The sequence below is a fragment of the Lactuca virosa genome, chromosome 1 (genome assembly GCF_052849685.1).
Source record: "Lactuca virosa cultivar CGN04683 chromosome 1, Lactuca_virosa_CGN04683_v6, whole genome shotgun sequence".
Lineage (NCBI taxonomy): Eukaryota > Viridiplantae > Streptophyta > Magnoliopsida > Asterales > Asteraceae > Lactuca > Lactuca virosa.
In genome coordinates, this window is record NC_136426.1 from 69,652,811 (window position 1) to 69,724,899 (window position 72,089).

Genomic DNA, 72,089 nt, shown 5'->3' on the forward strand with positions numbered 1-72,089 from the left:
ATTTTGGTTCTTGCCCTTTTTCTGTTTTCAGAGTTTTGCGAAAATTCCCTTCTAAGTAATGATTTCGTAATTGCTTTTTTTCCCCTTCCAATTAATTCCATAAGAGCAGGTGAGAAAATTGAATGTCACATTTAAAAGTAAATAGCCTTATGCCCTTGTCAGTTGTCATAGATTATACGTAGTTGGTTTTGGCCAGTCTATTATATTGTATCTTTCAATGCATCCGCTCTGAGTATGTTGCTCCTAGATCATACCTATATTATGAGTTATGATTATGACTAGGCTTAATGTAAAACCTAAACTTATATATCAACTCGCTTTCAAGAAAAAAGCCCATAGTTCATATGTGAGGAGGGAAAATGTACACGTAGCCAAACGATATCCCAATGCTATCCAAAATTATGGTCAATGACTAATCACCACCCGAAACACCCAAAACCCTTGGTTTCTAAAACAAGAGTCAACCCCACAACAAAACAAAAGAAGGATGTCGAATAACAAAGATAACGATGTTCTAACACCATTAAAAAAACAATATAGCAATAATCAAACAATCATGAGATTGTGTACATTCACCGAGGAAAAATCGTTACTTGTATATTGCACAAATCAAACGGGGTTACAAAGCTTATCAATGTACAAAAGATGAAACAAAAGCATAATAAATCACCACTAAGAGAAAAATGGAGGAAGTAGGGAAAAAACGACGAAATAACACATTAAATATCCAATATCTACTAAAGGAATCCTATCCCATCGGTATCAGGTGTTGTTCTCTATCTCCTTGAGGTTGATGGTTTAAGTCTCGTTGGAGACATAGATGGTTCCAAAAAAATATCCAATATCTAATTAATTCTACCATATTTGAATAAGGTTTGTTAAACAAAATTGAATCAAGAGGAATCTCAATTGCTTGTTTGTATTTGCAAGTAGTATGTTTCAAACCCTTTATTTATCCTTCTATTTTTCTTGGTTCGATAGAAATTCAGAAACAAACAATATGCAATACATTACAACGCAAAATCTCTGGGAATTATTTTCAAACATATATTGTATGAACTAGTTCTTATCAAAAAATTCCGGAGTAGTTCTTATGATTTTTATGAACTAGTTCTTATCAAAAAATTTCGAAGTAGTTCTTATGATGATTTTTGAACACATTCTTATGATGATTTGGAATACGTCAATTTTCGAACATTTTCTTATGAAGATTTTCTAGCTAAATGTTATGAAGATTTACTAACAATAATAATAAAAACAAACTTACTAAACAACACGGGTTCGTTCTTCACATTCTTTTTTCCAACAATCTTCTTCATTTTTTCGAACATGTTCGTCACCAATGGATTTGCAAAAAGGGTACCACCAATGACAAATTGAAGCTTTAAACATGGGACCCCAAACCGAGTTCCAAGGTTAATGACATGTTTGAATTTTTTTTTTCAAAGAAGGTGATAAACTAAGGGTTTTTTTTTTTTTTTTTTTTTTTTTTTTCCAAAACAATTGTTGTAACAAATATTGTACATCGGGGTATCTTTTCTCAACTTTACATAATGCACAATAGTTCGATCACAAATTAAATAATGAAATTGCTAATGTTGCGTTTGATCGTAGAAAATTCTCTAGTTTTTCAGAAAAGTAAAAATATTGAAAACACGTTTGGTTTGATAGTTTTTCTATAATTTTTCTGAAAAAAAGATTTTTTTGTTTTCCAAAATTACAAAGAAATTGAAAAACTAATAATTATTGTTTTTCACACTTTCCAATTTCCAATATTTTCTAAAATATATAAACACACACACCAACCCGACCCATCCCACCACAGCCACACCCATACGGCCATACCCATATCCATCCACATAAAAACTAGAAAATGAAAAACTAACAGAAAAAACACAACCAAACATGTTTTTTAATTTTTATAAAACCGAAAATGAAAACTCAAAGGTTTAACCAATCACATTTTCTAAATTTTCCAATGAAAACTCTACTCATTTTTTTAAAAACTTTTCCAAAAAAACAAAACAAAAAAATGAAAACTCAAAGGTTTAACCAATCACATTTTCTAAATTTTCCAATGAAAACTCTACTCATTTTTTTTAAAAACTTTTCAAAAAAACAAAACAAAAAAAGTTGTTTTTCACAAACAAAGGCAATCTAAGTGTTTTAAGTATCCTAATTCTTGCACTTTTCGGTTTTCAAAATTTTGCTACATTTCCTTCTAAGCCATGATTTCTTTATTTTTCCTTTTTCCGATCAATACCAAAAGAGTAGGTGAGAAAATTGAATGTACATTTAAAACTAAAAAGCTTTGTGCCTTTTTCATAGATTATACGTAGTTGGTTTTGGTCGGTCTATATTTTATGTTTCAAAACATCCTTTATGAGCATATCTTGCTTTTAGATCATACCTACATTATGTCTAGTCTTGAGGTAAAACCTAAATTTGTATATCAACTCTCTTTGAAGAAAACAACCATCAACCATCATTATTGTCACTTTGCTACGTTTGTATGTGAGGACTAAGGAGAGGTTAATTATAATATGTTTACAATTCAAAACTATAAAATGTGAGTCATAACTCATCGATCAGTCATGTTCTTCTAACAAAGGTAGATAGAAATGGGACCTTAATGAGGCCCAACACTTTATGATGGCATGGAGGTACACTTAGAAAATACAAATTAACCCAAGATGGTCATAAAAACACATGTCTGCAGATTTAATAACTCAAAAAAGGATTTGTTCTTTGTTATTTGGCAAATACATTTGGTTTGTAAACATTCTTACTCTAAATATAAATATGGTTTTATGACTTTATCCTATTTAATTTGTGTGTTACCCTCTTTGTAGAGATGGCTCACGAGACTAAAGAGCCATTTGCATGTTTCATGTCACTTAGATTTTTCACAAGAAGACACAAGATTTTTGTGAATGATAAAAGTACATTGTCTCCATACTTTCATTTGATGTTTGGAGCCTCTAACCTCCATTTTGAGCACTTATTTAGAATAAAAAGCTCAAATTTGTGTCATTTAATTTTGGTATGACCAAAGGCATTGAATATGAATCAGAAAATTGCAGTGAATATTTATTATGTGATTCTGAATTCACCACAAAATCATAACTTTGCAATTACATTTGTGGGGCGTCATTGTTGGATCGCTATATACCTTACAATTTACATACGTTTTTGTGGCATAAAATGCAGTTTGCGTACGTTTTTTAATTAGTGACTTGTCTAGACATTGATATGGTGAAACCAATAGCGATCTTATTAAATGTCGATCTAAAATAAGCCGAGTTTCACAAGAGTATATATGTACGTCATAATGTAATTTTATAAAGGTAATATTTTGGATATTTGAAGTTGAATATGGCTAAGTCATACAAAATGGTAGATGATTTATTTAACGCTTAAGGTTTTTATAAATATTTGGAGGATCCAATGAGTTTTCTCTATTAAGGGTACTAGTAATCAATTATATGAACGAGTTGACCAAAATGATAGAAATAACAACCGACGTCGGAATCATCTACTTTTTCATCTATATATATATATATATATATATATATATATATATATATATATATATATATATATATATATATATATATATATATATATATATATATATATATATATATATATATAAAGACTCTTTGTATAATTAAACAAGTAACAAGAAAAACATTTAGATGATAAAGATTAACATAAAAAGTTCATAAAATCTTTACAAAATCACATAAAATTTAATGATTTCAATGTTCAAACAAATATAATTAGCTAATTGGAAATCTTCGTAAAATTCACTATATTTTGGTTCATTATTATTAAGTCATAACTTTATTTTCTTAAACAAGAAAGGGTAAAGAAAACTTCATTTGCTTTACATAATAGAGATTTTAGCCGGTAAACAAGTCAGCAACTTATACAAGCAAAATATGATCAAAATTTAAAGGGTTTTCTAAGTATTACCTTTTTATAATATTAGTTTTATATTAATTATTATTTTACTATAATTTTGCTATATATATATATATATATATATATATATATATATATATATATATATATTATCCTCATGTTTTTTTAAATAATTGTTTATTGTTAGTATTATATTATTATTTTTATTACTTTTTTATTTTAATTTAAATTATAACAAGATAATAGACTTTACCAATAATACATTTCTTTGAATAGAAATAATACAATAAATTAATATCATATCTCATACAAAATATAATAATATTACCGAAAAAATATTTTGTTTGACAAGGAGAAAACAATAATATTATACTAACATAATAATATTCTATTTCTTGATCCGGATTATCTTGGCTGGACAGATAAAATATTAACATAAAAAATGTGTGTGTGCGTGTGTTCAAATTTGGATGATATTTATTGTGCAAACGTGTGCGGACAATGTATTTTATGATAATGACTAATAAAATAAGTTGTTTAATAATTTGAATACGTTTAACCTCAGATAACTATTGTTATTATCATGTATTTCACTATTTCTCATCCACTCTTGTTTTTGCACATCGTTATTCACTTGTTCTCATTCTTACAGAATACGATTATCCTTATAAACGATTTAATTAGTGATAATACATGATAATGACAAAAATTATGTGAGATTTAACGTATTCACATTAGCAAACAACTTATTCTTTTAGTCATTCTCACAACATAACCCTGTACACACACGTCTACATAATAAATGTCAATTCATATATGAACTTAACTTCTCTCTCTCTCTCTCTGTATATATATATATATATATATATATATATATATATATATATATATATATATATATATATATATATATATATATATATAATGTCCCAAAAATACTAAGTAAAATTTTCATTTTTAAACAACCCAAAACATTCAATCATTTGTTCAAAAGACAAACAAAGTATAATGTATTCTCAAAATATCAAAGTGAACCATAAAAAGATAGTGCAAAATAAAACTCTAGGGGATGCACTGCGATCAGGTCGGACCCTTACCTTTGGAACCAGAAGTACCTAAAATATATAAACGTAAAATCGTAAGCATACAAGTGTTGTGATCCAACCATAGTCTTTCATACAAGTGTTGTGATCCAACCATAGTATTTCATACAAGTGTTGTGATCCAACTACAATCTTTCATTCAAGAGTCACAAAGATAATATAACAACCTACATAATATAGTGATAAAACTCACCTCACACTCGAATCAGATCAACCCCAACTCGTATAGTCGAGAAACTGGTGCTACAAACCACCTAAAGAAATATCCAAGGTCAAACCTTAGTCTACCCTTTAAAACTAGCAAATTGACCAAAAGTCAACTTGGTCAAAAAGTTAAGTAGTCAACGATCAAAGTCAACTCAGAACGTCGCCATGTCGTGGCCCACCCATGGCCATGTCGTGGCATCTGAACGCCAAAACATTCACGTAGACCTCAATTACCACGTCGTGGTAAAGCACCTTGCCGTGTCGTGGTTATTTCCTGTTGATAACTTAATGGATTAAGCCCTTAATCGATTAGGCTATTTGCTCTATCTTTCCAGAAAGCTTCTTAAAGTAGGTCAAAAGATGGAAAAATGACCTAAACCACATGCATGACTTACAATTATCATCTAACCTCTAAATCCAGAAGATATTATGCTCAAGGGACCTTGATGATTCATAAAGTCACAAGCTTTATCTCATTTAACCATTTAAATCTCAATTATGAACCAAAACATGCAAATAATCCTAGATCTATAAGAAAGGAACCAAAAAGATCAAGTATCGATGACTTACAAAGGTCCAGAAGATGTCAACAAGGGTAGAACTGAGTTGCTTGATGATTTCTTGCACTAGAGCTTCTTCTTCTTCCTTCAAAGGTCACAAAAACACCAAGGATGAGCTCAAAAGCTTGAAAAAAGGATAGGGTTTTGTCTTGAGATCAAAAGGAGTGATGAGGGTTGAGGGTTGATGAAACTCTAACCACCACATTCCTTAAATAGGGCTCAAATCCTGAAAATCTAAGGTTTTACATTTTGTCGTCACCACGTTGTGGCAATAGCATGACCACGTCATGGTGCCTAAATGAAACACATATTTCATGAAGCAATGTCACATCGTGGTGATCCCTCCACCCCGTCGTGGCCATCCAAACTTTCCAAAATTTAAAATGTAAAAATTCATACCTGAAACTAGGTGTTACAACTCTCACCTACTTGAATCAGATTTTGTCCTTGAAATTCGTTGCTACAAACAACTCAAGGTAATGCTCACTCATATCCTTCTTGGGTTCCCAAGTACATTCGGAACCCTTCCGATGCTGCAATTTCACCTTCAACAAACCCACTACCTTGTTGCATAAGGCCTTTGTCTTCTTGTCAAGAATCGCTATCAGTCTGTCTATATAATTCAAACGTTCATCAACCTGAATGTCATCCAAGGGAACTACTACAGAATCATCGCCCAACACACGTCCACAACTGAGAGACATGAAATATGTTGTGAATCTAGCTAAGCTCGGTAGGTAGATATAATCGATACATAACCTTGCTCGCCCAGGCGATAACAGTGAACAGAACAATAAATCTGGGGCCCAACTTGCCCCGCTTCCGGAACTGGATGACACATTTCCAATGTAATACCTTTAGAAGCACAAAACCCCCCACCTAAAACTTGATATCAGAACGGTATCGGTCAACATAATTGTTCTACCTGCTTTGCGTGGTCCGTAGTTTACCATGCACCTATTGTATCAAATCCGTGGTCTTGAGCACTAACTCAGTGCTCCATATCACTCGCTGACCGACCTCACCCCAACAAATTGGGGTTTGACATTTCTCCCATACAAAAAATCAAAGGGAGACATACCAATGCTTGCATGGTAGATTTTTTTGTAGGATAACTCAGCTAAAAGAAGATAAGTATCTCAGATCCTACCAAAATCCAACACATATGCACGAAGCATATCCTCGAGAGTCTGAATGGTCCGCTTACTCGGACCATCAGTGTGAGGCTGGTAAGCGATACTGAAAAGTAATCGAGTACCCAAATCCTCGTGAAACTTCCTTGAGAACCTGGAAGTAAAACGAACCTCACGATCTAAAACAACAAAAACCAGAACCCCATGTCATGCAACCATCTCCTTTATGTAGATCTCGACTAGTTTCTCATCAGATGAACTCTCCTCAATAGGGATGAAGTGGGCGCTCTTGGTCAATCTGTCAACAATATCCCACATAGAATCAACCCCACGTGCCATCCTAGACAAATTCGTGATGAAATCATTGAGGATATCCTCCCATTTCCACATAGGAATGTCTAACGACTGCATCTTTCCATGGGGTATCTGATGTTCAGCCTTGACTTTTCGGCAAGTCAAGCACCGCTCCACATACCAAGCTATCTCTCTCTTCATACAGGGCGACCAATAGCCAAGTCTCATGCCTCTATACATCTTCGTAGCGCCTGGATGGATTGAAAACTTTGACTTGTACACTTCTTCCAACAAGATCTGCTTAACTCCACCATAAACATGAACACACACTATGCTGTATTAAGTCAACAACCCCCTCTTATCTCTGAAAAATGAAGGAATATGACCCCTGATCTTTTCTTTCTTCCAATTCTCTTCTTTCAACCCCTCAACATGTGCCTCTTTGACCAAATCCAAAAGTGGTGAAGTGATAATCATCCTCAAGAATAGGTCTTTGATAGGAGCACTAGTCGCCTTGAGACTTAAGGCATCGACTACTACGTTAGTCTTCCGAGGGTGATACAGAACCTCACAGTCATAATCCTTCACCACATCCAACCATCTGTATTGACTCATATTTAAGTTTGGCTGACCCATAAGATATCTCAGACTCTTGTGATCCATGTAGATAGTAAACCGGACCCCATACAAGTAGTGTCACCAAATCTTGAGGGAAAAAGCTACAAACCGCAACTCCAGATCATGAGTAGGATAATTCGCCTCATGAGGCTTCAAGTGCCTCAAAGGTTAAGCAATCACATGGCCCCTATGCATAAGTATTGCACCCAATCCCTTAACCAAAGCATCACAATAAACCACGAAATCATCTCACACCCTCGGGAAGGGTCAGTAACGGAGCCCCACATAGCTTATGCCTCAATATCTTAAATGCTACCTGCTGCTCATGCCTCCACCGAAAAGTGACATTCTTCTTCGTTAACCGGGCCAGAGGAACTGTGATCTTGGAGAATTCTTGAATAAATCTTCGATGATACCCCGTTAAACATACGAAGCTCCGAATCTTAGATGGAGACCTCGAGACCTCCAACTGCATCACAACCTTGATCTTGGCCGGATCGACCAAGATACCATCTTGGTTAACAAGGTGACCCAAGAATTGCACCTTGCACAACCAAAACTCGCATTTTGAGAACTTCAAAAAAGTCTCTAGCTTCTCAAAGTCTCAAGGACCTCTATCAAATGCTCCTCATGCCGCTCCTTGGTCTTAGAGTAGACCAATATATCATCAATAAATACAATCATCGACCAGTCCAACATTGGCATGCGCACCCAGATTATGAGCTCCATGAATGTTGTCGGTGCATTGGTGAGCCTAAAAGGCATCATCACAAACTCGTTATGGTCATAACGGGTACATAAGTCCTTCTTCTGCACATCCTCATCTCTACACCTCATCTGATGATAACCCGGCCTCAAATCGATCTTGTAGAACCAAGATGCACTCTGAAGCTGATCAAACAGATTTTCGATCCTTGGAAATGGATAATGGTTCTTCATTGTTAACTTATTCAACTCCTGGTACTCGAGACACATAAGGTAAGGTCCATCCTTCTTCTTTACAAATAGAATCGGTGCTCCCCATGGTGAACCGCTCGACCTGATAAATCCTTTGTCCAACAGCTACTGCAGCTGTGTGGACAACTCCTGCATCTCCGAAGGTGCTAGGTGATATAACGTACTGACTATCGGAGCCGCATCTAGAACTAGATCAATCTAAAACTCTACCTGCCTTTCAGGACACACTCTGGGAAAATCCTCAAGAAACACATTGGGAAAATCCCGAACGATAGGTACACCATCTATTTTCTTATTCTCCACAACCTGAGTTGTAACGATCCAAAAATCAAGGATAAAAATTTCATTTTTAATATAGCTAAAACATTAATACCATTTATTTCGAACATTTCAAATCATCGTTAAAAAAACATTTATCAGAGTTCATCCCAAAATCATTCATTGCGGAAATCATTGGTGTGTGCACTGCGATCAATCCGAGCTCTTCTTTTCCAAAACGTTGATACCTGAAACCAAAACTGTAAACCGTAAGGACAAAGCTTAGTGAGTCCCCCAGAGCATACCCCACATACAATCCACATAATACATATCATATTAGATAAAAGCTATCTCTACTGCATACCACATATCAATTATCTATAAAAGCTAACTCTACCACATAATACAGATCAATTAGCTACAAAAGCTGCCTCTACCACATCTCACATATCCATTAGCTATAAAAGCTACCTATACCACATGTCACATATCAATTAGCTATCAAGCTATCTCTACCATTAGCCACAAATGCTATCTCTACCGTCAGCCACAAATGCTATCTCTACCGTCAGCCCCAAAGGCTATCTCTACCATTATCCCCAAAGGCTATCTCTACCGTTATCCATAAAGGCTATCTCTACCATTAGCCACAAAGGCTATCTCTACCGCATATTATCACATATTCAAGTTACACACCTCTACACAACAAGTATACCAACTATCATAAAATGGGCCGGCCTTTGTGCCTTAGACCCATTGGTATGGTGAGAAGACTCACCTCGCACTACAGAAGCTTCCCGCATGAATTCCTTAGCTGTTGCCCCGCCAGCTTCCCGAGCTGTCACTACCAATCAATATACCCAATTAGCAATTGGGTCCCATAACATAATCCTTAATCCATGCATGGGGTAAAATAACCATTCTACACCTGGCCCAGTACGATCCAAACTTAGGCCCAAACCCAAAACAAAAGCCCAACACTAGGTAGGTTTTCCAAGCCCACTAGTGGCCCACTAATGGCACCATTTTCCAAATTGGGCCCAACACTAGGTAGGTTTTCCAAGCCCACTAGTTTCTTACATTATTAAAGGTTAATATACGTGATTTAAAGTCAAACGAATCAATGGAAGAAAAGTTATAAGAATTTTAATTTGTCACAGACAAATTACACGATCTATGCTTTTTATGCATTCAAAGTACACGAGTTACATTTTTGGGGTTTATCAACACTTCGATGAAAAATGTCATTTAGCTCATCTATTAATTATAACCATTGCGATTCTAAATCTAATAATTTAGGAGGAGTTTGTTATTTTATCTATATTATTATTTTTTTGAAAAAATATCATTTTCATCACTTATGTTTGCGGATGTACAAACATATATAAAAAATACATTTTTTTAGAGGCCAAAAGATATAAAATATATGTTTGTCATTTTTTGCATAATATGTATAAAACATATGTTTGTCCTCTTTTTGCATAATATGTACAAAACATATGAAAAATACATATGGTTGTCCTCTTCGAGGTGTTGCTGCTGCTGGACTATCGGCAGTGTCGCCGATTGTAGCCTTCTAGTTCCAGCATTCTTGGAAAGACAGAGCGTCGTCGTCGATTATGATTTACGTGAGGATTAAGCTTGAATGAACGAGCGGGAATGACAATTAGGGAATTCAACTTTGATGATTGGAATTTCGTGAGGGCTGCCTTGAAGCCTTGAACTGATCAAGTTTAACCCTACGTAAAATAGTAATCGGGCCACAATAATTTTTACTTTATAATTAATATTTTTATTTAATATATAAATATATAATATATTTTTAAATTAATTAATTTATGAAATTCGGTTTTTCGGCTTGGTTTGATTTAAACTTCATGAGACCGAAACTCGAACCAAAAAACCAAATTCACAATTCGATTTGGTTTCAGACCAAACCAAAAACCAAATATGAATTTGGTTTAGTCTGAAATCGATTTTGGTTCGACTTAGTTTTCGGTTTTTTCGGTTCTGGACCAAATAATTTTCATCCTAATCCAACCAAATCAATTTCAACCCAACATAATCCTTATATTAAGAATTACTTTTTACATGTTAGTCTCTTTTCCTTTTCCTAGTTCAAATACTAACAAACCTTTTTTTGTCGGTCTTTAAGCCTTAAAAATGAAATTGGGTATTGAAGACTTTAAGCCCTAAAAATGAAAGCATATTTCAAGTACATAAATGTTATGCACTAAGTGGGCTAATGGCCGCACCCCTTTCCGAAAGGTCCGTAGGTTGGACGGTTGATTGGACCCACAAGTCGGTGGCAATGTGGCATGCTACCACAAACGACGAATTTGACAAGCTTTTAATCTTTTATTAATTTATTAAGTAAAGACAAAAATTTTGACTTGTACATCTTCGTAGCGCCTGGATGGATTGAAAACTTTGACTTGTACACTTCTTCCAACAAGATCTGCTTAACTCCACCATAAACATGAACACACACTATGCTGTATTAAGTCAACAACCCCCTCTTATCTCTGAAAAATGAAGGAATATGACCCCTGATCTTTTCTTTCTTCCAATTCTCTTCTTTCAACCCCTCAACATGTGCCTCTTTGACCAAATCCAAAAGTGGTGAAGTGATAATCATCCTCAAGAATAGGTCTTTGATAGGAGCACTAGTCGCCTTGAGACTTAAGGCATCGACTACTACGTTAGTCTTCCGAGGGTGATACAGAACCTCACAGTCATAATCCTTCACCACATCCAACCATCTGTATTGACTCATATTTAAGTTTGGCTGACCCATAAGATATCTCAGACTCTTGTGATCCATGTAGATAGTAAACCGGACCCCATACAAGTAGTGTCACCAAATCTTGAGGGAAAAAGCTACAAACCGCAACTCCAGATCATGAGTAGGATAATTCGCCTCATGAGGCTTCAAGTGCCTCAAAGGTTAAGCAATCACATGGCCCCTATGCATAAGTATTGCACCCAATCCCTTAACCAAAGCATCACAATAAACCACGAAATCATCTCACACCCTCGGGAAGGGTCAGTAACGGAGCCCCACATAGCTTATGCCTCAATATCTTAAATGCTACCTGCTGCTCATGCCTCCACCGAAAAGTGACATTCTTCTTCGTTAACCGGGCCAGAGGAACTGTGATCTTGGAGAATTCTTGAATAAATCTTCGATGATACCCCGTTAAACATACGAAGCTCCGAATCTTAGATGGAGACCTCGAGACCTCCAACTGCATCACAACCTTGATCTTGGCCGGATCGACCAAGATACCATCTTGGTTAACAAGGTGACCCAAGAATTGCACCTTGCACAACCAAAACTCGCATTTTGAGAACTTCAAAAAAGTCTCTAGCTTCTCAAAGTCTCAAGGACCTCTATCAAATGCTCCTCATGCCGCTCCTTGGTCTTAGAGTAGACCAATATATCATCAATAAATACAATCATCGACCAGTCCAACATTGGCATGCGCACCCAGATTATGAGCTCCATGAATGTTGTCGGTGCATTGGTGAGCCTAAAAGGCATCATCACAAACTCGTTATGGTCATAACGGGTACATAAGTCCTTCTTCTGCACATCCTCATCTCTACACCTCATCTGATGATAACCCGGCCTCAAATCGATCTTGTAGAACCAAGATGCACTCTGAAGCTGATCAAACAGATTTTCGATCCTTGGAAATGGATAATGGTTCTTCATTGTTAACTTATTCAACTCCTGGTACTCGAGACACATAAGGTAAGGTCCATCCTTCTTCTTTACAAATAGAATCGGTGCTCCCCATGGTGAACCGCTCGACCTGATAAATCCTTTGTCCAACAGCTACTGCAGCTGTGTGGACAACTCCTGCATCTCCGAAGGTGCTAGGTGATATAACGTACTGACTATCGGAGCCGCATCTAGAACTAGATCAATCTAAAACTCTACCTGCCTTTCAGGACACACTCTGGGAAAATCCTCAAGAAACACATTGGGAAAATCCCGAACGATAGGTACACCATCTATTTTCTTATTCTCCACAACCTGAGTTGTAACGATCCAAAAATCAAGGATAAAAATTTCATTTTTAATATAGCTAAAACATTAATACCATTTATTTCGAACATTTCAAATCATCGTTAAAAAAACATTTATCAGAGTTCATCCCAAAATCATTCATTGCGGAAATCATTGGTGTGTGCACTGCGATCAATCCGAGCTCTTCTTTTCCAAAACGTTGATACCTGAAACCAAAACTGTAAACCGTAAGGACAAAGCTTAGTGAGTCCCCCAGAGCATACCCCACATACAATCCACATAATACATATCATATTAGATAAAAGCTATCTCTACTGCATACCACATATCAATTATCTATAAAAGCTAACTCTACCACATAATACAGATCAATTAGCTACAAAAGCTGCCTCTACCACATCTCACATATCCATTAGCTATAAAAGCTACCTATACCACATGTCACATATCAATTAGCTATCAAGCTATCTCTACCATTAGCCACAAATGCTATCTCTACCGTCAGCCACAAATGCTATCTCTACCGTCAGCCCCAAAGGCTATCTCTACCATTATCCCCAAAGGCTATCTCTACCGTTATCCATAAAGGCTATCTCTACCATTAGCCACAAAGGCTATCTCTACCGCATATTATCACATATTCAAGTTACACACCTCTACACAACAAGTATACCAACTATCATAAAATGGGCCGGCCTTTGTGCCTTAGACCCATTGGTATGGTGAGAAGACTCACCTCGCACTACAGAAGCTTCCCGCATGAATTCCTTAGCTGTTGCCCCGCCAGCTTCCCGAGCTGTCACTACCAATCAATATACCCAATTAGCAATTGGGTCCCATAACATAATCCTTAATCCATGCATGGGGTAAAATAACCATTCTACACCTGGCCCAGTACGATCCAAACTTAGGCCCAAACCCAAAACAAAAGCCCAACACTAGGTAGGTTTTCCAAGCCCACTAGTGGCCCACTAATGGCACCATTTTCCAAATTGGGCCCAACCCTTCTAATGGGCCTTACCTTAAGCCCAAACATATTCCTGGCCCAAAGTCCACTGCCTGGCCCAACCCGAGGCCCAAAACACTCCAAGCCCAATACTGACGAGTACGCGGGGCGTACTCCCTTATACGCTAAGCGTACTAGCCAAATGGTGTGTACGTTGGGCATAACTGCATGTACGCTCAGCGTACTCCCCTGTTAAGTCATTTTCCCATTAAGTGCTTAATACTCAGATCCAGAAGCTACAATCACAGATCCAAGTCCTCTTTAACGTCTAAAACCATAAAGTTGCTTACTTGATGGCTTTGCATGACCCACATAAGCTCAAACTCCAAAAATGATAAACTACTTCCATGGAAATGGTCTTAACTCATGCATGAACCCATAAAGACCTCCAAGATGCCAACTTTCTGTCTTAGGGACTCATCTAACACTGAGAGTGGCAACTCAAAGCCTAAGAATCGGATTTCAACCATAAAGTTCCATCCTTGGGACCAAAATAAACTAAAACTCACAATGGTAGATCTAAGAGATGAAAGATCAAGATCAAAGCTTTGTACCTTCATCAAGTTGAGAATGAGTCCCAAATGCTAGATCCACAAGCTCCTCATTGATTCCCATCTTTGCAACAAGTTCCAATATAGCGCCCCATTTATGGTATGTAAATTTAATTAAAGTATCTCCATTTCTTAAGGGGTACTCGACGAGTCTGTAGCCCGACTCGTCGAGTAGAAGCGGGATGAGCTCGCGATTTAAGTTGGCTACTCGGCGAGTCCATATGTTGGGACTCGGCGAGTCTGCCTGTCTGGATGAAGCCCTAATTTCAAGGGTTTGTACCCTATTTAGATGTCATTATAGCCTCCCACCACAACCTCCAACACCTTTAGAGCATTTCCCATGTAAACCCTAGCCCCCATTGTTGAGCTTGAGTGTGTTTGTGCTAGTTTAAAAGCTTTGGAAGAGAAGGAAGGAAAGAAGGTCCATAGAAGAGAAAGGAGATCCAAGAGTTAGCTTCCATCTGTTTCTCATTCAGGTAATAAAGTTATTACCTTGTGTCTTCCTCTATTAAACCCTCTTTTATGCTTGTTATGTCTCTTTTGGAGCCTTATATGATTCAAAACTTGAGATATGGACTCTCCTTTGGATGGAAACCTTAGATCTGGACGTTATTGAACTCCAGGAGCTCATTATAGCCACCTTTATGCAATCATGGCCTTGTTCCAAACCCTAAGTGCTTAGTATTTGATGATTTTGGGTATTTTAGCCTTATACTCTTGTGCATGCACGTAAAGTTGGAAACTTTACGTGTAAAACTAGTCCTAGAAGCTCAGATCTATGATTTGGAAGCACTGAAATCGATTAGAATTGACTGTATAGTAATAGCATGCTTGGGACTCGACGAGTTGTTCTTCAACTCGGTGAGTTGTTCTTCAGACTCGACGAGTTGTTCTTACGACTCGGCGAGTCACAGACTGGACGTGTTCATATGATGAAGGAGAACTCGACGAGTTGTTCATACAACTCAGCGAGTCGGATGAAGTTAGACTCGATGTTAGTATCGAAGAAGAACTCGTCGAGTCCTTGCCAAACTCGACGAGTAGAAGCGAGTAGAGGACTAGAATGGATGATAGGGACTCGGCGAGTTGGCGGCCCAACTCGGCGAGTCCGGTCAACTGGAAGTTGACTTGACCAGGGGTAAATAGTCATTTTACCCTGAGATTAGTTATCAGTACTTAATTTAGTGTTTATAGGATTTGTAGCCGGGGAGTTCCGGAGCAGCAGTCAGGCAGTTTCAGATTTAGCATCTCGGCAGCCAGCGTTACGAGGTGAGTTTCCTTCTAGTAGGAACGGGTCTACGGCCACAATGCCGACCCGTCTAGTTAGTAGTAGTTCCGGACTTCGGTCCGATGCAGTAGTTCAGTGTGCTTGATGTCTTTGTGATTCAAGCCTGTCTTTGTGTTATGTGTTCCGGGCTTGGGTCCGATGCAGTATGCAGTATATGTGGTTATGCTAGTAGTTATGATTATGCTATGCTATGTTCAGTCAGATTCCGAACTTCGGTCCGATGCATAGGGCAAGGCCCTGGTTAGTTCCAGACTTCGGTCCGATGCAGTTTCCGTACTTCGGTTCGATGAAGAGGGCAAGGCCCTGGTTAGTTCCGGACTTCGGTCTGATGCAGAGGGCAAGGCCCTAGTTAGTTCCGGACTCCGGTCCGATGCAATTTCCGGACTTCGGTCCGATGCAGTGGGCAAGGCCCAATATGTGTTTATATGTTGTTGTATGGTATGTGGTAGTTTGGGGGAGCTCACTAAGCTTTGTGCTTACAGTTTCAGTTTTTGGTTTCAGGTACTTCCGCTAATAAGGGGAAGAGCTCGGGATGATGGCATGGCACACACCACAGCTTCAGTTTATCCTGGGAGTTTTATTCATATATTTTGATATGTTTTGACATCAGTTGATTTGATAAACTTATTATGACATTTTGAGACACATGATCCATGGATTTATCTTTAAATATTTGATATGATGATTTAGTAAAGCTTTCAAACGAAAATTTTTGGGTTGTATTTTTGGGATGTTACAAGTTGGTATCAGAGCCTTGGTTTGAGGGATTCATGCATACTTTTGAGTGTGTCTGAACTCAAACTAAGGATATGGTGAAAGATTTTTAAAAGAGAAACGTTTTCGAAAAGAAATTTTGAAAAGAAATTAGGAAGAAAAAGAGTTTTCTTAAAAAGGGGTGTGGTGCATGCGATCAGCCGAGCTCAAGTAAGTACTCCCAAATTACTCATACAAGCTTATGTTATGATTATCAGTCTCAGTTTCATTAGAACAACATGCTAGAATAGGACTAAGGATCTAGGAGGATGCCTTATGTGCCTGCTAAATGTGTTTCAGCTTTATGAGAATTGCATGCTAGTATTGAGTAGACAGTAGTAGGATAGCCTGGTTAGGTTATGCCTGATAGTATGAGCTTAGCATTGTATGCTAGTGCAGATTAGTCAGTATGATAGCCAGAGTGGTATATGCTTGATTATGTACTCAATGCCCGAATGCTGCTTGCTTTGTGCTTTTAGGAGTTCTAGTTGTCTTTCACTAACTAGTAAACGAGTATGTTAAGTTACATATTGCAAGGACTAAATAATTTCAGAAGGTTAGGTCTAGCTCTATTTCGCAGCTCTCGTTTGAGTCCAACCGTTATAGGGTAGGATCTCTCATTCGAAGAATTATCTAGTCTAAGTGATATGTAATAGTATTCGCGAGCTAGTTAGGGGAAGAAAGTGGGAATTTCTTATGCAGCTGATGGCGGAGAGTGGGTTGGTGATTACCCTAGGGCAAACCTAGGATGAGATTAGCATGAGATCAGCAGTGGTAGTAGAAGGGACTTGGTGGAGTCGAGGCAGTTATTGGGGAAGGTACAGATAGATGTGGAAGGTAGTAGGGGCCCATACTACTGAAAGCAGAGGATCTGTACTTGAATCAAGGAAGACCAAGGCGAAACCAGGAAACTTGTAGTAATAGTGATCCATCGAGATATATCAGTATTTCTGACGTTGTCGCTATGTGTTTCAGAATGGTGGTTTTACGCCATAGACCAGTAGTCGGTAGTTCAGGTGCCTGTGAGGGATCAGGACCAGGCTCAGGAGCCGAGCATTTGGATGATCAGACTAGGGAGTTTCTCTCTTCAGAGATTACTCGCATCATACTCGAGCAGACTCCTGTGATATTTGGTTCGATCAAGGAGGGTATTTTGGAGCTGATGGATGAGAGGTTGAGCACCTTTCATGCTGAGGTGGTGACCATGATGGGGTTGCGCACGCTCACCTTCAGGGAGTTCAGAGCTTGTGGAGCTCCTGACTATCATGGGGCACGGGACCCCATAGCGAGTACCAGGTGGTTGGCGGATGTCGCTAATGCTTTCCGCACCAGCAGATGTCCCGAGGGGGACAAGGTCAGACTAGCATCCTGTCTTCTGAAGGACAGGGCACGAGATTAGTGGGAGGAGATCGGGCAAATCATCGGGGATGACACAGCACTTGATGCGATGACTTGGGCTGATTTTACTACCAGGTTCAGAGCCAAGTTTGCACCGGTTATCGAGGTGCAACAGTTAGCCAGGGAGTTTCAGGATCTCACCCAGACTACAGAGACAGTGGCGGATATTACCGCCAAGTTCAGGGAGAGGGCTCTTCTCGTTCCTCAGTACGCAACTGATGAGGAAATGAAGAAGGCCCATTATCATGAGATGTTGCGGAATGATATCCGCCAGTTTGTGAGCCGGTCCAGCTGTAAAACGCTGGATGACATGATTGCTAGGGCTCGTGAGAGAGAGATAGAGAGATTGATCTAGAGATGGAGAAGAAGAGGAAACCAGAGGCGGTATCTGGCACTGGGAGTTCGGGCAAAAAGCCCAAGGTATCAGATCACAGATCTAGAGGTCAGCAGAGCCACGGTCGGTGTGGAAAGTGTGGGAGATTGGACGATGGGGCGTGCAAGGCAGGGAGTCCCGGTTGCTACAAGTGCGGCCGGACCGTGCATATGAGCAGAGATTGTACAGCTACTCCCACCGTTACCGTGGTATCTGATCTGATTTGCTTTCATTGCAATCAGAGGGGACATAAAAAGTCCTAATGTTCGAGTTTGACAGCAGCAGCAGCAGTGAAGGTGGCAGCACCTGCCCCCACAACATTGAGGATTACAGACGGCCGATAGGGCCGAAGTGAGGCGCCAGTGGCGAAGAGTAGAGCTTTTCAAATGACAGCAGAGGAGGCGCGAGCGACTCCTGATGTGGTGATGGGTATGTATCTTCCCTTCATATCTTCATTAATTTTGATTGTTTCTTATGGTTATATGTTTTTATATAGGGTCGTTCTTAGTGAACATAATATCAGCTACAATATTGTTTGATTCGGGGGCTACCCGATCATTTGTTTCACTTGCGCTTAGCAAGAGGTTCAGCAGAGCTCCGAGGGAGCTGGATAGTCCACTTGAGGTTGAGATAGCTGATGACAGGACCGTCAGGGTCGCGAGAGTACATAGGGCTTGTTCGCTACAGTTATTTGATGAGCAGTTTTCAGTGGACTTGGTTCCCATTCCCCTGCGAGGGAATAAGGTTATAGTGAGTATGGATTGGCTGAGCCCCAATGGGGCAGTGATTGATTGTGAGCTACAGTTAGTGAGGGTCCGCACCCCTGGTGAGGGAGAGTTAGTGATTCAGGGAGAGAGGCCACAGGGCGGACCGATTCTTTGCTCGGCAGCGAGAGCTCGACGCTACTTCCAGCAGGGTTGCGCGGGGTACGTCGCCTATGTTTTGGATGCCCGGGAGAAGGGAAAGGCGACTGTTGAGGATGTACCGGTGGTACGTGAGTACCCGGATGTATTTCCAGAGGATCTGCCTGGGATACCTCCAGAGAGACAGGTTGAGTTTCGGATTAACTTGGTTCCGGGTGCGGCTCCGATAGCCAAGGCGCCGTATCGGTTGGCTCCTCCAGAGATGCAGGAGTTGTCTACGCAGCTGCAGGAGCTGCTAGACAAGGGTTTCATCAGACCGAGTAGTTCACCATGGGGAGCCCCGATCCTGTTTGTGAAGAAGAAGGATGGGTCGCACCGTATGTGTATAGATTACCGGGAGTTGAACAAGGTAACGGTGAAGAACCGTTACCCACTCCCGAGGATAGATGACTTGTTCGATCAGCTTCAGGGAGCATCTTGGTTTTCCAAGATTGATCTGCGCTCCGGTTATCATCAGATGCGGGTCAGAGGTGAGGATGTTCAGAAGACAGCTTTTAGGACCCGTTATGGTCATTATGAGTTTGTGGTGATGCCGTTTGGGCTCACCAACGCTCCAGCCGCGTTCATGGATCGCATGAACCGCGTATGCAGGCCGATGCTGGATCGGTATGTGATACTGTTCTCTGACGATATATTGGTTTATTCCAAGACTCAGGAGCAACATGAGGAGCACCTGAGGGAGGTGCTAGAGACTTTGAGGAGGGAGTGACTTTTCGCGAAGTTCTCCAAGTGCGAGTTCTGGTTGCGCGAGGTGCAATTCCTTGGACACCTCGTCAACCAGAAGGGGATATTGGTGGATCCGGCAAAGATAGAGGCCGTGATGCAGTGGGAGGTCCCGAGGTCTCCATCTGAGATTCGGAGCTTCCTAGGGTTGGCAGGTACTACAGGAGATTCATCCAGGACTTCTCCAAGATAGCAGTTCCACTTACCCGACTGACTAGGAAGTCGGTGGTGTTTTGCTGGGGGCCTGAGCAGCAGACAGCATTTGAGACCCTTAGACAACGATTGTGTGAGGCACCGATTCTTACCCTGCCAGAAGGAGTGGATGACTTGTGGTCTATTGTGATGCTTCGATCACTGGGATGGGAGCAGTGCTGATGCAGCGAGGGCATGTAATAGCATATGCCTCTAGACAGTTGAAGCCTCACGAGGCTAACTATCCGACGCACGATTTAGAGCTGGGGGCAGTGGTGTTTGCCCTCAAGATTTGGAGACATTACCTCTATGGGGTCCGCAGTACCATTTACACGGATCACATGAGTCTGAGGTACCTCATGGACCAGCCGAATTTGAACATGAGGCAGCGTCGATGGTTAGATGTGGTGAAGGACTACGATTGTGAGATCCTTTATCATCCGGGCAAGGCCAATGTGGTGGCTGACGCCCTGAGCCGCAAGGCAATGGCGGCACCGATTAGAGATATATGTCTGAGGATGACAGTGATTACTCCATTATTGGAGCTGATTAGAGAGGCACAGGTCGAGGGCCTGAAGGAGGAGAGGCAAAAGTGTGAGAGGATTATGGGCCGAGTAGCTTCTTTCGATTATGACAGTCGAGGATTGTTGACCCTTCATGGGAGAGTCTGGGTGCCGTATTGGGGAGGAGTACGACAGGTGTTGATGGATGAGGCCCACAAGTCCCGGTTCTCCATCCATCCAGGGGCGACGAAGATGTATAGAGATCTTCGACCTGATTATTGGTGGCCCTTCATGAAGCGGGACGTAGCCTGGTACGTAGAGAGATGCCTGACCTGCAGGAAGGTCAAGGCAGAACACTAGAGACCCCACGGAAAGATGCAGCCGTTAGACAATCCTGTGTGGAAATGAGAGGATATCACTATGGATTTCATCACTAAGCTTCCCAGGACCACACGTGGAGTTAACTCGATTTGGGTCATAGTGGATCGGCTGACCAAGAGCGCGCATTTCATACCGATTCAGGAGAGCATATCAGCCGAGAAGCTAGCCGATATTTATGTGCGCGAGGTAGTGGCACGGCATGGAGTGCCTGTATCAGTAGTATCAGATCGAGACGTCCGGTTCACTTCCAGGTTTTGGAAACGGTTTCATGACGAGATGGGGACTCGTCTTCACTTCAGCACCACTTTCCACCCTCAGACGGACGGGCAGAGCGAGAGGACGATTCAGACTCTCGAGGACATGCTGCGAGCATGTGTTCTAGATTTTGGTGGCAGTTGGGATACGTATCTTCCATTAGCGGAATTTTCGTATAACAACAGTTACCACGCCAGTATTGACCGCCCTCCTTTCGAGATGCTTTATGGGAGGAAGTGTAGGACCCCGATTTGTTGGGGCGAGGTCGTCCAGCGAGTCATCGGGAGTACCGAGGTGGTGCTCAAGACCACAAAATTGATCCAGCAGGTCCGTAGCAGATTGCAGACTGCGCAGAGTCAACAGAAGAGTTACGCCGACAAGAGGTGTTCGGACTTGGAGTTTCAGGTGGGCGATATGGTCCTCCTGAAGGTATCACCCTGGAAGGGTGTTATCAGGTTCCAGAAGAGGGGCAAGCTGGGCCGCAGGTTCATTGGTCATTTTAGGGTTTTGGCCCGGGTGGGTCGGGTTGCTTATCGGTTGGACCTTCCAGCAGAGCTTAGCCAAATCCACAACACTTTCCATGTTTCTCAGTTGAGGAAGTGTTTGGTGGATGAGTCAGCGGTTGTACCCTTAGAGGATATTCAGGTTGATAGCAGCTTGAATTATACTGAGAGACCAGTAGCGATCTTAGATCGGAAGACGAAGACCTTGAGGAACAAGGTGGTTCAGTAAGTGAAGGTGCAGTGGCAGCATCGAAAGGGTTCAGAGTGGACATGGGAGACCGAGGGGGAGATGAGGGAGCATTATCCTGAGTTATTTTCGGATTCAGCGGCAGCAGACTTCGAGGACGAAGTCTAAGATAAGTGGGGGGAGAGTTGTAGCGCCCCATTTCTGGTATGTAAATTTAATTAAAGTATCTCCATTTCTTAAGGGGTACTCGACGAGTCTGTAGCCCGACTCGTCGAGTAGAAGCGGGATGAGCTCGCGATTTAAGTTGGCTACTCGGCGAGTCCATATGTTGGGACTCGGCGAGTCTGCCTGTCTGGATGAAGCCCTAATTTCAAGGGTTTGTACCATATTTAGATGTCATTATAGCCTCCCACCCCAGCCTCCAACACCTTTAGAGCATTTCCCCTGTAAACCCTAGCCCCCATTGTTGAGCTTGAGTGTGTTTGTGCTAGTTTAAAAGCTTTGGAAGAGAAGGAAGGAAAGAAGGTCCATAGAAGAGAAAGGAGATCCAAGAGTTAGCTTCCATCTGTTTCTCATTCAGGTAATAAAGTTATTACCTTGTGTATTCCTCTATTAAACCCTCTTTTATGCTTGTTATGTCTCTTTTGGAGCCTTATATGATTCAAAACTTGAGATATGGACTCTCCTTTGGATGGAAACCTTAGATCTGGACGTTATTGAACTCCAGGAGCTCATTATAGCCACCTTTATGCAATCATGGCCTTGTTCCAAACCCTAAGTGCTTAGTATTTGATGATTTTGGGTATTTTAGCCTTATACTCTTGTGCATGCACGTAAAGTTGGAAACTTTACGTGTAAAACCAGTCCTAGAAGCTCAGATCTATGATTTGGAAGCACTGAAATCGATTAGAATCAACTGTATAGTAATAGCATGCTTGGGAATCGGCGAGTTGTTCTTCAACTTGGTGAGTTGTTCTTCAACTCGGCGAGTTGTTCTTCAGACTCGACGAGTTGTTCTTACAACTCGGCGAGTCACAGACTGGACGTGTTCATATGATGAAGGAGAACTCGACGAGTTGTTCATACAACTCGGCGAGTCGGATGAAGTTAGACTCGATGGTAGTATCGAAGAAGAACTCGTCGAGTCCTTGCCAAACTCGACGATTAGAAGCGAGTAGAGGACTAGAATGGATGATAGGGACTCGGCGAGTTGGCGGCCCAACTCGGCGAGTCCGGTCAACTGGAAGTTGACTTTGACCAAGAAGTTGACTTTGACCCGAGGGTTATCCCTAGGCAATATGCATGAAAGACCAGGAGGAGGCTCCTGGCACACAGTATGCTATCATGTATGGTAGGAAGACCCGGGGGTTAGCCCTAGGCAATATGCATGAAAGACCAAGAGGAGGCTCCTGGCACACAATATGCTATAATGTATGGTAGGAAGACCTGGGGGTTAGCCCTAGGCAATATGTATGAAAGACTAGAGGTGGCTCCTGGCACACTGTATGCTATTTGTATGAAAGACCAGGGGGTGGCTCCTGGCACACTGTATGCTGATTAGCCAAGTAGAGTAGTATGTATGCTAGTTGTCTTTGTGATGCTTGTATGGAAGACCAGGGGGTGGCCCTTGGCACTTGTCTGTAAGACCCATGGAGTGGCCCCCGGCTTGGCAAGAAAGACCACGTGGCGGCCCGTGGCATAATGGCAAGACTATGTTTTTGCACATAGCATTTTATTTGGTATGATATATGTATAGCTCATGGTTATGTATGGCATGTATGGATCAGTTGATATGTATGGTATGTGGTACCTGGGGAACTCACTAAGCTTCGTGCTTACGGCTTTAGCTATTTGTTTCAGGTACTAATGTTTTTCCAAGGAAGGAGCTCGGGGCGATCGCAGCGCATCACACTATGTTTTCAGCACTAGATGATATTTGGGATTTAAAACTCTGATAATTGTTTATTTAAGAATGTTATTAAATGATTCAGCAAAAATTATTAAGCGATTTTTAGTTAATCAAAACGAAATTTTTGGTCTTAAATTTTGGGATGTTACAAGTTGGTATCATAGCCTTGGTTTGAGGGATTCGGGCACACTCTCGGGTGTGTCTGGACTCAAACTGAGGACTTGATATGAAAATTTTCAAAAGGAACTTGAAAAGTATTCGAAAAGAGAAAAGAACTTTGAAAAGAACAAGGTGTGTGATGCCTGCAATCGACCGAGCTCAAGTAAGTGGTTCCCAAAATACCAATACATGTTTGATATGTGACATGATATGATTATATGAATTGCATGCTAGATTATGGCTAGGGATCTAAGGGACATGCCTTTGTATGCTTATGTGAACTTGTAGAATTGCATGCTAGAGCTGGTTAGCCCGTAGTAGAATGGCATGTTTAGGTTATGCCTGATTGTATGAGCCCTTGAATTGCATGTATAGGCTCTTGAGTAGAGGATAGCTTGATTAGAATATGTTGGTTAGATTTTCCATTGTCTGAATGTTGCTTGCTTTGTGCTTTGTGGGATTTCGAGTGATGGGAGTTAACTACTAGATGAATACGTTAAGTCACATGTGACCAGGGTTGAATAATCTCAGAGTGCTGGATTTGACCCTACTGCGCAGCTCTCGTTTGAGTCTAACCGTTGTAGGGATGAGTCTTTTACTCGAAGGATTATCTGAGCCTCGCCACATGTGATGGTATTCATGTAGTGGTAAATTGGCATCATGAAGAGTCTCTCAGCAGCTGAGGACTGGGTGGTTCGGGAACTTAGGACAACCTAGGAGGAGAGTGGAAGAGTGCAACAGAAGTAGAAAGGACTTGGTGAAGTTGAAGCAATCCTTGAGGAAAGTACGGATAGATGTGGAAGGTAGTATGGGCCTGTAATACTGAAAGCAGAGGATCCGTACTCGAGTCAAGGAGGGCCGAGATAGAAACAGGAAACTTGTAGTATGTGAGACCTTCTGAGGTTACATATGACCCTGGCAATTATGTGTTTCGTTTCAGAATGGTGATGATTACGCGACACAGAGCAGGAGGGTCAGGATCCGATTCAGGATCAGGTTCGGGTGCAGGTTCCGAGCCAGTGGATGAGGGACTGCGCGAGTTCATCGCGTCTGAGATCACGAGAGGTATCCTTGAGTCGACCCCCGTGATTTTCGGGTCGATCAAGGAAGGGATTATTGAGCTGATGGAGGATCGCCTCAGAGCGTTTCGGAGTGATATGGCATCCAGCCAGTCAGGATCGCGCACACTGTCCTTTAAGGACTTCAGGGGGAGTGGCGCGCTAGACTTCCACGGGGTGAAGAACCCCATTGTTGCCAGGAGATGGATTGCAGACAATGAGTCCGCACAGTTGACGAGCTTCTGTCCTGAGGAGTCGAAGGTTCGATTTGCTGCAGGATGCTTGAGGGACCGAGCTAGAGACTGGTGGGAATCAGTTGGTGATTTCTTGGGAGCCTCAGCCATTGAGGCTATGACCTGGTCTGACTTTGTGACCAGGTTTAGGGCGGAGTTTGCACCGGCTGTGGAGCTTCAGCAGCTGGCCAGGGAGTTCCTAGACATGATACAAACGACATAGACGGTGGAGGAGATTACCGCCAAGTTCCGGGAGAGGGCCTTATTGGTGCCTCAGTATGCAGGGGATGAGGAGATGCAGAGGACCCGCTACCATGATATGTTGAGAGCTGATATTCGGGAGCATGTCAGCTTCTCAGCATGCCCGACCCTGGACTCTATGATTGCCAGGGCGTGGGAGAGGGAGATTGATTTGGAGCACATTGCGAAGAGGAGGTCAGATCAGATGTATACTTTGGAGGGTCCCGGGAAGAGACCTAAGACTTCAAATCAGCGATTGGTAGGTCGGCAGTGCCGAAGTCAGTGCAGCACGTGCGAGAAACTGCACGAGGGAGTTTGTCGTTCTAGGGGTTCTGGCTGCTACAAGTGTGGCAGTGATGGTCATGTCAGCAGGGGCTGCCCTCAGGGGGCAAGCCCATTATGTTTTCACTGCAAGCAGGTGGGCCACAAGAAGGCCGACTGCCCGACGATGAGGGGAGGAGCAGGGAGTGCGTCTGCCCCGACTACCTTGAGGATTACGGATGGGCGAAAGGGTAGGGCCTTGCAGTGACAGACGAGGGGGATCCGGATTACAGCAGGGAATGTTGCAGGTATGTATCAATGGCTATTTTCGATTCTATATGCATTATGACTGTTCTTACCTCGGTCTCAGGTGATAGTATGTATGAGTTATCTCTCCGCTTGTATTCAGATTGTATTTTCGGAATTGTCATATGCCAATTGCATACCAGGAATTATTAGTAGCTGGTGTAGGGTCATTTCTCACTTCTAGTTCGAAGTGTCCAGTGTTATCTCGGTTACGGCCGAAATCGGTTCAGGGGTATTACGTGAGGGTCCGTGGTCAGGGTCCATGGAGTGGTCATTCACCATCGTCAGGATTCGGTGGTTTTAGTCTTTGTGTTTGGGATGGCTTTTGTAAGCATCAAGGGAAGTGATCTATCGCTGAAGAGGTTGCTCTGAGCATTAGTTATTCGGACCTTAAGGACGTCAGTTTGAGCTCAGGGGATTATTAGTACTGGGGATGCAGAAAGTGTTCATCTAGTATTCGGTAATCGTGCGGTATTTGAGGTGGGCTAGTGTCAGATCGCTAGCAAGGTTGAGGAGTGGGTAGTTAGCATGCCTATCGTGTAAGGAAGAAAGGAATGAGGATCCTGCAAGCCGCACATATTTTAAGGATTTAGTCGAATCTAAGTGGGGGAGAATCGCCCAGGGATTCAGAAGCAGAAGCGGTTTTGAAACTGGGATAAGTTTCGCATTCATGCCAGGAAGCACGACAACCCCGGGCAGCTGTATGGAGTGAGGGTAGTATGAGTTGGAAGTTCGGAAAACTTGCCAACATAGAGGTCTCGCTCTAGTAATGGTTGATAGCAGGTCCTAAGAAATCAGGATGGGGATTTCAATCAGAACATGAGTTCAGCTTGGGATAATAGATAGTGCATGTATGCTCGACCTTGGAGTGAGTTTGGATTAGTAGGCATCGAAAGACCATGGTCAGCGGTCGAGTCAGTGTGGAAGGTGTTGTAAGACTACGGGTTAGCCGTAGCGTCCACTAGCAGTCAGTCGGTGTGGAAGGTCTTTTCAGACTACCGGATAGCCGTAGCATTCACCAATGGTCAGATAGTATGAGAAATGTGGTAGGACTGTGGGGTGGCCCGTAGCAATGGTTAACAGATAGTGTAGGAGTGTTGTAAGACTATGGGGTGGACCGTAGCGTTCACTAGTTGGCAGATAGAGTAAGGACGTTGTAAGGCTGCGATGTGGCCCGTAGCATTCGTATATTAGTATGGTTAGACTACGGTGTGGCCCGTAGCATTAGTATAGTTAGGCTGCGATGTGGCCCGTAGCATTAGTATAGTAAGATTGAGGTGTGGCAAGTAGATTTGGTATTGTAAGACTACGGGGTGACCCGTAGCACTTGTCAGTTAGCTGTTGGTATAATGGTATAGTAAGACTACGGGGTGGCCGTAGCATGCATTAGTGGTCAGATGGTATGGGAACGTCTGACTGCAGGATGGCCTGTAGCATTCGTCGACTTTTAGTCAGCAGTGAGAAGGTATCAGTTGCTTGACTCGTATGTGGGTTTCTTCAGGTAGTGTAGACCAGGGCAGGACGACCCGAACTGGCGTGGCTAGGTCATAGTATGATCGTATTCGGGGAGCGGTATGTCCTTGAAGACCAGGAGTGATGTAAGACTACAACGGGTTTGGTAGCATTTACCTTTAGTAGTAGATTCGCTAGCAATGAGTAGTCAGACAGTACAATCGGGAGGGTCAGCATAAATGTTGGAGCCGTGAGTAAGGGTGTGGATCGAGGGGTTTCGATAGCTGAAGTTCTTCGGAGGTCGCTGGAAGCGACTGAGAGATTGTACTTGGAATTAGTAGCCGGTGGGAGTCCGGTAATCCAAGTAATGTCAGATCAGTTGCTGAGCAAGGTAGTATCAGTTCATCCGAATAGTGGTTAAGAGACAACTGGATGTTCGGATAGAAGGGAGTACTGTGAGGAACCTGGTGCGCGAATTAGCTCACCAAACGAAGGCACTAAGTCACTTACAGACGAATTGAATAATCTCAGAGTAATGGGGTTGACCCTGTAGCGCAACTCTCGTATGATTCTAACCGTTACAGGGATGAATTTGCTACTCGAAGGATTATCTGAGCCCTCTGTCAAGTATCAGTATGCTACAGCTAGTTATGGACATGGATTTTGTTCTGATGATATCTCTGGGAAAATCGGCACTGGGGAGTGTGCATTGGTCAGTTACTCGATGAGGTTTTGGCATGGTAGTTTTGGAATGTAGGCGGTCCGTCAGGGAGACAGACCAGCATGGGATTCAGACTTTGGGAGACAGAAATGGCTTGTGGAAACTCGAATTCTATTGGTTTTAGGAGGTGGTCCGTGTAAATTGCACGATGCAACAGTGGTGCCTTTAGGGGATATTCAGGAGGGTGACAGCCTGAGTTACAATGAGCGGCCAGTAGCTATTCTCGACAGGAAGTCGAAGGATCTGAGGAACAAAAGGGTGGAGCTGGTGAAGGTGCAATGGCGGCACCGCAAGGGCTCAGAATGGACTTGGGAGTCGGGGGACGGGATGAGAGAGCACTACCCGAAGCTTTTTCCGGATTCAGCAGCAGACTTTGAGGACGAAGTCTAAAATAAGTGGGGGAGATTTGTAGCACCCGGTTCTTGGTACCTATTCAAATCCAAGAATTTTGGTATTACTCTAGGACTCGGCGAGTTGGAAGCCCAACTCGTCGAGTAGACTCGACATTATGCGGGAGTTTTAGTAACCTACTCGACGAGTCGGGGGACCGACTCGATGAGTAGAAGCTGTCTGGACAAACCCTAATGTTCAGGGTTTGCACCCTATTTAAACAACTTTTCTTGCCTCAACCCAGCCTCCATCGTTCCTCCCAACCCAGAGAAACCCTAACTCGAAACCCTAAGCCATTATTGAGTGTTCTTGAGATTTTTGGTGCCTTTTGTGTGTATTTGAAGTTGAAGAAAGAGAAGGGAGCTTGGAAGTTCAAGTGGAAGTTAGTAGATCCAGAGGTTGTGCCCCAATTCCAGCTCACTTGAGGTATAAAGCTGTAACCTTGACTATTCTTTGCTTAGATCTTGATTTGGGGCTATTTTCTACCTTTTCCTAGCCTTAGTGAAGCTATAGTTGGAACTGTGTGCATAGGTGGGTTTGTGCTTCAGATTTGGAACCATTGAGGGTTCCCATGACATAAAGGTGCCAACTTTATGGCCATGGGAGACCCATGCTTCATATATATACCTCTTTTATGGCTTTTTGAGCAAAAAACCCCATGCATGGACGTCAAGATTGGAACTTTACGTATGAAATGGACCCTAGGAGGTCAGATCCATGGTTTTGATGCAGTGAGACCCATTGTAATCGACTGTATAGCTTTGGACAAAGATGGACTCGGCGAGTCACTTGGGTGACTCAGCGAGTCGGGATGCTTTTTCCCCCAAAACGTCTTCTGGAAATGGTTTAGATTGAGTAGAAGGAACACTCAGCCTGCTAGGGGTTTGTCTTGGGTCTGGAAATCATAGGACTCGACGAGTGTATGAACAGACTCGGCGAGTCCAAGGCAATCTCCCAACTCATGAAGATGAACTCGACGAGTTGTTCATACAACTCGGCGAGTCATAGACTGAACACATTCATATGAGGGAGATGAAATCGACGAGTTCAAGGATGAACTCGGCGAGTCAGTTGAAGATGGTCCCGATGTTATGGGTGAAGAAGGACCCATCGAGTTGTTGCTAGACTCGACAGGTAGAATCGGTGTTTTAACATTTTATGGAAAAAGGGGACTCGACGAGTTGGCGGTCCAACTCGGCGAGTCGAGCCAACTGGATGTTGACTTTGACCAGGGTTTGACCTTCACTATTGGCTTGGAATTGGGTTGACTCTTGTAAGAGGGTTATGATTATGAATTAGTAATCGAGAAGGGTTGTTGTGTAGGGATTGAAGAGTTGAGACGAGCTGATTTCCATGCCGAGGATCGTGCTGTCACTACACGACATCGAGGTGAGTCTCCTCACTGTTTGTATGGGTCTACGGACACAATGCCGGCCCATTTAGTTTATGTATGGTTGGAAGACCCGGGGGTTATCCCTAGGCAATATGCATGAAAGACCAGGAGGAGGCTCCTGGCACACAGTATGCTATTATGTATGGTAGGAAGACCCGGGGGTTAGCCCTAGGCAATATGCATGAAAGACCAAGAGGAGGCTCCTGGCACACAGTATGCTATTATGTATGGTAGGAAGACCTGGGGGTTAGCCCTAGGCAATATGTATGAAAGACCAGGAGGTGGCTCCTGGCACACTGTATGCTATTTGTATGAAAGACCAGGGGGTGGCTCCTGGCACACTGTATGCTGATTAGCCAAGTAGAGTAGTATGTATGCTAGTTGTCTTTGTGATGCTTGTATGGAAGACCAGGGGGTGTCCCTTTGCACTTGTCTGTAAGACCCAGGGAGTGGCCCCCGGCTTGGAAAGAAAAAGACCACGTGGCGGCCCGTGGCATAATGGCAAGACTATGTTTTTGCACATAGCATTTTATTTGGTATGATATATGTATGGCTCATGGTTATGTATGTCATGTATGGATCAGTTGATATGTATGGTATGTGGTACCTGGGGAACTCACTAAGCTTCGTGCTTACGGCTTTAGCTATTTGTTTCAGGTACTAATGTTTTTCCTAGGAAGGAGCTCGGGGCGATCGCAGCGCATCACACCATGTTTTCCGCACTAGATGATCTTTGGGATTTAAAACTCTGATAATTGTTTATTTAAGAATGTTATTAAATGATTGAGCAAAATTTATTAAGCGGTTTTTAGTTAATCAAAACGAAATTTTTGGTCTTAAATTTTGGGATGTTACAGAATCGCTTATACCCTGGGCCTCCGAACCCGCAATCGAAGTACTTTTCAAAACCGGGTGTTACAAATCTCCCCCACTTAAATTAGATTTCGTCCTCGAAATCATTCCATACCATCCTCACACCAAATAACTAAGGCCTCATGGCCACAGCCTCGAGCATACCCTAGCCTTGATAGAATACTTCCCACTCGCAATACCCTGAGGCTTCCTAAAGAACAAAATCACTGATCAACTGCGACTACCGAATAACAAGTAATTCCACACACAGACCCCAAATCACTGAAGTCGCTCTTACTCCTCTTGCTGCCACATGGCTGTTTTCCTGAAGAACAACCGGGGACCTCCCTGGTCCCAAACTATCTGCCAACTGTCCGGAACACCGTACACCTACCCGATTGCTGAGCCAAAACACACTCAGCAGTCCCCTACGACCTCCGCAGGATACCTCGTCTAACCATAACTGCCCTATCTCCTTCAATCCATTTGATCCATCCGATCGAGATAGGCTGACAACTTGTCGCCACTGAATCCGACTCAAAAAGGGTGAATATTACCAGAATAGTTGTAGTCTTACATCATACCCGGTCTCCTTCGATCTGCCGTTTCCTGATTCCGACATGTCGTAGCTCTATTATTGATAGAGCTACCCGAGGCACATCACAATGGCTCAAACTACCATCAATACCAACCCGTTCACCACCCTGGAATTCTGCCCTCGATGCCCTTGGCATATAGATGCCCCACATTAGGGGTGTTATTCGGTTTGGTTTTCAGGTTTTCGGTTAAAACGGTTCGGTTTTATCGGTTTTTTTACATTTTAAATCTAACCATAACCAAACCAAATAAGGTTCGGTTTAATCGGTTTCGGTTTATTTGGTTATGGATTATTCGGCTCGGTTTAACGGTTAAACCGAATAAAATTCAAAACGTAAAAATAAATACTAAACTAAAAGAAAAAAAAACTTACTAGACTATTACCAAACAAAGAAACTACATTAATATATAAAATATTATATTCAAGTTGTAGAGATAGGTTAATATAATTTTAATCGTATATGAAAATGAAAGAAACGACTAAATGTTATTTGGTTAACTTGTCTTTGCTTTTTAATACAAAATATAAAATAATTATAACTTTGGTTAATACCTAAAAAAGTCATGGAAATCTTAGTAACTAATCAATAAATTTATATATAAAATGTTGATATATATATATATATATATATATATATATATATATATATATATATATATATATATATATATATATATATATATATAGCTTATTCGGTTTTTTCGGTTTAACCAAAACAATGAAAATTTAACCAAAAACCAAACCGAATAAGATATCCTTATTCGGTTAACCAAACCAAATTAACCGAAAACCAAATAACCCGTACCAAATAAACCAAACGTCATTTGGTTCGGTTTGGTTATTCGGTTTTGGTTTTTTATGACACCCCTCATCCCATCTCACTGAAACAAAATCATGCACGAATTCCGATTCAGAATCCTATCCAAATCCGAATTGTTACTCCGCTCCTATCCATAGATCCTCGAATCGGCATTTGCGTAATGCTCCATAACTTCCCATCATCCTTTACTCGACCGATTAATAAATACCCTTAGCCGATTCCCTGAGACTTCCAGTCTCGCACCCGGTCTAACCTCCAGGTTCTTATGAGATCCAATAACAGGGCTACCCAGCCGTAGCCCTACAGAAAAATGCACTACTCATCCACATGATCCTTTATCTCAAGACCTAACCCTTTGCTCAGCAGTCTCTACCAGTTCCAACCTAAATTCCCATAACCACCCGGGCTCGCCCCCGGATGACTGATCGGTCAAACACATCTGGTCCTGATCCTAACTAATATGTGACTCCCCCACAACCCTGCGAACTAGCCTGCCCTAGTCCAAATCACCTGAAAGAGTCCGTGAACGCTACGGCACCCCCGCAGTCTTACACTACTCTCTACTGCTAGTGAATGCTACGGCTCCCCCGCAGTCTTATAACACTATACCCTAATTGACCATTAGTGAATGCTACGGTCTTCCCGTAGTCTTACATCACCTTCACCCTTGCTTCTGCCCTGGATACCTGGACGGTTCTCCCCCACTTAGATTCAACTAAGTCCGCTCGGCACACGAACATTGAAGGATTCTAATCCTCATTATGTTCCCATGCTCACCTTGCTGACGGTCGGTGCTTACCAAAGCTAGCATACCAAAAATATCCCTGCCCAGACAGCACACTTCCTGAAATCTAGCTAACACTTCTTGTATCCCAACATCATCAATGACTTTAAACGCTTAAACGATGTCACCCTCAGATCTCGGAGTCCAACGTACGGATAGTCTAACCAAACCTCAGCGACAACTCTCTCTCTTCCCTCGGCAATCCCGATGGCTCTTCCAAACATAAAAACTAAGGCTACTGTAAACTAGACATAACTCCCTCGTCCAAGCCCTTGAACCAACCTCGAAGATGAATGGAGCAAGTGCACTCACTGATCCTCCCCATGGGCAATCCTTGAAGACGTGGCCAAACCTGCTACACCCGTAACAACCCATATCACTGAACAAATTTCGACAACGACTTGGAGCAATCACGGTACACACGGAATCCGCTCCGCGAGATACATCCGTCTAAAGATCTCTCAAAGATTATTCGACATGTATAATGGCGTCTGACAACCCTTGCTAACCCAGACAATAGCAGAAAACCGACCTGAGATCCAACTTATCACAATCCCCAAGCGATACAAATACCCGATATCCACCGGAAATGGCTGAAGATAGCATATCCGCAAACCTTTGAAGGAATCCTGACCACCTCCTCCTGTGATACCTCGACCACCCTGAGAACATGATGTAATACCTCATCCCGATCCCAATGACAATCCAAACCCTTGGAACGAAACTTCATTGCGCAGTCCTTCCGCTAACTGGCTCACCACCGGAGCCGGGACCAAACCCTGGTCCTTCCCCTTGCGTGCTCATCCGCATTCTGCATAGCAGCCATCCCCACGGTCCAATCATAACCAAGAATTCTCCTTCCCAGGCTTCTTAGATTCTCCAAGACTTTCCCCGATTCGAGTATGGATCGTGTGCTTTCAGTAGTACGGGCCTAATACTACCCAGGGCCGGCCCAACACATGGGCGACTTGGGCATCAAATATCTAGGGGCATAAAATAGTCCAAATATGTCTATAGTATATATAATAGTGGCCCAAAATTATTAGCCCATCTTGTGATCTGATGTCTTCGGACGTAAGAAAGTAAGGGAACGACACGCGCCAAACAACCATCCAATCGCATCGATTGTGTATCCGAGCATTCAAATGCGCATAGAAAAATGAATCGTCCTCTCGTGCCTAGAAACCCGATGTTGTCGATTCGGTAATCACAACCTGAACTATCTCATCTCTTTGATGTCAGATTTCTATTCATTACTCTCAATTTCTCATTCTAAATCTCTGTAGTTCTCTAAACCTGTTGGTTGCTACATTCAATAGTTCAATCGATCAAGTTCTGTTTTTTTTTTTTCACTTTTTCGTTCTCAGTTTCGATTCCCCACTTGCTTGATTGGGTTCTATTTTTTTCGTGCATGAAGCAAGAGGAATACAAAAGAAAGAAGTAAGGCTGTAAGGACCTGTTGGATTTGTATTTTTCCTGATTTCTGGTTTCTCTTCAACAGTTCAACTGATTTGGGCCATTGGGTGAGTTTGTTTTTTCTTAGTTTGTTTCTAGTTTTGATTTTTTTCTTAATTTGTTTCTAATTTCGAATCTGATTTGTGGGTTTCTTCATTGTATCTGCTTAAGTGATTATTTTCTGTGATGTGAATGATAGAATCAGGAGGCATATCTGATTTTGATTTATTTTGAATATTTGGAATTGGATAACGAAAGGACTGATTTCTTATTTCTCTTCAAGTGATTTGCAGATTCGGTTAGTTCTCTACTTCCGTTCTTCTCATGTCAATTTTACTTTCTGTTTAACTCGAAATTTGCTGCCATCAACCTTTCTAAACTTTTTTTTGTTTCTTGTTTCTTTGATGTGAGTCAGGTGGCTGATTTATTGAACTTCTGATTTCTGTCTACATTGAAACCTGAGTATCTGACTTTGCTCAAAATATGTTGCCTTGTGTTCTTGTTTCTAGAAAGGTATAAATTTATTTCATCATGTTGTCATTAGACAGTTGTTTTTAAAAATTGTTTCCTATTTTTTATTTTTTGATTCACTTTGCTATTAATGACGCTTAAGAAATATTAAATAGTATTGGAGTTAAACTCGAATAGTAAATAGTATTGGAGTTAAACAAATGTAATGTTTTGAATGTATGTTTGGTTTTTTGTTTGATAGCTCCAAATTAGTTTCTTTAGTTGATAATGAATTAAAAAAATTTTGTTTAAATCTTGAGTCTAACTTGAAAATGGTGAAGAACCTGATATTGATGGAATTGGTTTATTTATAGAGTTACAAATTTTGTAGAAAATGTTGTTGTAGAAAATGTTGTGGATGAAGCATACAAAGGTGAAAATCTTTGGACATTTATTCAAATGATTGAGTACGAAAAAAGAATGGATATGTTCCTAATGTGTTGGTTGATATCGTATCTCCAAAGTACCATGATTCAATGGAATGGATTAGCAATTTTATTGTCTCCAAAGTACCATGACTCAGTGGAACGGATTAGCAATTTTAGGTATCCAAGTGATATTTTACAAAATATTGATTATTGTAAATTAAGATCCGTTTTCCATCAAAAAATACGCGAAGACATTGCTTAGGTGATTTTTGTAGGTTTTTGTTTGTCTTATATGTTTGATTATAAAATTTACTGTATTTTTTATTTTGTAAATTTTTTATATATAAGGGCATAAAATTCTTATCTCGCCCTGGGTAGTAAAAAACATTGGACCGGCCCTGATACTACCTTCCACACCTATCCATACTTTCCTCCGGAATCATCTCGAATCCTCTAAGTCACCTACTCCCATGATGTACTGAATGTCTTCTAAACAATAGCACAATATCCATCGAAGCACCTCCTAGGCTCCCCCTAGGTTCCCAACCCACCCAGTCCTCAGCTACTGAAAGATTCCCAGTAATGTCAACTAGATACCTTATGAATATAGTCACAGGTAGCAGAGATCATATAATCCTTCAAGTAAAAGACTTAACCCTAGAATGGTTAGACTCAAACAAGAGCTGCGCAATAGGGTCAAATCCATCACTCTGAGATTATCCAGTCTGTGCCACATGTGACCTAGCATATTCACTTAGTAGCTAGCTCACATTGCTAGAAGTCCCACAAAGCACAAAGCCAGCAGCATTTGGACAACGGAAAACTAACCAACATATTCCAATCAAACAATTCCACCTATACATACAATTCACTATCAGGTGACTCATGACACTAATCTCATCCTGGGCTTACCCTAGGTTAATCCCTGACCCACAAACTATCATATAACATCCGGCCCATCTACCACAACCCATGCTGTCCACATCCACCCTCGCTGTCGGCTGCCTTATGCATGCAAATTATACGCAGAACAGGATCTAATAGACTGTCGAATAATAGACTCTACCCTAAGACCACAGGAAATAAGTTCAAATCAGCTATTCTAAGGCTATAAGATCCTAGCCGTATACAATTTTCAAAACATACACATTACAGTACAAATACCAACTATCATTCTCATTCCAACATGACATCCAATATCCTCATGGCTACAAGCACCACATATCAGGCCGACATATTGTTGACTACCCAGCACTAGCATGCAAGTCTACCAGCTCATACAACATATACATGAATCTCCCCTAGCCCTAACTAGCTTGCGATTCACAGATTCATAATCAAATCATAACATATAACAAATGTGGGTATTCTGGGGAAACTTACTCGAGCTCGGCTGATTGCATGCACCACACCCTTTCTTGTCTTAGAAATTCTTTACTTAAAACATTTTTCTTTTGAAAGATTTACTGATCCTCAGTCTGAGTTCAGACACACCCGAAAGTATGTCCGAATCCCTCAAACCAAGGCTTTGATACCAACTTGTAACGACCCAAAAATCAAGGGTAAAATTTTCATTTTTAATATAGCTAAAACATTAATACCATTTATTTCGAACATTTCAAATCATCGTTAAGTAAAACATTTATCAGAGTTCATCCCAAAATCATTCATCGCGGAAATCATAGGTGTGTGCACTGCGATCAATCCGAGCTCTTCTTTTCCAAAACGTTGATACCTGAAACCAAAACTGTAAACCGTAAGCACAAATCTTAGTGAGTCCCCCAGAACATACCCCACACACAATCCACAATCCACATATCATATTAGCCATAAAAGTTATCTCTACCGCATACCACATATCAATTAGCTATAAAAGCTACCTCTACCACATAATACAGATCAATTAGCTACAAAAGCTGCCTCTACCACATATCACATATCCATTAGCTATAAAAGCTACCTCTACCACATGTCACATATCAATTAGCTATCAAGCTATCTCTACCATTAGCCACAAATGCTATCTCTACCGTCAGCCCCAAAGGCTATCTCTACCGTTAGCCCCAAAGGCTATCTCTATAGTTAGCCCCAAAGGCTATCTCTACCGTTAGCCCCAAAGGCTATCTCTACCGTTATCCATAAAGGCTATCTCTACCATTAGCCACAGAGGCTATCTCTATCGCATATTATCACATATTCAAGTTACACACCTCTACAAAACAAGTATACCAACTATCATAAAATGGGTCGGCCTTAGTGCCTTAGACCCATTGGTATGGTGAGAAGACTCACCTCGCACTGCAGAAGCTTCCCGCATGAATTCCTTAGTTGTTGACCCGCCAACTTCCCGAGCTGTCACTACCAATCAATATACCCAATTAGCAATTGGGTCCCATACCATAATCCTTAATCCATGCATGGGGTAAAATGACCATTCTACCCCTGGCCCAGTACGATCCAAACTTAGGCCCAAACCCAAAACAAAAGCCCAACACTAGGTAGGCTTTCCAAGCCCACCAGTGGCCCACTAATGGCCCAATTTCCTAAATTGGGCCTAACCCCTCTAATGGGCATTACCTTAAGCCCAAACATATTCTTGTCCCAAAACATTTGACTACTGATGGTCCACTAAGGCCCAAAGGCCCAAAGTCCACTGCCTGGCCCAACCCGAGGCCCAAAACACTCCAAGCCCATTACTGACGAGTACGAGGGGCGTACTCCCTTGTACGCTAAGCGTACTAGCCAAATGGTGTGTACGTTGGGCGTAACTGCATGTACGCTCAGCGTACTCCCCTGTTAAGTCATTTTCCCATTTAGCGCTTAATACTCAGATCCAGAAGCTACAATCACAGATCCAAGTCCTCTTTAACGTCTAAAACCATAAAGTTGCTTACTTGATGGCTTTGCATGACCCACATAAGCTCAAACTCCAAAAATGATAAACTACTTCCATGGAAATGGTCTTAACTCATGCATGAACCCATAAAGACCTCCAATATGGCAAATTTCTGCCTTAGGGACTCATCTAACACTGAGAGTGGCAACTCAAAGCCTAAGAATCAGATTTCAATCATAAAGTTCCATCCTTGGGACCAAAATGAACTAAAACTCACAATGGTAGATCTAAGAGATGAAAGATCAAGATCAAAGCTTTGTACCTTCATCAAGCTGAGAATGAGTTCCAAATGCTAGATCCACAAGCTCCTACTTGATTCCCATCTTTGCAACAAGTTCTAACTTCTTGAAATGCACCACAAAACCACCCACAAAGCTCACAACACTCTTGGATGAAACTACCAATCGAAATTAGGGTTTAAGACTCTAAGAATGAAAGGGAGGCGCACCCCCTCGGACTTAAGGTGCTTTAAATAGTAAGCCAACCCTAAAAATTAGGGTTTAGGGACTCTGAGCGCATGCTGGGCGTACGCCTCTCTGCACCCGCGACCATAAATCCTTATATGTTGGGCGTAACCTAACTTACGATGGGCATACCCAGCTAAACACACGCATGCATTCCTGGCATGCATGGGCTGCCTTGCCACAAAACTCCATTAGGGGCTAAAATTGACAATAACTTCAAAATGCCATAACTCCTTCATTCTAAGTCCGTTTCCTACGAACTTGATATCCATGAAAAGGTGGCGGGAAACCCTACGCTCCTAGCCACACTCCCAAGCATAAAACCTTTCGGATAAACCCGAGACCCCATAAAAGACCGAAGTACTTTTCAAAATTGGGTGTTATATGAGTATCCATAACATAAGCCAAAAATGTAGAGCATCTTTGCTGAAGATACCTCCTAGCTCTCACAGCTGAGAAGATAGTCTGTCTACGGTGTGTGTCCTTGCCATGTATAACTAGTTCTCGAACTCTCATAAACTGATGCTCACAGTCAATCATAGCCCTATTTCGGCTCAACCTATCCATATCCACAATAATCTTCGTTTCTCGCAAAGGAATAGGGATGATGTGTAATTTTTAATGCACTAGTTTTTTATTTATAATTTCAGGTCTATCGCATCTAAACCACACCTTACAGGAAGTGAACCTGATCGAGTATAATATAGTTTTGATAAGTAAAAGTGCCGAACGTAAGGGGAACGATAGTGAATTAACATTAGAATATTTGATAATAGGTTATACTAAATTGAAGAAAGCAATAAAATGAGGGTTTTGATTATTAAACCTCAACTAAATCAACAACTAAGATAACTAGATAAACTGACTGTGTAATGCCCGTGTTTCTAGCCTAGGCATTAATATTGATGTGATAGTCTAGGTTAACCTTTGTAACTCATTTTGAAGAAATGAAAAGGAATTATGTGAATCTTATGTGAATTATGTGTTTTATGCTTAATTATTAGGGTTTAATTAATTAAGAATAAAAATGAGCGTCAAAAATAAATATTAGATAAACCCGATATCTATTAAGAAACTTGTAGTGGGCGTGACAAGGATTACGGATATATAAAGAATACCAAAATCCGAATTATAACGAAGAAGTTATGACCTGTCGAACTTTCGCGACAAAACCGGCACGGGGCCGAATGTCGTAAAAAGTGAGTTTTTGATAAACTACTTTTTGGCCTTAGTGATCTAAAGGAAACTCGTAGTGTTCGTTAAACCGAGAGTAGGTATAAAAAGAACGCCCAAATCTGACTTCGTATGAGGAAGTTATGATTTTTCGAAGTTTCAGCTTAGCAGTAGACAGCTAAAAACTCGAATTTTAGATCGAGTGATTTTTAGCCGACACGACCTAAACGAGAATCGAAGGTCTCGTCAATAGTAGCACAACGGTAAAAAGACAGACGAAAACGGACGTCGGATGAAGAAGTTATGAATTTTTAACGGATTTCCTGTCCCGGTCTGTTAAAAATAATAATATAAAAATTAAATTCAAAATTAGCTGAAGAAGTCTAAACGAAAGTTGTAGAGCGTAACTTTACCTACGCGTGCATATAAAGAACGTCAAAAACGGAGCTCGTATGCGAAAGTTATGGATTTTAGAAGTTTTGGCGCGAAAATCGAGAAATAATGTCAAAACCGGGAATTTTCGCATACGTGGACTTCGGCCACGTGTCCTCGCCTCGCATCCGACGCGTGTCCAATCTCGTGAGTCATGCCAACCGGAGAGCTATCCGAAGTGGTCCACTAGGAGTCCGACGCGTGTCCCTTATCACGTGTCCGAGCCTCGCACCAGGTGCCACGTCCGAAGCCTCGGACTAGACCGCGGTCCAATCAGGAGGCGACACCGAGCCCATCGCATGCGCAGACCATGTGCGAGCCACCTGCGCACCCTCGCCCAGCTGCTGCCGCGTGTCTCGCCTGCTAACTCGTCCCTTCTAAACCGACTTCGGACCTCCTATAAATAGAAGGCTTGCGAGCCTTCTCGGATACTTTTGAAATTTTGTCACTTTTAGCCTTTTTCTTCATATTTCCTTCATATTAACATCCCCAAAGCCCCGGTATCTATTATAACCCCCGGAATACGCCACGAAGAGCCCGAGAAGCCCAAAAAATTTATCTTTTCGGTTTCGAAGCCCGACCTTTGCAGAGCCCGGTTTCTCAATAAAACTCCCGGTTTTATTAGAAACGAACGTTTTAGGAAACGAATTGCTGCCCGATTTTCATCAAATCAAGTGAGTGTATAGTCACCTTCATCTTACACCTAGATATGAAGTATTTTATATAAAATATGTGCTACGTGTAATTATATTAATTGTTTAATTGAGGTGACTGTGAATTGATGTTTTATACAAGTTTTAAACTGTATATGTATTTTTATCTACAAATATGTTGGGTAAAACATGGGTAGATAGTCGATGTGATTTGTGATCCAGTCATCTAGCGGAGTTTGGATGACGACCACAGACTTTCTAGACAGTCCAGTGGAACGCTAGCAGGCCCGCAACCTGTAGGTGTTAATGGACTTGGGTGTTCATTCGCTGTACTCCATCCCCCTCATGGTTGCCTTTAGGACATGTATGGCTGAGGAAACCCCTTAGCAGTAGTGTCCATCCCGATGATATTCTTTAGGCTAGGTCCCTTGTGATAAGTGTTTAGGGACGTAAAGTGAGGATTACGGGAAATGGGTAATCAGGGTTATTGTTGATTGATGAACTTAATAAGTTTATTATTACTGTGGATTGAAAACGTTATATGCTCACCAGGCTCCCAAGCCTGACCCAGTCAGCTTTTTATGTTACAGGTAGTGGACCCCGAGCATAGTCGGAGGATGATGAGAGATTTTTGGATTATAGGCCAGTAGTTGTAAATAACTGTTGAAAGGCTTATAATGTCTTGTTTATGCTTTTGATCTGTATCGGAACATGACATCCCGAGGTTTTGATATGAAATGAAATTATATATTTCTTTAAGAAAGGTTTTGACAAACTTTTATCATATTTTGTATTGGGGACCAATTCCGCAACATCTTTTAAAAAGATTTCTCTGATTTTATTTTAAAAAAACATAAATTAAATCGGTCTTTTCTGGCCGAGAAATTAGGGGATGTCACAGACTGGAAACAAATCACTTTAGGTACTTTGGTTCAAATTAGACTACATCTCAAAATCATGGATAATTACTTTGCTACAATGGTCTTTTATTCATTATTCCCCGATTCCTAAATTGATTTATTTATTTGGTCCATACACAAATACTAATGACTATAAAGATTTTTAATTTCATCTCCATGCATTTAATTATCCCTAAATTCATTGTTCAGTTCTTATCATGAAAGATTCAATTTTTATTAATCCTAAAGGTTATTAGAATTAAATCATGCTAAGAATGGTAATCTAAAACATGCACACACATTAAATTTCATATCTTCATTAACCTAACCCTAGGTTTTAATCCAACACTAGTCAAAATCATTTTAAGGAAATAAAACAACTACGATTCAAGAATATATAAGTAGATTGTTATTCTAATCATATAAACTCAACAATAGGTAATAAAGAAATGATCTTTAACACATATGAAACATCCCAAAAATTCAACAAATTTAAAACTTTTTAAAACAACCCTTTTACTAATAGAAGTGTTACAAAACCATTGTTTTCAAAGATTATTTAAAATCAGAGTCTCCCAAAATCGAATCAGTTGTAAAACCAAGGATGTGTACGGTCACGCCTTCACCTTGCCACGGTCTACTGAAGTACCTGAAACCATAAACCATAACTGCAAGCACGAAGCTTAGCGAGTTCCTACAAAACACCACCACACAAACAGATAACATAAACCACAAGCATGCTCAAAACTCCTGGCCCAATCAGCCTCGGGATGGAATATTAGGCATGTCTACGATGGCCCCAGTCATCCTCGGGATGGAATACCCTCTTATCATAAGCAGTCTGGTCCAATCAACCATCGAGGTAGAATACCAAACATGTCGGGTCCAATCAACCATTGGGTTGGAATACCCTAGGCCTATTTACCGATGCACAAAGCAGTATAGTGTCACCATATACCATACAATCATATCATGTCCAATCAACCATCGGGTTGGAATACCCCAGGCCCAATTAACCATCGGGTTGGAATGCAAATATACAACGGGTCCAGTCATCCTCGGGATGGAATACCCTCGGGTCCACTCAACCATCGGGTTTGAATGTCCCTGGCCTATGGGCTCACGCACAAAACAGTAATGCATCAACCACCAATCAAATGTGTACACATATACATAACAAATAAACATATATTACCGATATAACAGATCACTACACCACAAAAGCATACATGCCAGGATATCAAATCCAAAGGTTCGGCCTTGGTGCCTTCGACCCGCAAGTACAGTAAGGATAACTCACCTCTCGATCTGATCCATAGCTGATGAGGTCCCGACTCCGAATCTCTGCTCTAACCGACACCTATCCATCCAAGTGACCAATCACAACAAAAATCCCAAAATACCCAAAATACACTTGAGGTGAAACTTGATTAAAGTCAATGTCAAATTTGTCAAAATCCATAAGTCAACTGAGTCAACCTAGCTGTGTCAACCCAATCGAGTCAACTCGACCGAGTCAACTTAGGGTGTGTACGCAAGGCGTACCCCGGAGGTACGTTGGGCGTACCCGTAGCCTTGTAGTTGCCCACCATCGGGGTGGTTGACCTCGTACGCAGGGTGGACTCCGAGTATACGGGGCGTACCCTCGCAAGTCCAAAAATCCTATTAAGAGCTTAATGGCTTAAGCTCTTATGTACAAACTTCAGATCCATGGGTAAAATGTAACATACCAAAATTCAAGACCAAAAAATTCATTTTTAATTAAGTTATATATAACACCCGGAAACCAGAAGTCTAATTAAGGAAAGATAATAAGCAAACTGAAGGTCTACTCGTCGAGTCCATGGGGAATAACTCGACGAGTAGGAAATTGTTTTTGGATGTGGGTAGAAAGACCTACTCGACGAGTTGGGGAGGACCAACTCGACGAGTTATTATGGGTTTGGGAAACCCTAGATTCAGGGTTTTGCACCCTATTTAAACATCTTAATCTTCACTATAGGGCCTCATTTCCAGCCTCCACTTTCCAAACCCTAGATCTCGAAACCCTAATGATTGTGAGCCATTTTGAGTAAACCTTGTGTGATTTGGAGCTTGTGAAGAAGAGGAGAAGCTTGGAGATTCAGAAGAAGATTGTAGATCCAGAAGCAACACCTCATTCTCTTCATTTTCTGGTAATAAAGCCTCTAACTTGCCTAGTAGTCTCTTAGATCTCCTTATGTTCGCTTTATGAGGGTTTTGGTTCAAGAAGCTTAGTCTTTGGGCAATAGATGTCCCAAGTGACTTACCTTTGAGATATGAGGTCTAGAAGGGATTTCATGGCATAAAGGTGCAAAATTTATGGTCATGGAATCCCCATGCAAGCTTTAAAGTGTTGTTATGGCCTTTTAAGCCCCAAAAAGGTCACACATGGAAGGAAAGCCTGAGACTTTACATATTCATTGGGTGACCATGGCCTAGATCTTAGTTTGCATGCTTTGGTGTGGAGTATTATGGTTTTTGGACAAGGAGCTATGTCCTAAAGAACTAGGGTTTTAGCTAAACCCATTAAGAAGGACTAGTAGCGGGTAAAGTTGGAAACTTTACCCTTGTGAAGGCATTTTCTGTATGTAGAAGAAGTATGGAGTCTTGATCTGGAGAATATGGGCTTAATCTGTTAAGATGGCCCAAACAGACTATGGGACTCATCGAGTCCATATAGGTACTCGACGAGTTAAATCGTGTTGTCCTGATTTCAGTTTAGGGTAGAACTCGATGAGTTTGTGAAGGGACTCGACGAGTTGAGTCGACAAATCGCGAATATGAGTAGCCAAGGAACTCGGCAAGTCAGGAGGGTGACTCGATGAGTTGGATTGCGATTTCAGGGTTCTGATTTATAGAACTCGGCGAGTTGATGGAGCAACTCGGTGAGTTGAGTCAACTCGGAGTGTTGACTTTGACTTTGACCAAGCGTTGACTTTGACTTTGACTTTGACCAGGGGTAAAATGGTAATTTTACCCTAAGAAGGATTATCAGTTCTTGACTAAGTATTATGTTGGTAATGATAGTTCGGGGAGTCGAGTGATCAGCAGTTCGGGGATCTGCCAGCTAGCAGCGAGAGGTTTATTTGCGGGATTCTGCAGTCAGCTTGCGAGGTGAGTTTTCTCCTGTAGGAACAGGTATAAGGCACCAATGTCGGCCCATTTATGTATGTTAGTGTATACCGTATTTAGATCTGATGTCGGGGTTAGACCGATGTAGTTTATATGCTTCCGGATTACGATCCGATGTCGGGCGAGGCCCGAGGAAGGTTTATATGTATGTTTCCGAACTACGGTTCGAAGTCGGGTGGTACCTGAGGATGGAATGCATGTTAGTTATACTTGTTGTCTTTGTGATACTTGTATGTGCCTGGTAGGGAGGTGAGTGTGGGGGGGGGGGGGGGGGCGTATCTCATCACTAGCTGAGTGTGGGCGGGGTTCGATATCTCATTATTAGCAGATTAGGGGTGGGGCCCAAGACAGGCGGGGCCTTGAGACTAGCAGTTACAGTGTTGTGTTTGTTTGTTATGTACTAGTATGATTATGATTATATGTTTGTATGTGTATAGTGGGAGGGGCCCAGAGACAGGCGGTGCCTGGTAGAAACATATATGTATACCAAGCAGGGCTCGATGCCAGGCGGGGCCTGATGCCGAATTCGTCTGATGTCGGGCGGGGCCCGAGGTAGCGGGCTAGGCCCAATGTATGTGGTTATGTGATTATGCATGTATGGTATGTGTAAGTTTGGGGAGACTCACTAAGCTTCGTGCTTATAGTTTTCAGTCTTGGTTTCAGGTACTTCTGGTAGCAAGGGGAAGAGCTCGGGATGATTGCAGTGCACACACCATTGAATCAGCCTGGGATATTTAGACTCTGATATTTGACACATGATTTTGATATAGTATGTTATTATGATGTTTTGAGATACATTACTTATGTTCTTTTTATGAGGTGACAGATGGTAATTATGGTTTTTATGAATAATCAAAACGAAATTTTTGGACCGTATTTTTCGGATGTTTCATTATTATAAAACCAACAGTATAAAAACATCCATAATAACATCCCATGTCAAAACCCAAAGTATCAATAATCAAAACATGTTATCATAGAACAATATCAAAGTGTAATCCCAAAGATCTCATATGCGGAAAACATAGTGTGATGCGCTGCGATCGCCGACTCCTTTCCTTTGAAAACGAAGTACCTGAAACCAAAACTGAAAACTGTAAGCACGAAGCTTAGTGAGTGCCCCAAATACCACATACCATGCATCTCAACATACTGCCTAGCATATCTGGGTGTTGGCCTACCCCTTCGGTCTCTTTCAACCGGATACTGTCTAGCATATAAGCACATAAATCACATACTGGCATACATAACCATGAACCATACATATATCATAATCAATAAAGATGTTATGTGCCGAACATAGTCTTGCCATTATGCCACGGGCTGCCACGTGGTCTTTATTGGCAAGCCGGGGGCCACCCCCTCGGTCTTACACACAAGTGCCAAGAGTCACTTCCTAGTCTTCCATGCAAGCATCACAAAGACAACTAGCATACATACTACTCTACTTAGCCAATTAGCATACAGTGTGCCATGAGCCACCTCCTGGTCTTTCATACATAATGCCTAGGGCTAACCCCCGGGTCTTCCTACCATACATAATAGCATACAGTGTGTCAGGAGGCAGGAGCCGCCTCCTGGTATTTTATACATAATGCCTAGGGCTAACCCCCGGGCCATCCTACAATACATAAACCAAATGGGTCGGCATTGGTGCCTTCGACCCATACAAACAGTGAGGAGACTCACCTCGCACTGCTGAAGTCCCGCGAATAAATCCCTGGCTGCTGGCTGACAGATCCCCAAGCTGTCAATCATCAAAACAACACCCAATTAATAATTGGGTTCCAATGTATAACCATAAGTCCATACTTGGGATAAAAAGACCATTTTACCCCTAACCTAGCATGGTCCAAAGCTAAGGCCCAAACTCAATCTCTGGAGGCCCAAAAGCAAAATAGTAAATCAAGGCCCAACATATGGTCCAATTTTCAAAATTGGGCCCAAACCTCTACATGGTCTTACCTTAAGGCGCAACCATTTATTCTAGTCCAAACATTTGGCATTTCGGTGGTCCAATATCTCATAATCATCAAGGCCCAGTTATGACCCATCTATGGCCCAATTTTCCCAATTGGGCCCAAGCCTGTCCAATGGGCCTTATCCTAAATCCTAATCCAAATATTCTAGTCTATATATTTGTTCTTGGATGGCCCATCAGGAGCCTAATCACTAAAACCCAACAGAAAGGCCCAACTCAAGGCCCAACCAAAATTAGGGTTTCTCACATGAAATAACGATTAGGGTTAAGTGTTTTCACTTAACCCATAAACGGACTTAATCCATTAAGTCCATCACTCCACTAGGCCATTCATATGATGTAGTTGGACAACAATCAAAATTCCAGTCTAACAGTCCAAACGCGGGTCCCAGAAATTCCCAAACTAACATTCCCAAAATTAGGGTTTTCAACCCAATCACAAGACAACTACGTCCAAAATTAAGTTATTAGGCCGATTAGGGTTCCACTAGGTCGGGCACCACCCACTACCACCTCGGGCAATGGTGGTCGGCGACGGCTCATGGCGGCAGGCGGCGGCAGCCACCATTTCCAATGGTGGTGGTTCCTGCCAAAAATTGCATATACAACTTCACATCCATAAAGTACACAATCACACACACAAAAACACACACAGCCTCCCTTCACGGTGGCTGGTGGTGGCAGCAAATGGTGGCAGCCACCACCTCACGGTGGTGGCGGTGGGTCTTCCTTGGATTTCCGGCCAAAAATGGCTCAAACAACAACACAAACACCGAAAACAATGTAAATACTCGAACATACACCCACATAGCCACCACCTAGGCAACAGTCGTCGCCGGAAAGACGAAACAGTGGCCCCACGACCACCGACGACGGTAACGACGTCTCCAACGTCGTATCAACAGAAAACAACGAGAGAGAGAGAGAGAAGAAGGTGGGTTGCGGTGGACTTACCAGGCGTTTCTGGTGGCTTACAACCCACACACGACGAACAGAGCTTGGTACACCGGTCTCAGCGGTTCTCCGGTTGCACACACGTCTCCGGCAGCAAGGTTGTTGTGGTGGCATTCGACGTCGATGCTGGTGGCGGTAGGGTGGCGATCGGTTACGACAAAAGGGGTGGCGACTGAGGGAGCTCCTTGATGGCGGCGGCTGCTGAATGGCGCCTTTAGGTTTAGGGTTAGACGACAGGGGAAGGAACACCGGGTATATCCCGTGTTCTTTCCAAACTAGAGTTCCATTTTCCAACTTTAGTCCCTCCTCACGAGATTTGTTTTCAATTTAAGTCCAAATTTTACCTTTTAGCCCTTTCTTACATAATTCCTTTCATAGTAAGTCCTAATAATTACCAAACAACCCCTGTTTTCAAAAATCCTTTCAAATTAAACCCATAATTTACTAAACAGCCCTCAACCCTCAAAATTCTTTACAAATTAATCCAAAATTTATATTTTAACCCCCAACTTCTAAAATTATGACAGTTAACTCCTCGAACTAACACCTTGCTAAATTATTATTGATTTTAGGGCTACTATTCATTCATTAATTTGTCTATTTATTTATTTAATAAACGGGGTGTTACATATAATGATATTAGGAGTCAAAAAGTCTCCAACTTTATGACCTAGCATGTCCAATAAGTGCTTAACACAAGGTCTTTTTCCATTCCGACCTTCTAAATGATGCATGAAGCAAAACTAACCATTTGGAACCCATTTTTATGACTTAAGACCCCTCCTAGAGTCTGAAAGGACAACTCAAAAATCAAGAACATGCCATATTCAAGATCTAGCATTTTAGGACCAAAAATCTCCATAAAGACAACCAAAACTAGATCTACAAGATAAAGGAGTAAAGATGCAAGCTTTATACCTTCAAGATGCCCCAAACCAAGTAACAATCTCATATCCAAGGTGTACTTCAACTTCAAGATCTTCTAACCACCTTCTTCTTTCATCCAAACCACCATAAATCTCACTTTTAAGGCTCAAAATTGCTCTCAGTTTCTCTAGGGTTGCTTGAATGTCGAAAACACAGAAGGAGGTTGGGTAAGAAGAGGGTTTGAGTCCATAAGGTTGCTTAAATATGAGTCAATACCCAAAAATTAGGGTTTGTATGCTTTAAACGTATGCCCTGTGTACGAAGTGTACGCCCAACGTACTAAGGCGCGCCTTAGTACGCTTAGCGGACACACGCATACACACGACATACTCGCCCCTTCTCAACTTTTACCAGAATGCTACTAAGGGCCCCCTTTTCCATTCTTTCACAACTTAGGGACCAAAAATGCAATACATCTCAATATAAGGATCAACAATGAAAGTACTTCAGAACAAGACGTTACAACATATAGATCTTTAACCAAACTTACACAATAAATTAAATAAGAACAAACAATCCAAATAGCAATTTAATCCAAAATCTCATGATTCTTCTGATCTTAAACACAAAGCAAAAGGTTTTAACACCTAAATTCAGAAAGTAAAATAAGTAGGAATAAAATTGGTATACTAACCGTGATCAGAAAAGCAAACCGGATGATTCGTGTCATGAATCTGCTCTTGAATCCTTCAGATATTTGCTTCATATCAGTTTTACGGCCCTCCGGCCGCCTTCTAGACCCTCAAAACGGCACTTCTGGGGTTTATTTTCGTAGGGAACAAATTAGGGTTGAAGAAATGTCATTAGGTATGATTTCGGCACTATTTATGAGTTTCAACATCGCCACGGCGTGCAAATAGACTTGCCACACTGTGGTAGTTGGATTCTTCATGTCTACGAAACTTTCTGATGTCGCAATGCCGTGGAAATGGCTTTGCCACGACGTGGGAACTAGGAATCGGAATTTGGAATAAACAAGAAAGTCGTCCAAAATGTTGACTAGTTTTTGGATCATTTTGAATCTCGTCAATCAGATTTTCGAGTCATGAGGTATGGCTAAAACACTGAAGATGTCAAGCTGCCAACAATATCCCTTTTTCGTCTTTTTCAGCTCCTTTTTCCTCCGTTTGCATCTCAGCTCCGATTTTAACTGTAATTGAATATTTCTAAGCATATTAATATAAAGGGCCTAAAATACATAGTTAAATATGGTCATATCAAAATACCCCACACTATTCTTTTGCTTGTCCCCAAGAAAAACTAGATTCATTATGATTTCATTTCAATACCACACATCAAAACCTTGCTCACCAACATCACATAATAACCCAAATTGATTTTGCTCATTTTATTTCACCTCAATGTATATATTTGTGTCTAAAAGATCAAATATACTTCCCAAATCCTAAATACTCACAATACTAATAAACGTTCCCCATTTATTTTGAACACATTCATTTATGCATCCCTCTGAATACATCTTGAAAAAACTTTCTTAACCTCAAGGTATTTTTGTTAAGTTTCCAAGCATACATACGATAAAATAACCTAGAAACAAAAATTACAACTTTGACTACTAAACCCTTAGCTTTTGGCAATTTACCTTATTTCTTCACTTTCTTCAAGATCTTCATAATTTGATAGATTTTATTCACTTAACAACTTTTTTTCTTTTTTTTCTTCTCTTTCTTTCTTTCTCTTTTTTTCTCACAATTTTTTTTTCATAACTCATTTTTTTTCTCTCAAACTGAAAATCTAAAAGAAAAACATATGCTTAAACAAGAGAACTTAACATCAACTTTTATTGGTTAAATGTATTAATCTAAAATGTAATAACTACATAAATTTTCCTGGGTACATTTCAAGTAAACGATGCAAAATATATTATGTCCCTCAAACTACACAAGTTCTTGTTTTGTCTCATGATTTCACTAGAAGTGGGAAGCCACAAATATATTATAACCTATTGGCTCAACAAAATTTTAGAATTCTCATCAAATTATCCCTCACAACACTAGCAAACTTAGCTCTAGCGCAATAATGTCAAAACAAAAATTTTAATTTACTAGATTTCCTATTTTAGACAATTTTCAAGTCTTTATTATTTCATTTTTTTCAATAAAGCATATATATATATATATATATATATATATATATATATATTAAATCTAGCATGCTTGTCCTTTTTCCAATCCCCATACCCCACACTAAAATGATACAATGCCCTCATTGTATATATAACAATTAAAACATATAAAATAAAAGAGGGAGAAAATAAACGAATTCGCCTTGGGTATATAGTTGCGAGAACGAAATCAACTATAGTGGTTTGCTTCAAAATGTGTGATGGAATGATGACGATTCGGATTTTGCTAGAAACTGAAAACTGAATATGCTTTACTTTTTGCTCATGTTGGTACTTGGTGTGGGAAAAACTTGGTGTACGAAACGATTAGCGAAAACATCGTATACTAGATCAATGTGTAAAATTTAGGAATCGTTTCTCGGGAATTTTCATCGCGCAAAAGATGTCACCACGTCGTGGTTGTTAACGTGCCACGGTGTAGAAACTGAACAGTGGTCAAAATTTTCACGACTAAAAATGGACTCGAGCCGTGTCAACAAAACACTCGTCTCGTCTCTCGTATATGATTTTCCCTCTAGTAGTAGACTTTAATAAACTCCTGATCTCTCTCTCTCTCTCTCTCTCTCTCTATATATATATATATATATATATATATATATATATATATATATATATATATATATTGTAGGTAAGTGACCACACACTTATGTGATGCAACGCCTCTCGTGACAAAACTGTTGGATTAAGGTGTCTAACCAAATAACTAAATTGGTTATTCTTGTAATTAGAAACAAAATTCTTTTTGGGATGCCCTTATGTCTAGAACTTGGTTAGAATGACATTTGTAGACAGAGGATAATTTATTAGATTATTATATTATTAATAAACTAATTAGAAAGTATGAGAAAATGATTTGTTAATATATATTATGTGGTTTATATATATTAATTGGAATTTGAAAATTTGTATGTTAATTTATTATGTGATCGATAAATTAACATGAGATCAATTGTTAAAATAATTTATTTGTTAATTTATATGATTAATAAATTAATGTGAAATCAATTAGAATTGATTAATTATTAATCAGAATTAATTTGGAATTAATTAAAGGTGCAATGGGTGGATTGTAATTGCTCAATAATTGAACAAAAAAAGACAATTCTAGAACCGTCCAAAGGAGGATGGTTTTGGGAGCCTCCTTGTGGTTTCTAGAATCCTCTTGGATGCATATAAGAAAATGATTTGGATTAGGATAAAACCAGTTCAAATTTTGCTTTGTCTTTAAGTTACTTAAACTATAAATAGGACCCATTGGTTTAAGATTTTTGTGATTATTCTTTCCTAGAAGTATATGAAAAAAATTTCCTTCTCCTCATCTCTCCTCAATTGTCTTCTAGTTCTAGGGTTTGGGTGTTAGCCATTAGAGGCATCATTCTTTTGGTGCTAGCTTTCATAGCTCTTCAAAGGAAGGATTGAAGTGATTTGTTTACTACAGTAAATCAGATATATGTAACCCTAATTCTTGTATTATATTTTGATTATATTAGGGTTGATCTAGTTTTTGTTCGTAGTATGTTGCATTCAAAGTGTATGACATAGATCCTTTAGGTTGCAAGTGTCCTTAAGCGTTAAGTGAAATTCCGCAAGCACATTATTATGTAACCTATAAAACCCATCAATGGTATCAGAGCGTATGTGTGTCTAACATTGATTGTACATTTGATGAACCGAATAAAATCTTTTTTTGAAAAATCTGTTCTCACGTCGTGACACATTGCCTATCACGACGTGAAACCAATCTAAAACCGAATTTCAGGATTTTGCTGCCTAAACTGATTTGTGTGGTTATTTTGGTAGTTATCTATTTTTAAATATGTCAAAATCTGATTTTTGATGTCTTAGATGATTAAAATAAAAACCCTAAATATTAGGAGATAATCTTGGAAAGATAATATTTAATTATAAGATTAATTAAAATGAATTATCCTTATGGATTTAATAATAAATTTAATTATAAGACTAATTAAAAGATAATTATAAATCCATGATAGGTTTAAATTGATTAATTAAGTATATGATTAATTTAGATAATTAATATTTAAACCTTATGTTTTAAAAAATTTTAAAATACACCTTATACTATTTATGATTAAATGTTTAATATATTATACGTATAAGAAAAGTAATTCAAATCGCTAGTACGCCTGATATGTGCATATTTAACTATATAATTCATGCATATTTCTAATACTTTTATCTACAATTATGTTTAATAGGGAACAAAAGATACTTATTATGTTTAAAATATGTTTTGTAGCGACGAAGACTTGCTCGGGACAAAAATGAAGCATACGAGGAGCTGGAAGCAGGAAACGAGAGCTAAAACGAAAGAAGAAGAAAGAAGACTGAAGACCACGCCGTGGTGTTCTCCAATACGACGTGACGAATGGAATATTCACGACCATCAGAGCTGACTTGGCAGACACGGGATTTACTCGAGGACCATGTCATGGTGGCGGTCAACCACGATGTGGTGGTCAGATTTAGACAATTATAAAATCCAAGACATTAGGTCGAAATCAGGGGAATGCATTCGGTTTTATGAGGTGAATTGCGACTAAGAACCCTTAGAAACCCAGAAGAAGATCAAAATTCAAGTTAAGCTCAAGAATTAAGGAAGATTTAGAAGAATTCAACATTGATATAGTTGGTTTGCTTATCATACTCACGTCTAGCTTATTTTACATGGATGTATTGTGTTTTTCTGCTACAATGAGAGGCTAAATACCTTTTACTTCTATTTGGTGAAGATGAACTTTAGCCATATATGTTTATTTCAATTATTGGATGATTATATTTGTAGTGACATAAGAACATGGTTTGGCATGCGGAATTAAAGATTGCACAATGAACATGGTGATTTGGGTGTTCAAGAGATGTATTGAATATGTATGGTGTTACAAAAAGGGACATAGATCTACATCTAAATAAATAACACACACTTACACACTCACTTTTACATCTCTCTAGCACATCTCGTTCAAGAAGCAAATATGAACGAACACAATACATCGATCCACATAAAAATTTTGACAGTTCTTCATTTGTTCTTGAGAAAGTTTTTCCAAAATCAAGACATCAATTGACGTCAAATCCAAATCAACAACCAAAACTTGATGTTTAAACATCGAACTCAAGAACCAATCAAAACCAAACAGATATCCAATACGATCTTGAACCATATAAGACTTGTGTTCAATCAACGACCAGCCAAGAAAATACCGATTTCAACTCAAATTGAGTTTTGATTCAATCGATTTTGACTTTTTCATTTTGACTTGAAATTGATTTGCATCAACGATTTCGAATCCATACACCATTACACGATCTTTGGTTCTCAAATTTCAATCAAAAACAAATGAAACATCGACGATTTTAAGATATGAGAATAAAAACATCGACAATTTTGAACCAGAAGAAAGAGAACAACGAGAGCAAAAAGATATAAGGAATCTGTGACATCCCCATTTTCACGGCCAAAAAGACCGATTTTTTGTTTATGCTTTATAAAAATCAGAGTACTAATTTTAATAAAAATGTTGCGGAATTTGTTCCCAGTAAAACATGAAAAATACGTTATCAAAGCATTTCCGAAGAAATGTATTTTTATTCAGTTAAAACATTTGGGATGTCATCGTCAATACAGAAACATAAGCATAAACAGAACTTACATTCATTTACACTAGTGATCTACATCTCTTTTAAATCTCTCAGTGCAAAGTAGCTTCGTATCGACACCTGTGATACAAATAAGCTGGAGTGGGTCAGGTTGGGAAACCTGGTGAGTACATAGGGTTTTCAACCCACAATAATATAATTATTATATTTAAACATCAAACAATCAACCCGATTACCCATCCCCGTTATCTTCTTTAATATTCCTTAAAGAATTATCTTAAGGTTCATCTCCTATATCATATTTACCTCTCATCTTTCTACCTCACATTTCCTTATATGCTCGTTCCTAAGGCATGCATACGTAGTTACAACGTCGCCTGAATTCGTAATTCATAGTAAGGGTTAGAGTATCATCGCATGAATATACAGTCACCACATCACCTGGACTCGTAATTCATCACCTACAGGTTATAAGTCTGCTGGTGTTTCCACGGGTTGTCTAGAATATTCCGTGGTCGCCATCTATACTCTAGTAGATGACTACATCTCCAAATTGTCGGACAAGGTTATAGTATCTTTCATCCTACATCACCGATTCATCATCACCTATCCATAACCTAATTATCATCACCTTCCTATCATCACCTATCTCTCATCATTTTATTTCATCACACACCAACTATTTCATCTACCCATGTTTTATCCCAACGTATTTGTAGATATAAAATAAATATATATTTAAATCATTTAAAACATGTATAAAATCATTCATCCATCATAGACAGCAAGTATTCAGATAATATGCACACATAGCATGTAATTTATATAAAATACTCCATATCTATGTGTAAGATGAAAGGGACCATGCACTCACCTGTTAAAGTGATGATTCCAAACTCAGACAGCGCTTCGTTACTCTTAAAACAATTTCCTTCGACAAAACCTAGTATCAATACCACTAGGGTTTAGTCTAACGTTAACCGCGACTAATTAATAGTCTAGCTATTATTATTATTATTATTATTATTATATAAGCGTTAAACAACACTCTTATATAACTCATAATAATATCCCAAATAATTGTTTTAAGGTCGTAATAATGTTACTATAATTAATTAGAAGTTATATTAAAAATAGCGTAGGCGTAGCTCACTTACAACGAGTTTTTATTAAAAACCGGGGGCTTCGCTGGAGCAGCGTTTCCGAGCCGAAAGCTTTTCTTCTCGGAGCCGTCGGGCGCTCCGGGGCTTTCTTCTCGTGCTAGGGAGGTTCCCTAGACTTGGGAGGGGTTTAGGGAGGTTAGAGAGAAGTTAGAGAGAGAAAGAAAGGTTTGAAGGTGTGATGAAATTATGAAGAGTTCATCTCTTATTTATAGGAATTCTATAAATAAGTAGTCTCCAAGCTTCGTCCGTAACTTTCGCATACGAGCTCCGTTTTTGTCTGTCTTTTTACCGTTGAGTTCCTGTTAATGAGATCTTCAACTCTCATTTAGGTCGCGTAAGCCAAAAACCGCTCGAACAAAAATTCGAGTTTCGGGCTGTACACTGCTAAGCCGAAACTTCGAAAAATCATAACTTCCTCATACGAAGTCAGATTTGGGCGTTCTTTTTATGGACGCTCTCGGTTTAACGTTTTCTACAACTTTTGTTTAGATCACTAAGGCTAAAAGTCGCTCCATCGTAAATTCACTATTTACGCTTTCCGGTGTCGTGCCGGTTTTGCCGTAAAACTTCGACGGGCCATAACTTCTTCGTTATAACTCGGATTTCGGAGTTCTTTATATGTACGGAAACCTTGAGAAATATTCTACAACTTGGTTAAGATTATTTATTATAAATAATCTTTTGCCGAAAATTCGTTTTCGACACTCATTGCCTCTAAATTGACTAGCCCGGATCTACGGGCGTTACATAATCGGATTCATGAACAGTTCTAATAGATTATTGGGCTCAAAATGAATTGGACATGAACAGTAATATGAATATCTAAAATTGGGCTTTCATGAATTGATCAATGAACATTCGAAATTTCAATATGGGCTCAATTTTTCGTGAATAGTAACAGATAAGAAATTTGGATCAATTTTGGACAGTATCAAATTCCAAAATTCAATCAAAATGATTTTGGATAATATCTTGATTTAACCAAACACTTTCAATCGAAAATCAAATCGAACAACAGATTAGGATTAACTTTGATAAAAAAAATTATTGGATCACAAAAAATGGGTTTTTCAAAGAAAATTTGATCCAACGAGTCAAATGATCATGAATCAAGAACGCAACGCACGATTCAATGAGATTAAAAGAGATCATAGAGAGAGACTCACCAAAATTGCTCAAATTGCGACAAAAGTTGCCAAACCGAGAATCGTTCTTCAAAAATCACGTTGATCTTGAAGACCCGCTCTGATACCAATTGTAGTGACATAAGAACATGGTTTGACATGCGGAATTAAAGATTGCACAATGAACATGGTGATTTTTTGAAGAACGATTCTCGGTTTGGCAAATTTTGTCGCAATTTGAGCAATTTTGGTGAGTCTCTCTCTATGATCTCTCTTAATCATGTTGAATCGTGCGTTACGTTTTTGAATTTTGATCGTTTGATTCGTTGGATCAAATTTTTCTTGAAAAACCCCATTGTTGATCCAATATTTTTTTTAAGATCATGTCCAACCAAAACAAAATCAAATTCTCGTTATTGTTCATTAAATTCAAATATCTTTTTGGAGCCCACAGTAGATCACTTAATCTCTTCATTCGATCCAGAAATTGTTGAGCCCAAACATTAATCTTGATGTCCGATACTGTTCATGTTTAAGCCCAATTCTTATTTACTGATCGTATAATCAAAGTTCGAGCCCATGCCTTGATATATGATTTTGTACGCATCTGGTTCATCATTCATCAGTAAGATTCGAGAATATCAACACATATTTGAAATTCATAATCGATTATATTTTCCGAATCTTCGGTTGATGGATTGAGCATCGTAATCGATTTCTTGAAACTTGAATCTTGATCATTGACATCTTAGTGGTTGGTTCTGTATCACAATTTAATTTGTGAATCGGAAGTAATACTTGTTAAAGTAAATCGATTTTCTTATACTTATTCATCTGATCTTTGATGTTCAACATTCGATGCTTGTGTTAATTCATTTCAAAGTCTTGTTGGTTGATTTCAATAGTTATTGGAATTGAATGTGTAATCGGTGTTCGAAGCACATGATTTGGGAACAAGATTTTGAGGATTCGACCTAAAATTGACGACTTTGATGAATAAAAAGCGATGTCGGGAAATAAATTGGTTGGACTGTGGTCGATGATTTCGATTTTGGAAGTTGATGTTTGAAGTCTTGATTTATAGTCGATCATGGAACTTAATTTTGGAATTTCGTTTTGGGTTGAACTGAAAAGTGAAGAATGAAAGTTTGAGTCAAGGATCGGATTTTGAAAGCAGGTGACGACTGATGTTTGATTTGCGGTCGAATGCTCTTGGTTATTTGATCGATTGTTTGGATTTGGTTATTTTGATGTTCAGGGCTTTACATGGTTAATGAACGAAGGATTAACGATCGATTTCTTCGTTGATTTGGGATCGATAGTCGATGGGTCTGTAAAAGCAAAGTCGACTGGGAAGATTACTGGTTTGTGATTGGGAAGTCAATTGGAGTCAATAGTCGAAGCCTGAGTTGATTTTGATTTCGTTGATCGATGGTCGATAGATGGGTTTAAGTGTTTGAAGAACGAACTGGGAAAGGTCTACCTAAAGGCTTGATTGATTAACGAAGATTTCGTTTTGGGTTGAACTGTGAAAAGCGAATCAGGGTATTTGCTTTTGGGGACGAACGAACTTGAATTAAGAAACAAATCGTGAATTGGGGATAAAGAATGAACTGGGATAATTTCGAATGGGTTTTACAGTGATAATTGTTGTTGTTGATTTGGTGAATAAGATTCGAAGGGAACAAATGGGTTTAAGGAAATCGATTTTGGGGTCCCTGTAATGTTAAGATTCGAAGATTTGGGAATCGATGGTTTGGTGAACTGGAACGATGTAAGAACGAAGAATGATTTTTGGGTTGAATGTACGAAGTGAAAAAAAAAATTCGATTCAGAGGTATTCAGAGATTACTGTTCATTGGATAGGCTTCGAATGCTTCGAATTCGTGTGTTTGGGAAAATTTTCGTATGAAGAGGAGAGAAAATTTTGGGGAAGATGAACATGCGAAGAGGAGAGAGAAAATGGTTTAAATTCATACGAAGAGTGTTGGTTAATTTCATACGAAGAGTGTTGTAATTTCGTATGAATGGAAGAAGAAAACAAACAGTTACAATTTTGGTCCCTGCTCTTTTAACGAAGTGGCATAAATGGTTCAACCATTCGTATGATTGATCAAGTCTTCGTATGTTTTGCTCAAAAAGCAGATTTTTCGAATTCAGCCCCTGAAATTTTGAATGTTTGGCAAACTCAACAATTAATTGAAGTTTCGAATGTTTGACACTTTTCACCCAGATTCGAAAATTTTCTGAAATTTCGAATGTTTGGGCCAACTCTTCGTATGTTTGGAACACAAATGGCAGAATTTTCGAAAATAGTCCCTGAGGCTTCGAATTTTTGGCGGTTCATACCCAAATTCGAAAAAGGACTGTTTTTGCTGAAAATTGAAGAAAATGCATTTCAAGCCCCTGCAGTTTGTGCAAATTGACGCTTTCTACCCAGCTTTGGAAAAGGGGGAGAGTTTTGCATATTTGGCTGTTTTGGGCGCACCGGGTCACTGCAGAATTTTGAAATTGACAATTTGTACCCATTTTTGAGAAATTTTGTCAAAGGCGATCCGTGAACGAAGCTAAAAATTGAATATTTTTTGGATTTTCCGGATTGAAGCACAAAGTTTATGCCACATGTTTATTTCAATTATTGGATGATTATATTTGATTTTACTTGTGTTTGATAAATCCAAACTGTAACATGTTTTAGTTCTAGTTTATATTGATTATAAATAAGATTTTATGTGTTAATTGATCATATTAATTGCATGAATCTATATCCTAATTGTTTATGATCATTAAATAATTAGAGCTAGGATTCATCACATCTTAGTTCAAGTAATTAAAACTAGTAACTTTAACTGTGTTAGAGAGCATAATTAGTCTTAATTTGTACTTGGTTGCTTAACTTGATCATAGGAGAGTAACTATTATCATTCATAGTCCAATTATGCTATTATTAATTTGGTGTTTAACTTGTGCATGATCATTGTTTTGTCAATCATAAATTGGTAGGCCTAGATATTTGATCATAATTGCTAGATAACTGGTAATGAGAATAATCTATCCATTAGAAATCAACCATAAGAGAAAGTGAAATCGGATCTATGCAGAACTATTTCTTTTAATTCTTGAAGTTACTTTGTTTTCTTTGCTAGCTTACTTGTTAGGTAATATTAAGTTCTTCTGATCTTGAAAAATCAATAAAACCCCCAATCAAAAGTTGTTTCTTAGTTTAATTAGAAGTAGTTAATTTATTTAATTGAATTCTGTTCCCTGTGATCGACACCCGACTTACCCAAGCTATTCTATAATCTGACTATGTACACTGCCTATAGGTGCGTAGTTAGTAAGAGTTTGTTATGTTATAAACTTAAGACTAGTAGGTACTTTTGTGCACATCAACGCCTCATTCACGAAACCATACTATAAAGAGGGGGGGGGGTATAAGGAAAAGACCTATAAAAAGACTGTTGAATGGGTGTCCACTCTCACCCACCACTCCCTTGTGTGGTGGAGGGTTGTTAGTCGAATGGATTTGATAGGACATAACCTCATTAAAAGTATGATGTTATAAAGTACTGGAACCTTTTATATAAATCCTAACTCTAGTTACTTTAGGAAAAATGTGAAGTGTATGCTAATCCATGAAAACATACATCATTTCTTTATGATTCGTTAGTGGAGCGTGTGTAGTTAACCGATACACTAATTTTGGACTATAAAGATGAAATGATGAAACAACTTGTGTTTATAATTGTTGATGGAGCGTGTGTGGTTAACCGACACATCAATGGGAGATTATAAATCGATCGGGGGTGTTTGAGCGGGTTTGGATGGTTATTCACATCTTAATTGTGATCCTCGGCATCCCAGTCACAATTGGTAAGAGCATAATCGAGATTAAACATGTCATTAATAAGATTCAATGAAACTCAAAGGATCTGGGAGTTTCGTAAGATTGACATTGGTAAAAGCATTACCTATCTAAAATAGATTCGAATTTGATTACGACATCCCTCTTTAAAGTTCGAGTGGAAAATATGGATCCTAGCCTTAATTTAAATTTTGGGTTAATAATTAAGGATTACAATCAAATAAATTGAATTCTCTCTTCTCCTAAATTTTAGATGTCTTACGAAGATATAAACCGTCTTCCTCGTTCTTATAGAAATGTTTTTCCTCAAGCCAAAGTGAAATTTTTTCCCCTTCCTTAGGAAATGGTGGAAATGTACATCGTATATCTTCAACTCTTCCACCACCTCCTCTTGTAACTCTCCCAACGTCACATTTTCCTCAAGTTGAAAGATATGAAACTACTCAAGCCCTATTAACATGTAAAGATGAAGATGTGGATTTTGTGTGTGCGCACGTTCTGAAAATGAAGTCGTATATTGATCAATTTGGAAGAATGGGTGTCGTGTTCCCAAGGGAGAAAGCCAATGATTTGGTTCTTCTTTCTCTTCTTGAGTCATATGGTCAGTTCATTAAGAGCTTTCATATAAGGAATCTCGATGTGACCCTAATTGATTTGACCTATATGTTGATGGTTGCTGAAGCAGAAATGCTTAAGCACACAACTAAAGTAGAAATGCTTATAGGGTCTAATTCCAAGAATTCCATGGAAATTAACAATGGTAACATTAATGATCTAGAAAAGATTTCTCTTCCCAATCGAAAGGGATCGGTCATGGTCAAACCGTTTGATCGTATGGTAAAGATAAAGGCTCGTTCTGAGATCATTCCACATGTTGAACCCAATATGTCTGTTTGTTTCTCTCGCCAATTGAAGGGTCATCAGAAATGAAGTTGTCTAACATACCTGAAGGATCTTGAAGATGTTAACGTCAATTCATATGACTCTACTTCAGGTATATCCATTATCTAACTCCATAAGTTCCTATTCTTGGACTCTTAATACATAATGTGATGATCAAATTTTGATGGTATTGCACGATCTAAAAGAAAGAAAGAAGCTTAAACGAAGTGAGCTAAATTCTATCGACTTTGGTCACATTGTTCGATGGTTAGAATTTGGAGCTACTACTACGGAGTTAGGATAATTTAATGATTGCTATTACTCTTCGGAGATTTTTAGAAATATAGTTTTTCATTTCATGCGTTGTAAGGACAAGTTCCAAATTTTCATTTATTTCAATAAAAGAGAAGTTTTGGTTTACTTAGTTGCCTTATTTCCTTGGAATGACATTAATGAAAGTGTTAGTTATGTTTCTAATAATCGAAATAGTAATTGTGGATTTGATTATTATGATATCACTTGTGGTATTGTCATAATTGACCAAGTGAAAAGAAATCTCATCACTAGCTGGACAAATACTTGGTGTTGTACAAGTCGAATTGTATAATATATGAGAATCTTGTTCGTTGGAAAATTACGACTTAATTCATTGTTCACACACTTATGTGAGGCAAGTGAATGACTAATGGATCTAGTACATGTTGATATGTGTCACACCCCAAAACCGGAACGGCGGAAACGTTCTGGGGCGGAGGACGTCATGCGTAGTACACAACAATTGTATCATAGCAAGCATAGTAAACACAACCAGACATTGAATACATATGTGAAAAAGGTTTACATTGTTTAATACATAGTTTTGTTTATATCAAAAGTAAAATTGAAAGGTGCGACTCTAACGCTTCGACTTCTCCGAACTCCTGGAAGTACCTGTCTACTAATTCTCTGAGAATACAAGCAGTTTTGAAGGAATATCAGCATAAAGCTGGTGAGTTCATAAGCATTTAGTTTTGGTGAGAAAATGTTCTTTGAATCCTCTTGAAAAGTGTTCTTCAAGAAAATCCTGTATTTTCTTATGAAAAGCGGTTTCGAAAGAGTGTCTATTAGTAGAAAATAAACCATCATTTTTAGAAATACCGGTATTATCTTGGGAAAATCCCATATTTTCCTTAAAAATAGGTTATCCGTCCTAGAGGTAGAGATGTAAATTTAGAAAATCCCTGATTACTATTAGTATGTATATGAAAGTAGTTTTATTACTCAAAATAAAACAAGTGAAGAGTAGAGTACGTAAACCAAAGTTAGTTTATACTTAGTTGCGAGTCGTATAATCATACTTGATATGACCTAGAGACCTTTATAAAGTTCTTCAGGCGTTAAGCTAAATGACATTTGTACACCTCAGGCATGCCTGCCTCACTGTAGCTAGCAGTTCAGGTGTGGGATTGTCAGTCCCGAATAGATCTATTCACAAATCTCACGCTCTCCCTCCAGGAGACTCTGGTTATATTGAGATAGGATTTATCACTATACACCTAAGGGTACAGTATTGAAGTAGAGTCTCACAATTCTGTATAATCTAGTTTACTAGCAAGAAACAGTATAAAACAATAATTATCGTTGAATAATAGTACTTTATACTCCTGAGATACTATATAACATAAACTAAATCTGCCATAGTTTATATATATTCATTTATGAAATCTGATTAGGTAGAGACTGCCTAGAGGGTTATCCCAAACTATACCCATTATAGTTTATTAGAGTTGATATGGAAAATGTTTTGTAAAAACCTTTCTGAAAACCATGAAGTAGATTGCCAAAATAAAAGCTTCCCTTATGCTCGACATAATACAAAAGGGATAAAATATCGGAATATTTTATTAAACTTGGAAATCGTTGATTTGTATTAATAAGTTTAAAACTTAATAAAATACTTTGAGTTTGGCTTGTATTCCCCCCCTGAAAACATTAAAAACACGGAAAATGTAGGGGTATGAACTCACCTCGGGCGATTTGGGTGAAGGATCGATACGGAATGCGGGATGTTCAAGTGAAGCCTTGAACACGATTTGATACTAATTAACATGTAATGACACATAAAGGAGTCAAATGAAGGTATTTCACCACTAGATGTGATAGAGAACCACTCTAGGGACTTGGAACTACTTGCACTAAGTGTTATGACCTTAAAGGATTGCATGGGGGAGGTGTATGGCCACCTTAAAGATGTGTGCGGCCATGGGTGTGCGGCCCAAGGGGTGTGCGGCCGTACATTCATGATGGAAAGTGTCTTTGAGGTGACTCAAGGTCCATACTTGCATCCATGAAGTGTCCTTGGTCCATACTTGGTTGTAGTACAAGTTTAGGGTCTTAGAAATGGGTTTGTGGTCCTAGGATGTGTGTGTGTGGTCGCACAAATGTGTGTGCTGCTGTACAAGGGAGTTTGTTGCCGCACACATGAGTGTGTGGTCGTACACCCATCAAGTTTTGTGTCCAAAAATGCCATTTCCAAGGTGTAGCAAGGCTATGGTCATGTCTATATCGAAGATGGAAGCCAAACTCTCACTTTGGAGGGTCTTTTAGGAGTGTGAGGCCACTTATGTGGGTGTGTGGCCACACTCCTTCAAAGAGATGAAGAACATGACGGGACTTTGATGATTCAAGGCCTAGATCAAGAGGTTCTTCAATGACAACAAGCTAAGGGATGGATTACTCACGTTTTTGAAGCCTTGGGAGGGTTTGTGGTTGAAGAAGCTTGAGAGAAATGGTGTTGTGTGCTGCCAAGGTGTTAAAGGAATGAAAGGAAAGGGGTCTACCCTTTATATAGGGGTGGGTGTGTAGTCCTGGGGGGGGGGGGGTGTACGTCCGTACACCCATGTATGTGGCCGCACACTCCTCCAAAAGGGGTGTATGGTCCGGTTTTGCTACTATACGCCTTGCTGACTCATTCCTAACCTCAACCTTGACTGTACCCATGCTTAGAATACTTAAATGGACCCTTAAACAACGCTAGAAGTTAACGGACACGAGTTTAACATAGTTTAACTGACTAGATGCACCAGGTAGAAGTTTCGGGTTGTCACATCATCCCCCCGTTAGAGGGAATTTCGTCCCGAAATTCAAGAATAAAGATGTAACTCGGGGACTTGGAAATGATGGGGGTACCTCTGTTTCCTTGTATTCTTGTGTTCCTAAATGAACTCAAGTTCCCGGTTGGCATTCCAGCGTACCATCACTATTGGGATGTGACGTTACTTCGTTCGATTGAATTCCTGTTCCATGAAATTGAATGACCCCACCCCCCATGAAGCGTAGACTCTCGTCTAGCTCGATATCATCGAGGGGAACCACAAGTGTCTTATCGGACAGACACTTATTTAGGTTTGACACGTGGGAGGTGAGATGAACGTTGCTAAGCGCTGGAGTTGGTACGCTACGGGACCGATCCTAGTAAGGATCTCAGACGATCCAACGTATCTTGAATTTAGCTTACTACGCTTTCCGAAGCGTATCAGGCCCTTCCAGGGTGATTTCAGGACTCGTGAGAGTACTGTCGTGGATTTGACTCTTGACTAGTCGCATGTTTCCCACCTCAGCCCCGCACAGAGGGGATCTATACTTACGGCCACAGAGGCTTCGCACGATGCAGCCTTGATGCTGGAAAGGTCGTCGTTGTTGCAAGAAATTTCTACTAATGGTAGATGAGTATCCTACGGCGAATTTACAATTGTCCGTATTGTTCTCTTACTTTGTCCATCTCTTTGTGGATGATACTCTTCGTATGAATGCTTTCGGGTTTTCGAAGAGTGATGAATTTTCGAAGTTCGCATCTAGTTTGTCGTTACGAGCGACGGGAGTTTTGCGATCGAACGATTTGAGACAAAAGAGTCTTCTCGGGTACAATTAGGTTTGGTATAGCTTAACTTAGTCGAACTAAGTGGGATGTCGTTGTAGAATTGCATGTTAAGTTAGTCTGGAAGAATCGTTTTGTTAGGACATTGATGCCCCAGGGTGAATTTCTCTGGTGTTTGCTGTGTTTGATTCGAGATTAATAGGTACTACTAACACGAGGGTTCTGATGTTTTGAAACTATGAACTTTCATGAAAAGGTTCTTACCAGATCTCTCTATGATCGTTTGGTGCATACAAGTCATGTATAACTACAACAGACTCCAATGTATACACTAGGCTACCATAATTTACCCATTAGGGCATCAACTTTTAAAAGTAAGTTGTGATTTAATTTGGACGGGAAAGAAATCACGATTATGAACAATTATTGGGGTTTTTGAAAACGTACCAAAACAAGGCAGGGTCCTTCGATGCTTCCTCCTTCACTGAGGTCAGACTCCTCCGGTTTCCTCATTGTTCTTTTCTGTGGGGCAGTCTATTGTGAAGTGTCCCATTTCGCCACATGTACCGCACACTTGAACTATGCTAGCGTCGGTAGTGGAAGTGATGTGTTGAGTTGGGGTCTTTGCGAAGCGAGCTTCCTGGCCATCCTCAGCCCCTAGACAATTTCTTTTGAAATGTCCGGATTCGCCACACTTGTAGCAAACCTGACCCATCATACCACCAGAAATCGAGGCGTTTGACAGTGCTAGTGCTCTGCAGTAACAAGCGGTGTGTCCTTGCCTGTTGCAGTTCTTACATTTCGATTCACAGCATTTTCCTACGTGGTGGAAGTTGCATTCCTCGCAATTTGGAAGTTTTCCAGCATATCGTCGCACTGGCGTTGGCACCGGTCTGGCGGATGTTGTGGTTGTAGGAGTTATCACAGGTTGCTGTCTCTTGGCAAGTTTCTGAGACAACTTGCACTCCCTCTTGTTCTAGAATTTTCGTTTTGCGTTCTTAGGTTTGGGAGTTGGAGTGCCCTCCTGGATAAGCCCTTGTTGGTTTCCTGGTGTGTTGTTACAGTTCGAGAGGTGGAAACTGTTCCCATTCCCATTTGTGTTGTTAGCGTTAAGAACAACTAGGGCGGCTGCTACAGCTGCTGTGACAGTAGCTTGGAACGTAGCCGAGTCCATCTGAAGGACTGGTGTCTCATTGGTGGGTTGGGTACGTTCCTTCGGAGGCATTATTCTGCTACATGTCAAGAAAAGAAGCTTGTGAGCAACAATGGTTGCTTCTGGATGTATCCTAGATGTTTATCTATGTATTACGATTTCCCGTTTTGCTATCGGACTCTCATTGATTCGACCCACATCCCCATGATGTGGTCCTAGCAAGAGTAGAAAAGATTTGAACACAACAAAGTTCACATACAATAAGTTTATGAACTCCTGGTTACTTTGCTCATTGAGCTGGCTGAGTAACTCTCCCATTTTCTACGACTCCAGATGATATGGATGGTTAGCTACAAGGGTAGCTCCGGGGATCAAGTCGATACGGGATTCAACTTGACGCTCGGGAGGAATCCCTGAAATGTCTTTGGGAAAGACATCAGGAAGGTTGCAGACTTCAGAGATGCTCTCGAGGTCTTTAACTTTCTGCGTCTCATCGACAACATGAGTCGGGAATGCATAGCATCCCTTTCGCATATACTTCTGAGCTTTGGCGCAGGAAATGATACGAAGGTTCGAGCAAATTTTTATCACTGAAACCAGTGAGGATTTCGTCGAAGGGAAGATTGAGACGAATCGCTTTCTCGAAGCAACGAACATCAGCACGATTTGGGGCTCAACCATCTCATGCCGATTAGGACATCGAAGCTTTTTACGGAGACTGATATGAAATCGATGGGGAAAAGGAATGATCGTCTAAGTATATCCCATGATACATATTTTGAAGACAAAACAGTGATAGGACTTTAATAAAGTTGCTTAATTTGCATGCTACTGATTTAAGGTATACTTTTGACAATGAAAATCTTTAACTGAATTATGATTGTTGCTACTATAGCTGAAACTAAGATTACACATATTTCGGAAACCTTGACCTAAAAGTAAATTTAGGTTATACTAACGAAGAGAAAATCTTGGCAACATGAAAGACAGAGATGTTTACGGAAAAGAGCTACCTAGAACATAAATATGAAAGTCATTCCTTAGACCAAAAAGGAAGGATGAGTAGAGTATTCTCCTATCAGCGACGGGCACTCCTCGGACGGATCCTTAAGTTAGCCAGCTGGCGCTCCATGTCAAGCAGGCGGCTCTCGTATACTGTCTGGCGTGCTCGGAGCTCTATGACCTCAGCTCGAGTGGTAGCTAGTTTTTGTTGTAGAGCTTCATTGTCCCTCATAGTTCTCCCATAAGCAACTTCGAGATTGCGAATGCAGTTTGTGTTGGCATCCGAGTCTGCCTCAAGCTCCATAGTTCGTTGAAGGGTTGCCACACCTAGCTCCACATTGCGAGCCACTCGGCGTATCAGGATTAGAAGGTCCCTGTCTGCAGGACCTCCTTCATCCAGATTGTAGAAGTTGCAGTTACCGTTATATGGGATGGGTTGGCCTTGCTCATGGCTCCACCTATTCAAACTCCCAACCCACATGGGCGTTGGACCTTGGAATTCTAGTCGAGGGTTAGGGTTTGGCAGTGGGGCCACTTGAGGTAGGTTCTCGACTTCAGGTTCCGAGTCCGCCTCTTCAAGAAATTGTTCGGCGAAGTCATCGTCCAAAGGAATCTCATGGTTCTCTTCTGGCTCTGGCTCGATCCATCCATCATCTCCTTGGTTGGGAAAGTACGGGTCGCCAGGAAGATGGAATCCAACCATGCTATCTACGCGAGGTGATGGTAAAGGGATAGTTAATAGGCATCGAATCTATAATACTTCCAATGTATTATAGTTACATGATTGATTCTTGAAGATTGAATTTTTGGGTAAGTTTCCGGTTCGGTTGTTATAGCATCCTAAAATACTCCTATAGTATTTTATCCCTTATGTTTGGTTCTAGAACTCTTCTGGTATCTAGGTAAGTTTTAGGCTTGCTGCAACACCACAGTCACTCCCAAGCACATGTTGGTCATGTCTCGAATGAATATAGTTGATCAGGCTATATTGACCCTAGACATGATTACATAACTGCCCAGGTTTAACCGCGATGTCCAACATCCAAATACTTTTGTTTTGTTCTACTTATGACACGGATTTTTGGTACTTGGGTATACTCATATACTTTGTTATAAAAATACTTATATTTTTGGAAAGTATACTTTTAGTTTAGAGCACTTAGGCCCCTTAATTTTTATAGTTGTATACCATGTAAGGTTCGGTATACTTAGTTCACTATAAACAATAGCTCTGATACCAATCTGTCACAGCCCAAAGCCGGAACGGCGGAAACGTTCTGGGGCGGAGGACGTCATGCGTAGTATCACAACAATTGTATCATAGCAAGCATAGTAAACACAACCAGACATTGAATACATATGTGAAAAAGGTTTACATTGTTTAATACATAGTTTTGTTCATATCAAAAGTAAAATTGAAAGGTGCGACTCTAACGCTTCGATTTCTCCGAACTCCTGGAAGTACCTGTCTACTAATTCCCTGAGAATACAAGCAGTTTTGAAGGAATATCAGCATAAAGCTGGTGAGTTCATAAGCATTTAGTTTTGGTGAGAAAATTTTCTTTGAATCCTTTTAAAAAGTGTTCTTCAAGAAAATCCTGTATTTTCTTATGAAAAGCGGTTTCGAAAGATTGTCTATTAGTAGAAAATAAACCATCAGTTTTAGAAATACTGGTATTATCTTGGGAAAATCCCATATTTTCCTTAAAAACAGGTTATCCGTCCTAGAGGTAGAGATGTAAATTTAGAAAATCCCTGATTACTATCAGTATGTATATGAAAGTAGTTTTATTACTCAAAATAAAACAAGTGAAGAGTAGAGTACGTAAACCAAAGTTAGTTTATACTTAGTTTCTAGTCGTATAACCATACTTGATATGACCTAGAGACCTTTATAAAGTTCTTCAGGCGTTAAGCTAAATGACATTTGTACACCTCAGGCATGCCTGCCTCACTGTAGCTATCAGTTCAGGTGTGGGATTGTCAGTCCCGAATAGATCTATTCATAAATCTCACGCTCTCCCTCCAGGAGACTATGGTTATACTGAGATAGGATTTATCACTATACACCTAAGGGTACAGTATTGAAGTAGAGCCTCACAATTCTATATAATCTAGTTTACTAGCGAGAAACAGTATAAAACAATAATTATCGTTGAATAATAGTACTTTATACTCCTGAGAAAATATATAACATAAACTAAATCTGCCATAGTTTATATATATTCATTTATGAAATCTGATTAGGTAGAGACTGCCTAGAGGGTTATCCCAAACTATACCCATTATAGTTTATTATAGTTGATATGGAAAATGTTTTCTAAAAACCTTTCTAAAAACCATGAAGTAGATTGCCAAAATAAAAGCTTCCCTTATGCTCGACATAATACAAAAGGGATAAAATATCAGAATATTTTATTAAACTTGGAAATCGTTGATTTGTATTAATAAGTTTAAAACTTAATAAAATACTTTGAGTTTGGCTTGTATTCCCCCCCCCCTGAAAACATTAAAAACACGAAAAATGTAGGGGTATGAACTCACCTCGGGCGATTTGGGTGAAGGATCGATACGGAATGCGGGATGTTCAAGTGAAGCCTTGAACACGATTTGATCCTAATTAACATGTAATGACACATAAAGGAGTCAAATGAAGGTATTTCACCACTAGATGTGATGGAGAACCACTCTAGGGACTTGGCACTACTTGCACTAAGTGTTATGACCTTAAAGGATTGCATGAGAGAGGTGTATGGCCACCTTAAAGGTGTGTGCGGCCATGGGTGTGCGGCCCAAGGGATGTGCGGCCGTACACTCATGTTGGAAAGTGTCTTTGAGGTGACTCAAGGTCCATACTTGCATCCATGAAGTGTCCTAGGTCCATACTTGGTTGTAGTACAAGTTTAGGGTCTTAGAAATGGGTTTGTGGTCCTAGGATGTGTGTGTGTGGTCGCACAAACGTGTGTGCTGCTGTACAAGGGAGTGTGCTACCACACACAGGAGTGTGCTGCCGCACACCTGAGTGTGTGGTCGTACACCCATCAAGTTTTGTGTCCAAAAATGCCATTTCCAAGGTGTAGCAAGGCTATGGTCATGTCTATCTCGAAGATGGAAGCCAAACTTTCACTTTGGAGGGTCTTTTAGGAGTGTGAGGCCACTTATGTGGGTGTGTGGCCGCACTCCTTCAAAGAGATGAAGAACATGACGGGACTTTGATGATTCAAGGCCTAGATCAAGAGGTTCTTCAAGTACAACAAGCTAAGGGATGGATTACTCACGTTTTTGAAGCCTTGGGAGGGTTTGTGGTTGAAGAAGCTTGAGAGAAATGGTGTTGTGTGCTGCCAAGGTGTTAAAGGAATGAAAGGAAAGGGGTCTACCCTTTATATAGGGGTGGGTGTGTGGTCCTGGGGGGGGGTGTACGGCCGTACACCCGTGTGTACGGCCGCACACTCCTCCAAAAGGGGTGTATGGTCCGGTTTTGCTACTATACGCCTTGCTGACTCATTCCTAACCTCAACCTTGACTGTACCCATGCTTAGAATACTTAAATGGACCCTTAAACAACGCTAGAAGTTAACGGAAACGAGTTTAACATAGTTTAACAGACTAGATGCACCAGGTAGAAGTTTCGGGTTGTCACAATATGGACTCTTCAGATCCACCACAAGGGATGATAACTCTATTCGTCATGATTTACTGATGTTTTAGTAAATATGATTGTATTTATAAGATTAAACATAATTCTGATACTTTGAAAAGATTCGAAGAGTAGCAAATCAAATAGAAGAATCTATTAGGCAGAAAGATAAAAGATTCTCCAATCTGGAAACGAAAGGAGAGTGGTTTAGTATCATGTTTTATGATCATTTTAGTAATTGTGGAATTGAATCACAATTAATCCTCAAAAAACATCTTAGTGCAGTTGTATGACTAAGAAGAGGAATCAGACATTGTTGGAAATGGTTCCATCATATACGAGTCATAATTTGTTCCAATCAAATTTTAGAGCCAGGCTCTAGTAACTATAAATCGTATCTTGAAACACATTCTAAACTAAGAAGGATGATAACACCTCGTAATACGTGGAGCATATAATGTTTTCTTACT